The 72,089-nt window shown below is 46.1% G+C and overlaps 4 pseudogenes; 2 read left to right on the top strand and 2 right to left on the bottom strand.

Annotated features, from left to right (window-relative positions):
* Positions 1 to 26,158: 26,158 nt before the first annotated feature.
* Positions 26,159 to 26,277, top strand: LOC120992805 (annotated as a pseudogene).
* Positions 26,278 to 26,509: 232 nt separating this feature from the next.
* On the top strand, positions 26,510 to 26,628 carry LOC120992889 (annotated as a pseudogene).
* A 4,745-nt stretch (positions 26,629 to 31,373) lies between these two features.
* On the bottom strand, positions 31,374 to 31,492 carry LOC120992642 (annotated as a pseudogene).
* Positions 31,493 to 31,549: 57 nt separating this feature from the next.
* Positions 31,550 to 31,668, bottom strand: LOC120992774 (annotated as a pseudogene).
* Between the last annotated feature and the right edge of the window lie 40,421 nt (positions 31,669 to 72,089).

The following is a 72,089-nucleotide window of genomic DNA, read 5'->3' as shown; positions in this document are numbered from 1 at the left end:
GAGAGCTCTTTTGTGCGAGGCATTATTCACATCAGGCAATGCTTCTTGTGAAAAGCAAATCCAGAACTGGTGTGTGTTTTTTATAGGGCAGGGCAGCTGTAACCAACACCTCCAATCTCATCTCATTGATTGGACTCCAGTTGGCTGAAACCTCACTCCAATTAGCTCTTGGAGATGTCATTATTCTAGGGGTTCACATACTTTTTCCACCTGCACTGTGAATGTTTACATGGTGTGTTAAATGAAAACATGGTAACATTTAATTCTTTGTGTGTTATTAGTTTAAGCAGACTTTGATTGTCTATTGTTGTGATTTAGATGAAGATCAGATCACATTTTATGACCAAATTGTGCAGAAATCCATATCATTCCAAAGGGTTCACATACTTTTTCTTGCAACTGTATATATATAGCAAAGTTGCCTTGTTCTTGATCTAATTTATTAAGTTAAGACAAGGTTGTTTGGTTTTATTTTAGTTTGGCGAGGGTCGCCTTTATTTACATTGTCTTATGTTATGACGAGTAGTCTATTTTTCTGTTGAGACGAATAGTTTATTTTTTTCTTGTGTTTTGTTATTATGACGAGTTAGGAGTTAGGGGTTTTTACAGTCGGGTCGACCAGGTAAGTTTCAGTTAGGGGTTTGTTGTAGTTGATTTTATAGGTCTGCTAGTTAAGGTATGAATGTGAGTGTGAGTAAGGCTGGGCCAAAGGGGTTATTGTTGAATTGTAAAGCTATGTTTTGTACTTTTATATAAAATAAAAAGAGTTACATAACATTCTGGGGAATCGGACCTCGGGGTGTCAGTGGCCACGTACTTAGACACAAGCCGCCCCAGGTCCGTCCCCAGCAAAACACTGGCAGGGATATTTGCGGATACCACCACCTCCCTTACTCTTCGGCCGGCACCCCAGTCCAAATAGACCTTGGCGACGGGCAGCGCCGGTTCTACTCCTCCAATCCCGGAGACATTAAGGGATCTCCCGGGCAGTAAATCATGGGGTGCCACCAGTTCAGGCCATACAATTGTCATCTCAGCGCCGGTGTCTCTAAGTCCCATGGCCATTGCCTGGCCCATGGTGACCGGTTGAACATTGTCAAGGGACTTCCCACCACCCCCACCCACACACAACACAGTGGACGGTTTCCGGGTTGATGACTGGGACAGATCCCTCGGGCGCTGGGGACACATGGCTTTGAAGTGTCCTGGCTGCTTACACATGTGACAGTCGGGGTTCCCCCACTGACGTGGAAAGTGTAGCAGGGGCTGGTGCCCACTTGGGCCTATGGGCATGGGTAGCAGGTGCAGCGTGCGTCTTACCCCCTCTCCAGCCGACAGGTTTCTGGGTCTCTGTAGTCCTGTTGTTGGTGTATTCATCGGCCAGGGCTGCTGTTGCGGAGGCCCCCATTGGCTTCCGGTCATGGAGGTACTGCTGGAGATCCTGCGGGCAATTCCACAAGAACTGTTCTGTGGCGACGAGCTCCTTCAGCTGCTGGACAGTGGTCAATTGGTCGACCGCTCTCAGCAAGGCCCGCATGTGATCGGCCCATCTCTGGGTAGAACCTCGCTGCAAATTCCTGTGCTTTTTCTGGTACGACTCAGGGGTTAAGTTATACTGCCTGACCAGAGCCTGTTTGATGTCCTCATAGCTCAGGATGGTCTAGCTGGGCAGATACCTGAAGATTTCAAGAGCTTTTCCCCTGAGTCGTGGCGTGAGGAATCTGACCCACTGGTCCTCTGGCAGCTGGTACGGATTGCAGGCTGTCTCAAATGCCAACAAAAAGGTGTCCAAGTCCCCATCTTTGTCCATCAGGGGAAAGTCCTCCGCCCGCAGTTTGGGAATCCGGACCTCTGGAGACTCACATTGGGCTGGGGAGGGCAGCTGGAATTGGAGCTTTAGCTGGAGCATTTGTAGCTGGTGCTCACGCTCGGCCTATGATTGCTCGCGATGTTCTGCAGCCTGCTCAAGATGCTCTGCAGCCGCCATGAGGAGCTCAGAGGCTGCCTGGTCTTCGGCCTGGAGACGGTCCATGGCAGCTTGTAGGAGAGCAGCTGAGCCAGCTTGGCTGGGGGGATGGGCAGGTGGAGTGAGGCCCACCGCGGATCTCACCTCTGGTAACTGTCTCCTTGGGGAGCTTTGGCTGTGCTTCCCCTCGCCTTCCACCTCCTCTCCGCCCCAATCTGGACTGTATCCTCCCCGCCACAATTCAAAGCATCGGCCATCTCCTTAGCTTTTCTCCTTGTGATACTGGCCGTCATTGCAACAGATAGTCACTGACACAGACTGCAACCTGATGCCCACACACCTTATTGTATTTGCACTCAGACTGTCTAGTGTTGAGCTGATCTTAAGACTCCAGAGGCAAAAGCTACTGCTGGTCGTCTTTAGTGTCTGGGAGTATGGGTCTCACACTCACGCACTAGTTTCTCGATCCCACTTTGCTGCCACAATATGTGACAAATACCACACCTCGTGCCTGCTTGACGTCGCCTACGTCGAGCTCACGATACGCGGTATCGTCATGGGTTACCAAAAATGTGACGTTACGCCCTCCAGAGGAGCAGGTAAGGTCAGGTTGGTACAGTTTACACACACACCTCCTGTCCACACGGGCACAGAGAGGCAACAAGCTGAGAGAGCCTTTTCACTGCCGCAGTGAAAACAGCGCTGTCTCAGCTTGGGAAATCTGCCACCAGCTTCTTGTTATTATAAGCCCGGTTCGCTAACGGGATTATATAGGGTGAGAAACCAACCCGCGGTAGCTTATAACTAGGCCAAAACACGGACGTGGGGATTCGTGATTGAGATACAAGATTAAATTATATATTTAATCGCCGTAAGGGCACACTAGATTTAACACAATATACACAGAGAATATATACAGTGGTCTGAGGTTACAGATACAGATTATATGGGTACAACAGGGTTAAGCAGTGTAAAAGTCAGTTACCGGGTAGATGAAAGTTCCTTTTGGTGGTGAGGTGTTCTTTGCTGCAGTCCACATGGGCCGTGATCTCGGCTAGTTCCTGGGTCCCTCTAAACACATTACACGATGTGACCCTTCTTCAGAGGAAGACATGCCCGCTTGCTGGCACCAGCCTTTTAACCTGTAGCCGGCCCCACCCCTCCATGCCTCAGGGAGGGGTCCACTCCCCCTCTTCTGGGCTAGCAGCAAATGACCCACAAAACCCTTTAGAGTTCATAGCTCCAGACCAGAGGGTCACAGGGAGATGGTTCTGGGACCAACAAACCTGCCTGAGTTCCGGCTACAAGTAGAGTCCAAACCTGGTACCGTTATGTGGTTTCTGTGGGGAGATATGGATATCTCCTTTCCCTGGCAGGCCCCCATCTAAATAAGGCCATGGGCACGTACATCGTGGCCACCGGGACACAAATATGTCTCCGGTTTGCGCCTTCAATTGCTGGGCGATTCATAACTTGCTGGCCCCAATATGTCTGCTTGAACTCGGGAAGGTTTGGGACTCCATACTGAGAGATCCTTCCTGTTACCTTGGCCTGGCTCCTAGCTGCTAGAAGAGGGGTCTATCCACCTGGGGCATCCTTGAAGCCTAGACCCCTGGGGCTTTCTTCCTTGCCAGCAGACACTCAGATGGCTGGGGGGTGGAAACTTATTTTGCATGTACACTAATGAACATGCCAAGAGGTGAATCAAATGACAATCAGGGCTGGAGCTTTGAAGCAGGGCCCTCCTGTGGAGTTCACTACCTCTGCTATCTGTCAGCAAATGGGGGTGTGAGGACATGGCTGACAGTAAATATTAATCCATATTCCTCACAACGTACAACAATCCCTGGACATAAACCCACACCAAACATACATCAAGTGAGGTTGGGTACATAAAGGATACAAGGGAGACAAAGGAATTACATTGCTAAGAGACCTCGATGTCCGTGGTTCACCCCTCCGGGAAACCAACCCCCTTCCGGAGGGACAACACACACAGGGAAACATATTGCACACATGCAGGGACAAACACCAACAACATCCCAGACATGTAACAACAAACAAGACATACAACAAACTCTGAACATAAACCCACACCAAACATACAACAAGTAAGGGAGGGAAGACATCGCTGGAGACCTCGATGTCCCACTAGGAGGCCCTCACTTTGTGAAATGAAACATCAAGACCAGGAGCATAACTCCAGTACACACCATAGCTGGAGTACCACTGACTCCTGGCCTCTAGCCACAGGTAAGTTGAAACACCTAGTGACCACACCCAACAAGGTGGTTAACCCCTCCAGGACCGGACAGAGGAAGAAACAACTTAAAGGGGAAGTGCACACACCAGCATAAAAAGCTGCACGTTGCCGCAGGCAACAACATGCAAGGCAACCATGTCACAGCACACACCACAAAGGCCATTACATTCCCCCCGCATGCTGAAACGGCAACACGTTGCCATATGCAACAGCAAGCGTGGCAAAAGTGTCACAGCACATGCCAAAGGCTGTGACACAGACACATTGCACTGATTCCTGGGCTTGCACGCTGACTCCTACACAGCCCAGCATCTCGATGTGTGGACTGCTGGGGAGTGCCATAGCTCAGCTGACCAGAGAAGCAGCGAGCGGACAGCTTGCTGCTTCACTATCTAAATGAACTGCCCGGGCGCACCACCCGGGACATGTGCCCCACTTATCCCCCTCCTTGCAACACCCTTACTTTTTCCCATAGTGTTCAAGCATTGCCGCTGCTGCTTGATTGCAGGGTGGTCGTAACCATGGAAACAAGCAGTGTACAATGTAGTGGAAAAATAAATCTAGCCATCAAACGAAGCAATATGGACAATCACAATATTTTGGTAAGTGCCTTGTGTTAACCCCTTCCTGACCCTGCCATTTTTCACCTTCCTGACCCTGGCTATTTTTACATACAGTGGATTAAGTCTACACACCCCTGTTAAAATTTCAGGTTTCTGTGATGTAAAAAAAATTAGACAAAGATAAATAGTTTCAGAACTTTTTCCACCTTTAATGTGACCTATAAACTGTACAACTCAATTGAAAAACAAACTGAAATCTTTTAGGTGGAGGGAAGAAAAAATATAAATAAAATAATATGGTTGCATAAGTGTGCACACCCTTAAACTAATACTTTGTTGAAGCACCTTTTGATTTTATTATAGCACTCAGTCTTTTTGTGGTATGAGTCTATCAGCATGGCACATTTTGACTTGGCAAGATTTGCCCACTCTTCTTTGCAAAAACACTCCAAATCTGTCAGATTGTGAGGGCATCTCCTGTGCACAGCCCTTTTCAGATCACCCCACAGATTTTCAATCTGATTCAGGTCTGGGCTCTGGCTGGGCCATTCCAAAACTTTAATCTTCTTCTGGTGAAGCCATTCCTTTGTTGATTTGGATGTATGCTTTGGGTCGTTGTCATGCTGAAAGATGAAGTTCCTCTTCATGTTCATCTTTCTAGCAGAAGCCTGAAGGTTTTGTGCCAATATTGACTGGTATTTGGAACTGTTCATAATTTCTTCTAGCTTAACTAAGGCCCCAGTTCCAGCTGAAGAAAAACAGCCCCAAAGCATAATGCTGCCACCACCATGCTTCACTGTGGGTATGGTGTTGTTTTGGTGATGTGCAGTGTTGTTTTTATGCCAACCATATCTTTTGGAATTGTGGCCAAAAAGTTCAACGTTGGTTTCATCAGACCATAACACCTTTTCCCACATGCTTTTGGGAGACTTCAGATGTGTTTTTGTAGCCTGGCTTGGATGTTTTTCTTCGTAAGAAAAGGCTTTCGTCTTGCCACTCTGCCCATAGCCCAGACATATGAAGAATACGGGAAATTGTTGTCACATGTACCACACAGCCTGTACTTGCCAGATATTCCTGCAGCTCCTTTATTGTTGCTGTAGGCCTCTTGGTAGCCTCCCAGACTGGTTTTCTTCTTGTCGTTTCATCAATTTTGGAGGGACGTCCAGTTCTTGGTAATGTCACTGTTGTGCCATATTTTCTCCACTTGATGATGACTGTCTTCACTGTGTTCCGTGGTATATCTAATGCCTTGGAAATTCTTTTGTACCCTTCTTCTGACTGATACCTTTTAACTATGAGATCCCTCTGATGCTTTGGAAGCTCTCTGTGGACCATGGCTTTATGCTGTGGGATGCGACTAAGAAAATTTCAGGAAAGACCAACTAGAGCAGCTGAACTTTATTTGGGGTTAATCAGAGGCACTTTAAATGATGGCAGGTGTATGCTGACTCCTATTTAACATAATTTTGAATGTGATTGCTTAATTCTGAACACAGCTACATCCCTAGTTATAAGAGGGTGTGCACACTTATGCAACCATATTATTTTAGTTTTTTTTTTTTCCCTCCACCTAAAAGATTTCAGTTTGTTTTTCAATTGACAGTTTATAGGTCACATTAAAGGTGGACAAAGTTCTGAAATTATTTATCTTTGTCTCATTTTTTTTACAGCACAGAAACCTGACATTTTAACAGGGGTATGTAGACTTTTTATATCGACTGTATCTGATGTGTCACTTTCTGTGGTAAAAACTTTGTAATGCTTTTACTTGTCCAAATGATTCAGAGATTTTTTTTGTGACACATTGTACTTCATGTTAGTAGTAAATTTGAGTTAATATATTCTACCTTTATTTTTAAAAAATCAAAAATTTTCCGAAAGGTTGGAGAAATTTGCAGTTTTCAAAATTTACATTTCTCTGCTTTTAAAGGGGTTGTCTCATCTGAGACGATGGGGGCATATCACTAGGATATGTCCCTATTGTCTGATAGGTGCAGGTCCCAGTGGTGGGAACCGCACCTATCTTCTAAACAGAGCACCGTAAAGTGGTGGCTGGAGGACTCTGGTCCGGCCACCACCAAGCGCTGTCCCCATAGAAGTGAATTGGAGTGCACCGCACATGACCAGCCACTGCTCGGCTATTTTCAGCGGCCCCTTATAAATAATTGGAGGGCAGCTGCGCAAGTGCAGTGCGCCCTTCACCACTTTCAGGGCTCTGTTCTCGATATAGGTGCGGGTCCCAGCGGTGGGACCTGCATTTATTAGACAATGGGAGCATATCTTAGCAATATGCCCCCATTGTCTCAGATGAGACAACCACTTTAAGACACTACATACATAATATTAATGTTCTGCTTCGCGTTATTGAACTGTTGTATAACACTAGTCAGACAGCTTAACAATAATTCAGAAGTCAAGAAACGTGAGACATCAGATCTGTATGTATTCTCTTTTCTGAATAACTTTGTAAAACTACAATATAAACATAAACAAAACATATGTGTCAGTACATTACATATAATACAGCAGCCTCACTCCATCAGTGAGAGTACTCACAGACAATTCCATCATTAGTCCAGGAATAGGTCGAGAGCTCCTCTGCATGCAGCCTGCAACATCCAGGAGCAGTGATGAAATGGAGGAAATACAGATCCAGGTTAAAGGTTACTGCCTCTGACAATACACTTCCTGTAAAGTTCTGGCGAAGTAGAAACTAACTTTGACCACTAGATGGCAGCAACGTCAAACATAACATTTCAGTATAATCTTTACAGTACATTACACCCATTTATTATGCACAAAATGAGCAGAACACTCCCTGTCTGGCATAATTATTATGTCACTACCTAAATAACTACTGCTATGCAGGAAAAACATATAAACAGGAAATAGAATCCTAGCTAATCGGAAACTAAAACTATAATGTCAGTTATAGGTCTAAGATAGATTTTGGAAGTCCCATTCTTTGCAATCTTGACCTCCACCTTCCTAACCTTGCCATCCCTGCTTGGTAGAGCATTGACAATAAGTCCTACAGGCCACTCGTTCCTGCTCTCTTGGCTGTCTTTCAACAGAATAACATCACCCACTTTTACATTTGGGCGATCCTCAGTCCATTTCCTACGGTGTTGCAGATTTGACAGATACTCCCTCTTCCATCTTTTCCAAAAGGTGTCTGCCAAGCATTGTACTTGCTTCCATTGTTTTGCATGAACTTGTGTTGTACTTATGGTTCCGGATGGAGCAGACAAAGAGTTCACTTTTTGAGTCAACAACATTGCTGGGGTAAGGACCATAGGTGTATCTGGGTCTGAGGACACAGGAACTATAGGCCTGGCATTCATAATAGCTGTAACCTCTGCCATAAAGGTGCTTAAAGCCTCATGGGTCAAGTAAGAAGTTTTAGTTTGTAGCAACATAGCGTCCAAGATTCGCCTGGCAATACCTATGAGTCTCTCCCAGACACCACCCATGTGTGAAGAGTGTGGAGGATTAAAGACCCATGTACATCCTCTGTCTTGGAGAAAGTCTTGCAATTGTGATTCGCTGGCACAAATGTTAAGTTCCTTGCAGGCTCCTACAAAGTTTGTTCCTCTGTCAGAACGGAGCAGTTTTGCTGGGCCACGAATTGAGAAGAATCTCCTTAAGGCATTAATAAAGCTTGATATTGACATGGTTTCAAGTAGCTCTATGTGAACAGCTCGGGTGGACAAACAAGTGAAAAGGACTGCCCATCGTTTACTGTCTGCGCTGCCTCCTCTAGTGCGGCGAGTTAAAACAGACCACGGACCAAATACATCTAAGCCCACATTGGTGAAAGGTGGTTGAGCAATTACTCTGTCCTCTGGTAGCTCTGCCATCTTTTGACTTTGTAACCTTCCTCGCAGCTTGCGACAGATGACACATTTGTGTATGACAGCTGATACCAAGCGTTTGCCACCAAGAATCCAGAAACCTGCGGATCTAATAGCACCCTCTGTGATGTGTCTCCCTTGGTGAACTACTTGTTCATGATAGTACCTAACAAGCAGTGTCGCAATGTGGTGATCATAAGGTATAATGACAGGCTGTTTCTCTTCCTCTGTAAGTTCTGCAAGAGACAAATGTCCACCTACTCTCAACAACCCATTTTTGTCTAAAAAGGGGCTAAGCTTCCTAAGACGGCTTAGTTTTAGGAATGTCTTTTGTTTTTTGATGCAGTCAATTTCCTTCTGGAAATGTTTGTTTTGAACAGAAGAGATTATAACAGACTTTGCCTGAGTAAGTTCTTCTAGATTGACCTGTTCATGGAAACTTTCCCACCTTCTGACCTGATTGCTGCTGGTTCCCCTCTGGAAGGTTCTAGCGACATGGATGAGTCTGGCTAGGGTCTTAACTAATATCTTCCAGCAAGAAAATCTATCAAAGCAATGTGAGTGAAGTGTGGCTTCAGAAGCTCTGGTGCTGAAGCTTGTAATTTCAAATCTGATTTCAGGGTCAGCTTCAGGCTCTATGAGTGGAAAAACATTAGCAGTGTCTACCTGCTCACAGTGTGGTTGGTACAGAAAGGATGGGCCTGAGAACCATATAGAGTTCTGAAGGCATGCTGCTTGAGTAGGCCTAGTAGCATAATCTGCAGGGTTTTGATCCTCTGTAGAGAGGGCCTGTTTATCATCATCTTTAGTTTTCTGAAATACTGTTATCCCTAGATTGTCTATCTCAATGTTGGAATTGACTTTTTCTTTACCATATAGTGTAGGAGAGTCACAGTGTTGTGTTGACCTGCCAAAGCTTTCCTTGACAATGAAGTTGTTGTGACAGGGACTGAGAAGGGATGTGCGTCCATTTGTTAACACAGACGTCTTCAAAGTGCTAATGTTGTCAGGCTGGTGCACTGTCCCCTGGCAAACTTCTCCTACAATGACCCACCCCAGGTCCAGTCTCTGTGCATAGGGGGCGTTATAAGGTCCATTGATTTTCTGGCGTACCTTGTGTACCTGCAGGATATCTCTTCCAAGAAGTAGAAGGATAGGAACATCTGGCTCAACAACTGGGATAAGGTGAGCAATTGAGCGGAGGTGAGGGTGGTGATGAGCCACTTCTGGAGATGGAATCTCAGTTTTGTCGTCAGGTATCATGCCACACTCTATTAGGGTAGGAAGTGGGAACTGCACTTTCTTGTTGAAGGATTCAATGGTAAAGTCAGTAGCTCTTCTCCCTGTGGTTTCAATTGTCCCTGCACATGTCCTTAGAGTGTATGGAACTGCACTTGCCTTAAGGTTAAAGATATCAAAGAAATCTGACTTTGCAAGGGATCTGTTGCTCTGTTCATCTAGCACTGCATACATTTTCACTGCCCTTTCTCTCTTGCCAGTGGGATACACAGTCACTAAACAGATTTTAGAGCATGATCGTGCACTCTTGCCTTGTCCACATACTTCTGTGCAATTAGACATTACTGAGGAGAGTGGGGTCTCTTGTGGCTCCCTGCCCTGATCTTTCCTGGGTTCTACAGTCTCTAGTGGGGCAGGAGCAGGGCCAGGGTGTAAAGCTGCAATATGTCTCTCACTGCCACATTCTGTACATTCTACTGGTATTTTGCAGTCTTTGGCAATGTGATCAGTAGATCCGCAGCACTTGAAGCAGATGCCGTTTTGTTTAAGGAAGGACATCCGCTCTGCAATGGGTTTGCTTCTAAAGCCTTTGCATTTCTTTAGTGGATGTGGTTTTTTGTGTATTGGACAATGTCTGTCAGGGTTTTCTATGGTGTGTACCTTGTGGGTGCTTTGGTAGTCTGTAACTTCTGAAGGTACAGCTGTTTTGTGTGTGGATACATAGGTCCTACCGTGAGGTCTGTGAGGTCTCTCAGGTCTGTGTGATTGATTGCCGCTGGTGGCGAAGGCAAAACTGGGATCACTTCGGATTTTCGCTTGCTGTCGGACAAACCTAGAAAACACAGAAAAAGGGGGAAAAGCGACTCCATAATCTTCTTTGAATTTACCTCCCACAGACATCCACTTGTCTTGCAGATTTGAGGGTAGTTTCTCTACTATGGGATTAGTGCCTCTAGCTGTATCTAGATACGAAAGTCCTTGCAAGTAGCCATCCTCTTTGGCATATTCTATCTCTAGTAGAAGATCACTTAGTTCTTGTAGTCGCACGTTGTCTCTGTAGCCCACCCTGGGAAAGACTTCAAGTTTTTTCAACAGTGCTCCTTCTATTACCTCTGGGGATCCATACGTTTCTTCTAGTCTTTTCCAGGTCATATTGAGTCCTGCTCCAGGGTTGAACAGGTTTGCTCTTCTCATCCTCTTAGCATGCTCTGCTGACTCAGTACCAAGCCATTTTATCATTAAATTAAGCATTTCTGCTGGTGATAAGTTCAGACCTTCAGTGGCATTCAGAAAGGAAGATTTCCATGCCCAAAAGTTTTCAGGACAGTCATCAAATTGGATAAAGCCTGAGCTAACCATTTCTTTGCGGATGAGATATTTGGTGACATCCACTGCACATTGTTGTTCGCGTATGTAATCTATAGGTTGAGGTGATGGGAACACTTGTTTTTTGTTCTTAGGGGTTTCTGGTGCTTCCTTCTTGGTTTGCTGGCAGCCGCTGACCTCATGTGGTTGATTGGTCCTGCTCAGGGGGTATGTTGATCTCGGCCTGAATTCCTTTGCTTCAGGTATAAGAGACTGTTCCTTTGTATGCGCATCAGTAAGGCTCTGGACGTACTCACTTGTACGATCTGCAGAGAATAGAGTTTTTTCTGGAACCTCTGAGTCTTTATATGATTTTTCACTTCCTGACCGACTTGTTCCCATGTAGGCAGCGGCCTCTGCTTCAGCAACTGCAACTGCAGTCTGTCGCTGCAGGATGAGCAATTTTGATTCTAAAACCGCTTCTTCTTGTGCTATGGCAGCTTCCCTAGCTGCTCTCTCTTGTGCTATGGCAGCTTCCCTAGCTGCTCTCTCTTGTGCTATGGCAGCTTCCCTAGCTGCTTCCATAGCTGCTTCCTTAGCTCTCTCTTGTGCTATGGCAGCTTTCTTTGCTGCTAACTCCTGTATCATCATGGCTTCTTTTTCTGCATACTGTAGCTGGACGCGGGCAGCTTCTGCCTTGGCACGAGCTCTAACTGCTGAGGAACTTGCTGAGGACATCTTGCTAGCCCGTGAAGTTCTAGAGACATGCGACTTTGCATCGTCTTGCTGGGCACTGGGAATGTTCTCCCTGCCTTGCTGTGTCGGCGGTAGCGTGGCATCAGCCTGGTACTTTGTTCCTGATCTTAGACTCATGCTGCAGTAATGGCGTCTCAGTTTATTCCAGACCGCCACGTGGGTTGTCTTTTTACTGGCTATTCCAGACCGCCAAGTGGATTGTCTTTTTACTGTTCTGCTTCGCGTTATTGAACTGTTGTATAACACTAGTCAGACAGCTTAACAATAATTCAGAAGTCAAGAAACGTGAGACATCAGATCTGTATGTATTCTCTTTTCTGAATAACTTTGTAAAACTACAATATAAACATAAACAAAACATATGTGTCAGTACATTACATATAATACAGCAGCCTCACTCCATCAGTGAGAGTACTCACAGACAATTCCATCATTAGTCCAGGAATAGGTCGAGAGCTCCTCTGCATGCAGCCTGCAACATCCAGGAGCAGTGATGAAATGGAGGAAATACAGATCCAGGTTAAAGGTTACTGCCTCTGACAATACACTTCCTGTAAAGTTCTGGCGAAGTAGAAACTAACTTTGACCACTAGATGGCAGCAACGTCAAACATAACATTTCAGTATAATCTTTACAGTACATTACACCCATTTATTATGCACAAAATGAGCAGAACAATTAAGATACTACATAAAATTGTTATTACTTAACATTCCCCATATGTTTACTTTATATTGGCATCATTTTGTAAATGTAATTTTATTTTTAGGGGCGTTAGAAGGCTTTGAATTTTAGAAGAATTTTTTAAAAATTTTCACGAAAATTTCCAAAACCAACTTTTTAAGCCGTTCGTTACGCCATTTGCCATTTTTCCATTGCTTCTCTTATACAAAAAAAGTAATAAAGTGTGATCAAAAAGTCACACACACTCCAAAATGGTATGAATAAAAAGTACAGATTGTCCCACAAAAAATTAGCCCTATACATCTCAGTAGACATAACTATAAAAAAAATTATTGGGGTCGGAATATAGTCAAAGTTTAAATTTATTTTTACATCATTTAGATCTAAAGAAAAACTTTACATATGGGGTATCATTGTAATCGTACTGACCCAGATAATGAAGGGCATGGGTTAGTTTTGCCGCAAAACGAAATGCAGTGGGAACAAATCCCTTAAAACGGTGGGGAAATTGTGTTTTTTTTCCAATTCCACCCCATTTGGAATGTTTTTATCGCTTCCCACTACATTGTATGCCGTAATTAATGGTGGCATTAGAAAGTACAACTTGTCCCGCAAAAAATAAGCCTTCATGCAGCAGAATATACAGTGAACAGAAATATAAAAAAGTTATGGCTCAAGGAAGAAGGGGAAGAAAATTAAAATGCAAAAAATAGATTTAAAAAATCCGGTAGTGAAAGTGTTAATGGACCATTTCAAATATGAAGTTATTTTAGTAACATATAGTAGTACATAAGGCCGAAAAAAGACATTTGTCCATCCAGTTCGTCCTGTTATCCTGCAAGTTGATCCAGAGGAAGGCAAAAAAAAATACTTAAATGGGGCTTAAATAATAGAAACAACTGACAAATGACCCCATTTTCGAAACTAGCCCCTTCAAATTATTCAAAAATTATTTTACAAACTTTGTTAACCCTTTAGATTTTCCACAGGATTGAAGAATTAAACTGGCTGACCTGTTGCGTGTGCGCTTGGCAGCTGAAGGCATCTATATTAGTGTCATATTCATATGTGCCCCCTTTGCTGAGAAAAATTAAGATTTAATATATTCTATATATCCTCTAGGAGCCACAGGGGCATTGTAATTACACTATAATTGATAGGGACAGGTGTAATGATGTTTCCACTACCTAGTCCTGTCAATCAAATTGCAGAGGGTATGACAGTTGCAGACATGCAACAGGTCTACCAGTTTGATAGGTACAAATCTGCTCATGGAAATTTAAAAAATGTCACTTTTTTTTTTTGCATATTTTCCATTTTAATCTATTTTCTAGTAACACTTCAAGGTTTAACAGCCAAATAAACCTCTCCTTTGCCCTGTGCTAAATCACACGGGGCAAAGGCATTTTCTGGACTTCCGGTGACGAAGCGGCCGGGCTCTCCTTAGGGCTGCCAGTGAGCCCGGTGACGTCACCGGCACTGATGGGCCGGCTTTACCGCTGCCCTACTCTCTAAAATGGCTAGGGCAGCACTAAAGCCCGCTCATCAGAGCCGGTGACATCACCGAACACACTGCTGGGTGACAGCCTCCACATGGCAGTGTTATTGTAAATAAAAGAGCCCCTGCCCTGCGCTGGATAGCGCAGGGCAAGGGAGAGCATTGGAGCATGACATGCTCCGATGCTCTTGTCAGAGGGGCTGCCTGGGTGAAATTATGGGTATGTCTGGGTTCAGCTCTTAACCCGGACAACCCCTTTAATGCCTACAAATATCCCTTTATTAACAATTTATATTTCCGTGCACTACCATATCTATTACCGTCATCATTTGCCAAAAAATTCACACATTCATTTGACTGAATATCAAAAGTGCTTTATTATTAGAGCTTTCAAATATGAAGTGTAATTGTAAATATCTAAAATATCCACTAAAGCCTAAGGGGCACATTTATTAAGACGGTGTTTTAGACAGCGGCCTTAATAAACCCCTAAACTGGCGGTGGATCTGTCACAGTTATGAAAAGGCACAGGTCTCTCCGTAACTTCGGCGCATCCAGCGCCAGTTCTAAATGTAAGACAGCTTCCTTGCCGGCCCCTCCCCTTCCCCACCCATGCCAGGCCCACCATTTTAGATCTGGCGTGAGCGGGGCAAAGTCGCAGATGACTGCGCAACTAACTGTTGCACCACTATTTGCACCAAAATATGCCTAATTTAGACGTATTTCAGCATAGTAAAGTTTTTCATATGCCAACATTTTTCCATTTTCGACAACTTGTGATATGTAAACCAACCCACACCTACTCCAAGAAGAAGTGTCCTCTAATTTAATAAACTCCTTAAAGCATTGATTATCCCAAAGAGGGGTTAAAAAAGACCATGTATACCCAGCATAACTTTCAAAGAGGCCCAACATTTACTCAGCAAAATATTAATTGGTCTGTTGTTATGGTTTCCACATCTCAATAGCCCTGATTCCAAAAGTGTAAATATACAGTCAGGTCCATAAATATTGGGACATCAACACAATTCTAACATTTTTGGCTCTATACACCACCACAATGGATTTGAAAAAGAAATGAACAGGATGTGCTTTAACTGCAGACTGTCAGCTTTAATTTGAGGGTATTTAAATCCAAATCAGGTGAACGGTGTAGGAATTACAACAGTTTGCATATGTGCCTCCCACTTGTTAAGGAACTAAAAGTAATGGGACAATTGGCTTCTCAGCTGTTCCATGGCCAGGTGTGTGTTATTCCCTCATTATCCCAATTGCAATGAGAAGATAAAAGGTCCAGAGTTCATTTCAAGTGTGCTTTTTGCATTTGAAATATGTTGCTCTGAACTCTCAAGATGAGATCCAAAGAGCTGTCACTATCAGTGAAGCAAGCCATCATTAGAATGAAAAAACAAAACAAACCCATCAAAGAGATAGCAAAAACATTAGGCGTGGCCAAAACAACTGTTTGGAACATTCTTAAAAAGAAGGAACGCACCGGTGAGCTCAGCAACACCAAAAGACCCAGAAGACCACGGAAAACAACTGTGGTGGATGACCGAAGAATTCTTTCCCTGGTGAAGAAAACACCCTTTACAACAGTTGGCCAGATCAAGAACACTCTCCAGGAGGTAGGTGTATGTGTGTCAAAGTCAACAATCAAGAGAAGACTTCACCAGAGTGAATACAGAGGGTTCACCACAAGATGTAAACCATTGGTGAGCCTCAAAAACAGGAAGACCAGATTAGAGTTTGCCAAACGACATCTAAAAAAGCCTTCACAGTTCTGGAACAACATCCTATGGACAGATGAGACCAAGATCAAATTGTACCAGAGTGATGGGAAGAGAAGAGTATGGAGAAGAAAAGGAACTGCTCATGATCCTAAGCATACCACCTCATCAGTGAAGCATGGTGGTGGTAGTGTCATGGCGTGGGCATGTATGGCTGCCAATGGAACTGGTTCTCTTGTATTTATTGATGATGTTACTGCTGACAAAAGCAGCAGGATGAATTCTGAAGTGTTTCGGGCAATATTATCTACTCATATTCAGCCAAATGCTTCAGAACTCATTGGACGGCGTTTCACAGTGCAGATGGACAATGACAATGACCCAAAAGCAACCAAAGAGATTTTAAGGGAAAGAAGTGGAATATTATGCAATGGCCAAGTCAATCACCTGACCTGCATCCGATTGAGCATGCATTTCACTTGCTTAAGACAAAACTGAAGGGAAAATGCCCCAAGAACAAGCAGGAACTGAAGACAGTTGCAGTAGAGGCCTGGCAGAGCATCACCAGGGATGAAACCCAGCGTCTGGTGGTGTCTATGCATTCCAGACTTCAGGCTGTAATTGACTGCAAAGGATTTGCAACCAAGTATTAAAAAGTGAAAGTTTGATTTATGATTATTATTCGGTCCCATTACTTTTGGTCCCTTAACAAGTGGGAGGCACATATGCAAACTGTTGTAATTTCTGCACCGTTCACCTGATTTCGATGTAAATACCCTCAAATTAAAGCGGACAGTCTGCAGTTAAAGCACATCTTGTTCGTTTCATTTCAAATCCATCGTGGTGGTGTATAGAGCCAAAAAGTTTAGAATTGTGTCGATGTCCCAATATTTATGGACCTGACTGTATTCTCAAAAGACAATGCACACTATAATGAAGTTGCTTCTGTGGCGCTCTGTGTGTGGCAGCGGTATCGCAGCAGGACCGCAATGCCTGCTGCACTAAGAAAAGGCTTATGGTAAATATGTGTTCTTTTGATAATAGGTTAATAATAACGATACCGTACTCTGAAACTATGTTAGAATTAGTACTGTGAGAGGGGGCGGGGTTATGCGATATGCTATCCACCGTAATGCACACAGGTTAGTAACAGTGTAACTATCTCCTATACAGATGGTTTACCTGTATGTACATTGGTTGATTCCTGCTTGACGCAGATGTCACGTCTTGCTGAGGTCAGGGATCGCTGATATCGCTGATGCCAAAGTCCGGGATGTAGGTTTGTGTGTAGTCCGCTTTTGTAGCATGCTGCCTCGTGCCCCGGCCGGCGGCGCGATGCTGCAACAGGGATGCTGCAACAGGTAGGAGTATAGCAGTTTTTGCGCTCACTAGGAGCAGCGAGTGAGTGGTCACCGGTGACTACGGAAGTGACATCACTCGCTTCTCCTAGTGAGCGCAAAAACTGCTATACTCCTACCTGTTGCAGGCAGCACGCTACAAAAGTGGACTACACACAAACCTACATTCTGGACTTTGGCATCAGCGATCCCTGACCTCAGCAAGACGAGACATCTGCGTCAAGCAGGAATCAACCATGTACATACAGGTAAACCATCTGTATAGGAGATAGCTATACTACCTCAGGGGTCAGTATTGGGCCCTATTCTCTTCAATATATTTATTAATGATCTTGTAGAAGGCTTGCATAGTAAAGTATCAATTTTCGCAGATGACACTAAACTGTGTAAAGTAATTAACACTGAAGAGGACAGTAGACTACTACAGAGGGATCTGGATAGATTGAAGGCTTGGGCAGATAAGAGGCAGATGAGGTTTAACACTGACAAATGTAAAGTTATGCACATGGGAAGGAATAATGCAAGTCACCCATACATACTAAATGGTAAAACACTCGGTAGCACTGACATGGAAAAGGATCTAGGAATTTTAATAAACAGCAAACTAAGCTGCAAAAAACTGTGTCAGGCAGCTGCTGCCAAGGCCAATAAGATAATGGGTTGCATCAGAAGGGGCATAGATGCCTGTGATAAGAACATAGTCCTACCACTTTACAAATCACTAGTCAGACCACACATGGAGTACTGTGTACAGTTTGGGGCTCCTATAAACAAGGCAGACATAGCAGAGCTGGAGAGGGTCCAGAGGAGGTCAACTAAAGTTATAACTGGAATGGGGCAACTACAGTACCCTGAAAGATTATCAAAATTAGGGTTATTCACTTTAGAAAAAAGACGACTGAGGGGAGATCTAATTAATATGTATAAATATATCAGGGGTCAGTACAGAGATCTATCCCATCATCTATTTATCCCAGGACTGTGACTGTGATGAGGGGACATCCTCTGCGTCTGGAGGAAAGGAGGTTTGTACACAAACATAGAAAAGGATTCTTTACGGTAAGAGCAGTGAGACTATGGAACTCTCTGCCTGAGGAGGTGGTGATGGTGAGTACAATAAAGGAATTCAAGAGGGGCCTGGATGTATTTCTGGAGCGTAATAATATTACATGCTATAGCTACTAGAGAGGGGTCGTTGATCCAGGGAGTTAGTCTGATTGCCTGATTGGAGTCGGGAAGGAATTTTTTATTCCCCTAAAGTGGGGAAAATTGGCTTCTACCTCACACGGTTTTTATTTTTTTCCTTCTTCTGGATCAACTTGCAGGATAACAGGCTGAACTGGATGGACAAATGTCTTTTTTCGGCCTTATGTACTATGTTACTATGTTACTAACCTATGTGCATTACGGTGGATAGCATATTGCATACCCCGCCCCTCTCACAGTACTAATTCTAACATAGTTTCAGAGCGTAGTATCGTTATTATTAACCTATTATCAAAAGAACACATATTCACCATATGCAACAGTACAGGATTGCTCCTCCACTCCAAAATCATTAGTAGACAGGAGAGCATAAAATAACCTTTAAAGAATGGAAGAGATAATCCCCCCCTTAGATATCGGTTTATATAAGTATATCAACTTAATCCTGACCCTTTTTATGCCCCATATCAGTTCATTTAGAAGCTTCTCGATAAGTGTAAATAAATGATCCTCAACCCACAGCGGACTGGCTCGTAAAACATACAAAAATTGTGGCAAAGCCACTATCTTTAGAAGTGTTGTTCTGTCCGCTTGCGAAAATGGTAACTTTAGCCAAGTAGAGATTTTCCCTCTCATTTTAGAGATTAAAGGCATCAAATTAAGGTGAGTATAATCTTGCCCAGATCTCTGAATGATTCAGATGTACGCAAAAACTTTTATTACCATCTCTGCTGGCAGACGTATTCTATTCAATGGAAGGAGGACGGTCTTAGGCCAATTAATCTCTAGACCTGACATATAACCAAATAAGAATAGGTATTTCTAACCGAGGGCAGGACGCACTGATCTGCAGAATGCAGAACACACACGGCCGGTTTCTATGTTTTGCATATCCACGATTTGCAGACTGCAAAAACAGATACAGTTGTGTGCAGAAGGCCTTCCTGGAAGATGGCTACACTGACTTTGGACTTGATATAACATAGTGGACCAGCACCAACAAATGACATGGCTCCCCATACCATCACTGGGTGTGGAAACTTCCCACTGGACCTTAAGCAACCTGGATTGTGTACCTCTCCACTCTTTATCCACACTCTGGGACCTTGATTTCCGAATGAATTGCAAAATTTACTTTCCTCTGACAACAGGACTCTAGACTACTGAGCAGAAATCCAGTCCTTTTTCTCTGTAGTCCAGGTTTGACGCTTCTGACATTGTCTCTGGATTATGAGGGGCTTGACACAAAGAATGTGACAGTTGTAACCCGTGCCCTGGCTACATCTGTGTGTGTTGGCTCTTGAAGAACTTTCCATTAATATGCTTGGATATAGCACTCTGTGAACAGCCAGCTTCTTTACCCTCATTGTAGAGGGTGTTAATAACTTCTGGACAACTGTCAAGTCAGCAGTCTTCTTCATGATTCTGTAGCCTATTGGACCAGACCTAGGGAAGTCTTAGGAAACATGTACAGGTGTTTTGTGTTGATTAGCTGATTAGAGTGTGACACCATGGGGCAGATTTTTCAAACCTTGTGTAAAGCCTGTATTAGGCCCCTTTTACACGAGCGAGTTTTCCGCGCGGGTGCAATATGTGACGTGAATGCATAGCACCCGCACTGAATCCTGACTCATTAATTTCAATGGGTCTGTGTACATGAGTGTTTTTTTTTTTTCACGCATCAGTTCTGTGTTGCATGAAAAACGCAGCATGTTCTATATTCTGCGTTTTTCATGCAGTCCTGGCCCCATAGAAGTGAATGGGGCTTCAGTAAAAAAACGCATTGCATCCACAAGCAAGTTCGGATGCAATGCGTTTTTTTCACTGATGGTTGCTAAGAGATATTGTTTGTAAAGCGGCAATCAAAATTGCTCATCCTGCAGCGACAGACTGCAGCTGCAGTTGCTGAAGCAGAGGCCGCTGCCTACATGGGAACAAGTCGGTCAGGAAGGGAAAAATCATATAAAGACTCAGAGGTTCCAGAAAAACCTCTATTCTCTGCAGATCGTACAAGTGAGTACATCCAGAACCTTACTGATGCGCATACAAAGGAACAGTCTCTTAAACCTGAAGCAAAGGAATTCAGGCCGAGATCAACATACCCTCTGAGCAGGCCCAATCAACCTCATGAGGTCAGCAGCTGCCAGCAAACCAAGAATGAAGCACCAGAAACCCCTAAGAACAAAAAACAAGTGTTCCCATCACCTCAACCTATAGATTACATGCGCGAACAACAATGTGCAGTGGATGTCACCAAATATCTCATCCGCAAAGAAATGGTTAGCTCAGGCTTTCTCCAATTTGATGACTGTCCTGAAAACTATTGGGCATGGAAATCTTTCTTTCTGAATGCCACTGAAGGTCTGAACTTATCACCAGCAGAAATGCTTAATTTAATGATAAAATGGCTTGGCACCGAGTCAGCAGAGCATGCTAAGAGGATGAGAAGAGCAAACCTGTTCAACCCGGCAGCAGGACTCAACATGACCTGGAGAAGACTAGAAGAAACGTATGGATCCCCAGAGGTAATTGAAGGAGCACTGTTGAAAAAACTGGAAGTCTTTCCCAAGGTGGGCTACAGAGACAACGTGCGGCTACAAGAACTAAGTGATCTTCTACTGGAGATAGAATATGCCAAAGAGGATGGCTACTTGCAAGGACTTTCGTATCTAGATACAGCTAGAGGCACTAATCCCATAGTAGAGAAACTAACCTGAAATCTGCAAGACAAGTGGATGTCTGTGGGAGGTAAATTCAAAGAAGATTATGGAGTCGCTTTTCCCCCTTTCTCTGTGTTTTCTAGGTTTGTCCGACAGCAAGCGAAAATCCGAAGTGATCCCAGTTTCGCCTTTACCACCAGCGGCAATCAATCACACAGACCTGAGAGACCTCACAGACCTCACGGTAGGACCTCTGTATCCACACACAAAACAGCTGTACCTTCAGAAGTAACTGACTACCAAAGCACCCACAAGGTACACACCATAGAAAACCCTAGAAGACATTGCCCAATACACAAAAAAACATATCCACTAAAGAAATGGATGGTAATCTAGAATTTCAGATATCCAAAATTGTTAATTCTCATCGGGTCCGCCGCTCTCTTCAATATCTGGTGCATTGGAGAGGTTACGGTCCCGAGGAAAGAATGTGGGTTCCTGCGTCTGAGGTAAACGCCGACAGGCTAGTTCGGGTTTTAGAAGCAAACCCATTGCAGAGCGGATGTCCTTCCTTAAACAAAATGGCATCTGTTTCAAGTGCTGCGGATCTACTTATCACATTGCCAAAGACTGCAAAATACCAGTAGAATGTACAGAATGTGGCAGTGAGAGACGTATTGCAGCTTTGCACTCTGGCCCTGCTCCTGCCCCACTAGAGACTGTAGAACCCAGGAAAGATCAGGGCAGGGAGCAACAAGAGACCCCACTCTCCTATGTAATGTCTAATTGCACTGAAGTATGTGGACAAGGCAAGAGTGCACGATCATGCTCTAAAATCTGTCTAGTGACTGTGTATCCCACTGGCAAGAGAGAAAGGGCAGTGAAAATGTATGCAGTGCTAGATGAACAGAGCAACAGATCCCTTGCAAAGTCAGATTTCTTTGATATCTTTAACCTTAAGGCAAGTGCAGTTCCATACACTCTAAGGACATGTGCAGGGACAATTGAAACCACAGGGAGAAGAGCTACTGACTTTACTATTGAATCCTTCAATAAGAAAGTGCAGTTTCCACTTCCTACCCTAATAGAGTGTGGCATGATACCTGACGACAAAACTGAGATCCCCTCTCCAGAAGTAGCTCATCACCACCCTCACCTCCGCTCAATTGCTCACCTTATCCCAGCTGTTGAGCCAGATGTTTCTATCCTTCTACTTCTTGGAAGAGATATTGTAATGACCGGCGTCACGCACAGGGAGGAAAAAGGGAAACCCAGAAAGCTACCATAAGGAAACAACTCTATCTTACATAGAGCGTGCAGCCAACCGCTGCGACTTCCTGACCCCGGGTATAACGGAGTCAGGCGTGGTTCTTGACACCCTCGTGACAGTACCCCCCTCTCTACGAGGGGCCTCCGGACACTCAGGACCAGGTCTCTCAGGATGAGAGGCATGAAAAACCCGAACTAGCCTGTCGGCGTTTACCTCAGACGCAGGAACCCACATTCTTTCCTCGGGACCGTAACCTCTCCAATGCACCAGATATTGAAGAGAGCGGCAGACCCGATGAGAATTAACAATTTTGGATATCTGAAATTCTAGATTACCATCCACGACAACAGGAGGGGGTGGCAGCGGTGACGGTTCTAGAGGTGGAACATATTTTTTGAGTAACGACTTATGAAAAACATTATGGATTTTAAAAGTCTGAGGTAACTCCAGGCGAAAAGCCACGGGGTTGATGATGGCTACAATTTTGTAAGGGCCAATAAACCTAGGACCCAGTTTCCAAGAGGGAACCTTCAATTTAATATTCCTAGTAGACAACCACACATAGTCATTCACTCCTAGGTCCGGACCTGGCGACCGTCTCTTATCAGCCATGCATTTGTATTTACCTCCCATATTTTTCAAGTTAGCTTGCACCTTCTGCCATACCGATGAAAGAGATGACTAAAACCGTTCCTCTTCGGGAACCCCAGAAGACCCCCCCTCTTTGAAAGTACAGAATTGGGGATGAAAACCATATGCACCAAGAAATGGTGACTTGCCAGTGGATTCCTGACGACGATTATTTATGGCAAACTCAGCTAACGGTAAATATGATGACCACAACTCTTGGTTTTCAGACACAAAACATCTTAGATATGTCTCAAAGTTTTGGTTGGTACGCTCAGTCTGTCCATTCGACTGAGAATGGAAAGCTGAGGAAAAGGACAAGTGTACCCCCAAACGGGAACAAAAAGCTTTCCAAAATTTAGAAATAAACTGGGTACCCCGATCCGAAAAAACATCGGAGGGGACCCCGTGAAGCTTCACGATTTCACTGACGAATACCTGAGCAAGAGTCTTTTAGTATTAGGTAGTGCGGGTAACGCAATGAAGTGTACCATTTTGCTAAACCTGTCCACTACTACCAAAATAACTGTTTTACCCGCAGACAAAGGTAAGTCAGTGATAAAATCCATTGACAGATGTGTCCACGGTCTATTGGGAATGACGAGTGGTAATAGAGACCCTGCAGGACATGTATGTGAAACTTTTGCGCGCGCACAGGTAGAACAAGAAGACACAAAATCCAATACATCCTGACGCAACCTTGGCCACCAAAAACGACGACACAATAGCTCCAAGGTTGCTTTACTACCCGGGTGCCCAGCAAGTGCCGAATTATGATGTTCCTTTAATAATTCGAAACGTAGGTTCAACGGTACAAACAATTTCTCTGAGGGGCAAGAGACCGGGGCGTCCCCCTGGGCCTCTAACACCTTCCCCTCCAGAACAGAGTGTACCGCAGAAACAACCACTCCTCTTTGAAGAATGGGCACTGGATCACTCACATTACCCCCTCCAGGGAAACAACGAGATAGTGCATCAGCCTTGGTATTCTTTGCCCCAGGACGATAGGTAATCACAAAGTTAAGGCCTCTTTCACACTTGCGTTGTTGGGATCCGGCATGCACTTCCGTTGCCGGAGGTGCCTGCCGGATCCGTAACAACGCAAGTGTACTGAAAGCATTTGAAGACGGAACCGTCTTCCAAATGCTTTCAGTGTTACTATGGCACCCAGGACGCTATTAAAGTCCTGGTTGCCATAGTAGGAGCGGGGAGCGGGGGAGCGGTATACTTACAGTCCGTGCGGCTCCCCGGGCGCTCCAGAATGACGTCAGAGCGCCCCATGCGCATGGATGACGTGATCCATGTGATCACGTGATCCATGCGCTTGGGGCGCCCTGACGTCACTCTGGAGCGCCCGGGGAGCCGCACGGACGGTAAGTATGCTGCTCCCCTGCTCCCCGCTACACTTACCATGGCTGTCAGGACTTTAGCGTCCCGGCAGCCATGGTAACTATTCAGAAAAAGCTAAACGTCGGGTCCGGCAATGCGCCGAAACGACGTTTAGCTTAAGGCCGGATCCGGATCAATGCCTTTCAATGGGCATTGATCCCGGATCCGGCCTTGCGGCAAGTCTTCAGGATTTTTGGCCGGAGCAAAAAGCGCAGCATGCTGCGGTATTTTCTCCGGCCAAAAAACGTTCCGTACCGGAACTGAAGACATCCTGATGCATCCTGAACGGATTACTCTCCATTCAGAATGCATTAGGATAATCCTGATCAGTATTCTTCCGGCATAGAGTCCCGACGACGGAACTCTATGCCGGAAGACAATAACGCAAGTGTGAAAGAGCCCTAAACCTGGTAAAAAATAGCGACCACCTAGCCTGTCTAGGGGTGAGACGCTTAGCTGATTCGAGGTACAGAAGATTTTTGTGGTCCGTAATCACAGTGACGGGGTGGACTGCCCCCTCTAAAAAGTGACGCCACTCCTCAAACGCAAGTTTAATAGCTAATAGTTCCCTATTGCCAATATCGTAGTTCTTTTCTGCTGCAGATAGTTTTTTTAGAAAAGAAAGCACAAGGAGACGGACCCTGAGACAGCACCGCCCCCACTCCCACCTCTGACGCATCGACTTCAACAATAAAAGGCTGAGAGACATCAGGTTGGACTAGTACAGGTGCTGAGGTAAACCTCTCTTTTAGAGAGGAAAAAGCAACTTTAGTGGCGTCAGACCATTTAGAAAAATCAGTCCCCTTCCTAGTCATGTCAGTAAGGGGTTTTACAATAAGTGAATAATTTTTAATGAATTTCCTATAGAAATTCGCCAAGCCCAAGAACCGTTGTAGTGCTTTGAGGTTCTCAGGAAGATCCCAATCTAAAATTGCCTGGACCTTCCTAGGATCCATACGGAAACCTGAAGCAGAAAAAAAATAACCTAGGAATTGTATCTCCTGAACGACGAAGACACATTTTTCAATTTTAGCATATAATCTATTCGTCCGTAGGACCTGCAGTACTTGTCTGACATGAACCTCATGTGTTCTCAGATCAGATGAATAAATTAAAATATCATCTAGGTATATTACCACAAACCTGCCGATTAGATGACTAAAAATGTCATTAACAAAATGTTGAAAGACGGCAGGAGCATTTGTCAGACCGAAAGGCATAACTAGATTTTCATAATGCCCCTCAGGGGTGTTAAAAGCTGTCTTCCACTCATCCCCCTCCTTAATACGAATCAGATTGTAGGCCCCCCTAGGATCAAGTTTGGAGAACCACCTAGCACCCGCAATCTGGTTAAACAGGTCAGGAATGAGAGGAAGAGGGTATGGGTCTCGGATGGTTATCCGATTTAATTCGCGAAAATCTAGGCAAGGACGCAGGCCCCCCATTTTTCTTTTTAACAAAGAAAAACCCTGCAGCCATGGGTGAAGAAGAGGGTCTGATGTGTACCTTAGCCAAGCTCTCGGAGATATAATCTTTCATGACTTGTCTCTCTGGACCCGAAAGATTATATAACCTGGTCTTGGGTAATTTTGCGCCGGAAATAAGGTTAACCGGGCAATCATAAGGACGATGAGGTGGTAACTTCTGACAACCCTTTTCAGAAAAAACATCCTCAAAATCTGAAATAAATGTAGGTAGGGTAGTTATGGAGGCGACTAAGCAATTGCTATTTGAGCAATTTTCTCTGCACGTTGACAAGCACCCTACTGCAATCCAGTAGGGTGTTTGTCAACGGTTATTCTAAGCTGAATATACCTGCACTCGTCAGATCGCAGAAGATAAGCAGCTTAAGGCTTGGCAAGTACTACCTTGGGAGACTGGTTGGGAATCCCTTGTTCCGTTGACTTTTTTTATTACTTTTATTTATCATAAAAAAAGCACAATGGATTGCAGTAGGGTGCTTGTCAACGGATATTCTAAGCTGAATGTACCTGCACTTGTCAGATCGCAGAAGATAAGCAGCTTAAGGCTTGGCAAGTACCAGTTCGGGAGACTGGTTGGGAATCCCTTGTTCCGTCTACTTTTTTTATTACTTTTATTTATCATAAAAAAGCACAATGGATTGCAGTAGGGTGTTTGTCAACGGTTATTCTAAGCTGAATGTACCTGCACTCGTCAGATCGCAGAAGATAAGCAGCTTAAGGCTTGGCAAGTACCAGCTTGGGAGACTGGTTGGGAATCCCTTGTTCCGTTGACTTTTTTTATTACTTTTATTTATCATAAAAAAAGCACATGTGTGAGGAGTGTGGAGGATTAAAGACCAATGTACATCCTCGCCCATGTGTGAGGAGTGTGGAGGATTAAAGACCAATGTACATCCTCTGTCTTGGAGAAAGTCTTGCACTTGTGATTCGCTGGCACAAATGTTAAGTTCCTTGCAGGCTCCTACAAAGTTTGTTCCTCTGTCAGAACGGAGCAGTTTTGCTGGGCCACGAATTGAGAAGAATCTCCTTAAGGCATTAATAAAGCTTGATGTTGACATGGCTTCAAGTAGCTCTATGTGTACAGCTCAGGTGGACAAACAAGTGAAAAGGACTGCCCATTGTTTACTGTCTGCGCTGCCTCCTCTAGTGCGACGGGTTAAAACAGACCACGGACCAAATACATCTAAGCCTACATTGGTGAAAGGTGGTTGAGCAATTACTCTGTCCTCTGGTAGCTCTGCCATCTTTTGACTTTGTAATCTTCCTCGCAGCTTGCGACAGATGACGCATTTGTGTATAACAGCTGATACCAAGCGTTTGCCACCAAGAATCCAGAAACCTGCTGATCTAATTGCACCCGCTGTGATCTGTCGCCCTTGGTGAACTACTTGTTCATGATAGTACCTAACAAGCAGTGTCGCAATGTGGTGATCATAAGGTATTATGACAGGCTGTTTCTCTTCCTCTGAAAGTTCTGCAAGAGACAAACGTCCACCTACTCTCAACAACCCATTTTTGTCTAAAAAGGGCCTAAGCCTCCTAAGACGGCTTAGTTTTGGGAATGTCTTTTGTTTTTTAATGCAGTCAATTTCCTTCTGGAAATGTTTGTTTTGAACAGAAGAGATTATAACAGACTTTGCCTGAGCAAGTTCTTCTAGATTGACTTGTTCATGTAAACTTCCCCACCTTCTGACCTGATTGCTGCTGGTTTCCCTCTGGAAGGTTTTAGCGACATGGATGAGTCTGGCTAGGGTCTCTTCCAGCAAGAAAATCTATCAAAGCAATGTGAGTGAAGTGTGGCTTCAGAAGCTCTGGTGCTGAAGCTTGTAATTTCAAATCAGATTTCAGGGTCAGCTTCAGGCTCTATGAGTGGATAAACAATAGCAGTGTCTATCTGCTCACAGTGTGGTTGGTACAGAAAGGATGGGCCTGAGAACCATATAGAGTTCTGAAGGCATGCTGTTTGAGTAGGCCTAGTGGCATAATCTGCAGGGTTTTGATCCTCTATAGAGAGGGCCTGTTTATCATCATCTTTAGTTTTCTGGAACACTGTAATCCCTAGATTGTCTGTCTTAATGTTGGAATTGACTTCTTCTTTACCATATAGTGTAGAAGAGTCACAGTGTTGTGTTGACCTGCCAAAGATTTCCTTGACGATGAAGTTGTTGTGACAGGGACTGAGAAGGGATATGCGTCCATTTGTTAACACAGACGTCTTCAAAGTGCTAATGTTGTCAGGCTGGTGCACTGTCCCCAGGCAAACTTCTCCTACAATGACCCACCCCAGGTACAGTCTCTGTGCATAGGGGTCATTATAAGGTCCATTGATCTGCTGGCGTACCTTGTGTACCTGAAGGATATCTGTCACGAGGGTGTCAAGAACCACGCCTGACTCCGTTATACCCAGGGTCAGGAAGTCTCAGCGGTTGGCTGCACGCTCTATGTAAGATAGGGCTGTTTCCTTATGGTAGCTTTCTGGGCTTGCTTTGCAAACCCTTTTGGCTCACTCAGGGATCCGTAGCTCCTTCTCCTCAGCTGTTCTTTGTCCAGCACTACTAAACCTCCTTATATTCCCCTCTCACATTTCTCTGGTTGCCAGATATAGAGCTTCCTGCCTGGACATCTATTCTGACCCTCTGGAGCTGTGTTGCTGCGTTCTCTGGTAGTTGGTCCAGAACGCTACGCTCCGGATCCCTGTTGGACCTTTGTGGTCTATTGTGGTCGCCCACCTGGGTGTATGTGTTTGTCTGTTTTGTCTGTCCTCTCCCTGGTGTTTCCCTCTTAGTGACAGTGGTGCGGACTAGCGATCCCACCGGCCCGTTCACTATCTAGGGCTCATTTTAGGGAAAGCCAGGGTTTAGGCACGTGATTGCCGCATGGGTGAGGAACCCGTCTAGGGACGTCAGGGCAGTCAGGTGCCAGCCGCAAGGTGAGTTAGGGGTCACCATCTTTCCCTCTCCCTTGGGCAGGGCTTTCCCTTTTTCCTCCCTGTGCGTGACGCCGGTCATTACATTATATCTGGCCCTTATTTTGTGTAGGAAAAAAAAAAAAAAAATCCAGTATAGATCAAATTGCTGCTCTGTCCAAACAATTTCATGGCCTGTCTTTGGAGGTGGCAGGATTGAAGGCGTCGGTCCTCCAGCAACAGCAGCAATTACAACTGACCGCAAGCCCAGCGGTTGCTACTGGTAACCAGGTTGTTGCGGAACCCAAGGTCCCTCTCCCTGACAGATTTTCTGGGGGAAGGGACAAGTTTTTGACATTCCGTGAGGCCTATAAATTATATTTTAAACTGCGCCCTTACTTCTCTGGTAATGAAGAACAGCGGGTGGGGGTTGTTATTTCCCTGCTGCAGGGGGACCCGCAGTCCTGGGCGTTCTCTTTACCTACTGATTCCCAGGCTCTTCGGTCAGTGGATGAGTTTTTCGGGGCCTTGGGTCTCATATATGACGACCCTGACCGAGTCGCACTGGCTGAATCAAGATTACGGAGACTCTTACAAGGAGAGCGGCCGGTAGAGGAGTATTGCTCTGAATTCCGTAGGTGGGCTACGGATACCCAATGGAACGACCCGGCTCTCAGGAGTCAGTTCTGCTCTGGGTTATCCGAAAAAGTTAAGGATGCGCTTGCATTATATGAGACCCCCTTTTCCCTTGATGCGGTTATGTCCCTTTCTATCCGAATAGATAGACGCCTTAGGGACAGGTTGAAAAAACCGGAGCAATTGGTAACCCCTCCCAAGCAGCAGTTAGTCTGTATGGACTTAGACGAGCCTATGCAGCTAGGAGGAACTACTCGTCAGGTCCGTCCTCCTGAGGCTCGCCGTAGGCGTGGGGTTTTTTTTTTTTTTGTGGGGAGAGGGGTCATTTCATTAATGTCTGTCCTTCTTCTTTCCTCAGAAACAAAAGATTGTCGGAAAACTACTAACCCCAGGCTGTGTGGAGGATGTCAGCCAGGGGGTATACGTTTCCTCCATACGTACATCGCAATTTGTGTTGCCAGCGGTTATTGTTTTTGGTGATAAGACGGAGACTATTTCTTTCTTTCTAGACAGTGGAGCAGGGGTAAATTTGATAGATGCCCATTTTGCCCGCACTATGGGTTTGTCTCTCTGTACGCTACAGAGACCTATTCCCATATTCGCTATTGACTCTGCTCCTCTGTCTCAGAGAAACCTCACCCACATTGCTCATAATTTACACCTTCGGGTAGGGGACCACCATAACGAGATGCTTTCATGTTATGTTCTGGAGGGGCTTCCCACTCCGGTAGTGCTGGGTCTTCCCTGGTTGGTAGCGCACAATCCAGTGGTGGATTGGCAGGCCAGGGAGATATTGGAGTGGAGTGAGCAGTGCAGAGAAAATTGCTCAAATAGCAATTGCTTAGTCGCCTCCATAACTACCCTACCTACATTTATTTCGGATTTTGAGGATGTTTTTTCTGAAAAGGGTTGTCAGAAGTTACCACCTCATCGTCCTTATGATTGCCCGGTTAACCTTATTCCCGGCGCAAAATTACCCAAGACCAGGTTATATAATCTTTCGGGTCCAGAGAGACAAGCCATGAAAGATTATATCTCCGAGAGCTTGGCTAAGGGACACATCAGACCCTCTTCTTCACCCGTGGCTGCAGGGTTTTTCTTTGTTAAAAAGAAAGATGGGGGCCTGCGTCCTTGCCTAGATTTTCGCGAATTAAATCGGATAACCATCCGAGACCCATACCCTCTTCCTCTCATTCCTGACCTGTTTAACCAGATTGCGGGTGCTAGGTGGTTCTCCAAACTTGATCTTAGGGGGGCCTACAATCTGATTCGTATTAAGGAGGGGGATGAGTGGAAGACAGCTTTTAACACCCCTGAGGGGCATTATGAAAATCTAGTTATGCCTTTCGGTCTGACAAATGCTCCTGCCGTCTTTCAACATTTCGTTAATGACATTTTTAGTCATCTAATCGGCAGGTTTGTGGTAATATACCTAGATGATATTTTAATTTATTCATCTGATCTGAGAACACATGAGGTGCATGTCAGACAAGTACTGCAGGTCCTACGGACGAATAGATTATATGCTAAAATTGAAAAATGTGTCTTCGTCGTTCATTAGATACAATTCCTAGGTTATTTTTTATCTGCTTCAGGTTTCCGTATGGATCCTAGGAAGGTCCAGGCAATTTTAGATTGGGATCTTCCTGAGAACTTCAAAGCACTACAACGGTTCTTGGGCTTCGCGAATTTCTATAGGAAATTCATTAAAAATTATTCACTTATTGTAAAACCCCTTACTGACATGACTAGGAAGGGGACTGATTTTTCTAAATGGTCTGACACCCATGTGTGAGGAGTGTGGAGGATTAAAGACCAATGTACATCCTCTGTCTTGGAGAAAGTCTTGCACTTGTGATTCGCTGGCACAAATGTTAAGTTCCTTGCAGGCTCCTACAAAGTTTGTTCCTCTGTCAGAACGGAGCAGTTTTGCTGGGCCATTGTGCTTTTTTTATGATAAATAAAAGTAAGAAAAAAAGTCAACGGAACAAGGGATTCCCAACCAGTCTCCCAAGCTGGTACTTGCCAAGCCTTAAGCTGCTTATCTTCTGCGATCTGACGAGTGCAGGTACATTCAGCTTAGAATAACCATTGACAAGCACCCTACTGCAATCCATTGTGCTTTTTTTATGATAAATAAAAGTAATAAAAAAAGTCAACGGAACAAGGGATTCCCAACCAGTCTCCCAAGCTGGTACTTGCCAAGCCTTAAGCTGCTTATCTTCTGCGATCTGACGAGTGCAGGTACATTCAGCTTAGAATAACCGTTCACAAGCACCCTACTGCAATCCATTGTGCTTTTTTTTAGGTATTTAGGTATTGCCAGGCGAATCTTGGACGCTATGTTGCTACAAACCAAAACTGCTCACTTGACCCATGAGAGTTTAAGCACCTTTATGGCAGAGGTTACAGCTATTATGAATGCCAGACCTATAGTTCCGGTGTCCTCTGACCCAGATACACCTATGGTCCTTACCCCAGCAATGTTGTTGACTCAAAAGGTGAACTCTTTGTCTGCTCCATCCGGAACCATAAGTACAACACAAGTTCATGCGAAACAATGGAAGCAAGTACAATGCTTGGTAGACACCTTTTGGAAAAGATGGAAGAGGGAGTATCTGTCAAATCTGCAACGCCGTAGGAAATGGACTGAGGATCGCCCAAATGTAAAAGTGGGTGATGTTGTTCTGTTGAAGGACAGCCAAGAGAGCAGGAACGAGTGGCCTGTAGGACTTATTGTCAATGCTCTACCAAGCAGGGATGGCAATGTTAGGAAGGTGGAGGTCAAGATTGCAAAGAATGGGACTTCCAAAACTTATCTTAGACCTATAACTGACATTATAGTTTTAGTTTCAGATTAGCTAGAATTCCATTTCCTGTTTATATGTTTTTTTTCTGCATAGCAGTAGTTATTTAGGTAGTGACATAATAATTATGCCAGACAGCGAGTGTTCTGCCCATTTTGTGCATAATAAATGTACTGTAAAGATTATACTGAAATGTTATGTTTGACGTTGCTGCCATCTAGTGGTCAAAGTTCGTTTCTACTTCGCCAGAACTTTACCGGAAGTGTATTGTTCTCAGAGTCAGAGGCAGTAACCTTTAACCTGGAACTGTATTTCCTCCATTTCATGACTGCTCCTGGATCTAGCAGGCTGCATGTAGAGGAGCTCTTGATCTATTCCTGGACTAATGATGGAATTGTCTGTGAGTACTCTCACTGATGGAGTGAGGTTGCTGTATTATGTGTAATGTACTGACACATATGTTTTGTTTATGTTTATATTGTAGTTTTACAAAGTTATTCAGAAAAGAGAATACATACAGATCTGATGTCTCACGTTTCTTGACTTCTGAATTATTGTTAAGCTGTCTGACTAGTGTTATACAACAGTTCAATAACGCGAAGCAGAACAGTTCACCTGATTTGGATGTAAATAACCTCAAATTAAAGTTGACAGTCTGCAGTTAAAGCACATCTTATTTGTTTCTTTTCAAATCCATTGTGGTGGTGTATAGAGCCAAAAATGTTAGTCGATGTCCCAATATTTATGGACCTGACTGTATGTACCCCAAAAGAGCACCAATGAAACCGTCACCTCCTCTCATGAAAATTGAGCCCCTACATAAGAAAATCGGCCAAAAAATGAATTAAAAAATGCCTTTCAGAAACTAAAACATGATGTTTCTTCAAAAATGCTTTTATTGTGTAAAACTGAAAGAAATTTGAAAAAAAAGGAGTGTGACACAGTGAAAGGTTTTGTCTGGAAAAAAAGATATTTTCCTCCCAGCATGTGCTGCTTGGCATATTTACAGCCAGGTGAGGTCAAATACCGCACCGGATTTTAAGTGCCGGTCCGGGTTTTGGCAGCACCTGTCATGCCCCCACTCTGACGATGTGCGGAGGTCGGCCAGGATAGCAGCACGAGTTTAGTGTTGTTTTGGAGCCGTGCTGGATCCGCCTCTCATCAAGTGCACTGGGTGGGGTCATTAGTTTAAATAGTACACCAGTCTAGTGCTCTGGGCGGATTATACTAATCATTGTGGTCTTGGAAGCTAGGAAGGAAGGTTGGCTGTCTGCTCCAGCTCAGGAAGATAAGTTTTATTTCAAGTTTGGTTGTTTTGTGTCATCTATCCCATCCAGGTTCTGTGCGAGCAGGCTGCTCCTATTTCCCTACTTCACCATCTCAGGGAATTCAGGGTTTTGTCAGCCCAGGCACGGGGACACCTCATACCTACCTTAAAGGTCTGTAGGTGGGCTGAGCAGTGCAGGGAAAGAGGTCAGAGATTAGTTAGGAGGTGACCCTTCCCCTGTCTCTCGCCCAAAGCCTGGTTGGTGCATTATCTGTTAGACTGAGTGCACGCCCGCTGTGACATTATAATCCGCCATACTGTGACTACCATCACTCAGCGCTTTTGTGATGGCGTCAATTGATGCACTGGTTGACCGCATGCAGGGTTTATCCCTAGAGGTTGCGGATCTGCGTAGTTCGGTCACACAGTGTCAGAGGGTTCTGGCATCAGGTACAGGTCAAATTGGTGGGGAGCCTAAAGTCGCTCTTCCCGAGAAATTTACAGGGGGTACGGATGATTTTTTCCGCTTTAAAGAGTCATGCAATTTGTACTTTCGACTGCGTCCATTTTCGTCAGGTAATGAAGATCAGAGGGTTGGTATCATCATGTCTTTGCTTAAAGGGGACGCGCAATCCTGGGCTTTTTCTCTGCCGCCCGGTTCTCTGGCTCTCCGGTCGGTGGAGGAATTTTCAAAGCCCTGGGATTGATTTATGATGACCCAGATCGGGTCTCGATGGCAGAATCAAGATTGCGTAACTTACTACAGGGTAAACTTACTGCACAGAGTTTAGGAGGTGGGCTACTGAGTCGGGGTGGAACGACCCCGCGTTACGTAGTCAGTTTTGTCAGGGGTTATCTGAAAGGTTGAAGGATGCCCTGACTTTTCATGAGTACCCGGATACTTTAGAGAATGCAATGTCTTTGGCTATACGGTTGGATAGACGTATCAGAGAGAGGTCTAAGGGTGTCTCCGTGCAGGGGATCCCTCCTGCGTGTGGTTTTGTTTCTCCTACTGTCCAGGGTGATATTACTCATAACTCTGGGGTAGGGGAGGAACCCATGCAGTTAGGTCAGGTATCTTGCCATTCTGATAGTAGAGACTTTGTGCACTTTTCTAATCTATGTTACTATTGTGGAAAGAGGGGTAATTTTGTTTTTTCTTGTCCTTATGTTAAATCACAGGTGGAAGAGAAAAAGAAAAAAGAAAAAAAAACTTCCCGGCCGTAATGTCCGTCACTGGGACTCACATCCTCTCCTCAGGACCATAACCCTCCCAATGAACGAGGTACTGGAGAGAACCGCGGACAACACGAGAATCCACAATCCTAGAGACCTGAAATTCAAGATTACCATCAACCACAATCGGAGGAGGAGGCAAAGACGAGGGTACAATGGGTTGGACATAAGGCTTTAATAAGGACTTATGAAAAACATTATGGATCTTCCAAGTCTGAGGAAGATCAAGACGGTAGGCAACAGGATTGATGACGGACAAGATTTTGTAAGGCCCAATAAACTTAGGACCCAACTTCCAGGAGGGAACCTTCAATTTGATATTCTTAGTAGACAACCACACCAGATCACCAACTTTCAGGTCCGGACCAGGCACACGTCTCTTATCCGCCACACGCTTATATCTCTCACTCATGCTCTTTAGATTATCCTGAATCTTTTGCCAAATAGATGACAAAGACGAGGAGAATCTGTCCTCATCAGGTAAACCAGAAGACCCCTCTCCAGAGAATGTCCCAAACTGCAGATGAAACCCATATGCACCAAAAAATGGTGACTTATCAGAGGACTCCTGACGACGGTTATTTAAAACAAACTCAGCAATGGACAAAAAAGAACACCAATCCTCCTGATTCTCCGCCACAAAACAGCGCAGATATGTCTCCAGATTCTGATTGACGCGCTCTGTCTGGCCATTCGACTGCGGGTGGAAAGCAGAAGAGAATGACAACCGAACCCCCAAGCGAGAACAGAAAGCCTTCCAGAATCTGGAAACAAACTGCGTGCCCCTATCAGAGACTATGTCTGAAGGAATACCATGCAATTTGACAATGTGATCAATAAATGCCCGCGCCAGCGTCTTAGCATTGGGCAAGCCAGGAAAAGGAATGAAATGCACCATTTTGCTAAAACGGTCCACCACCACCAGAATTACAGTCTTCCCCGAGGAACGAGGCAGGTCCGTAATGAAGTCCATGGAGAGATGTGTCCAAGGACGGGAAGGAATGGGTAACGGAAGAAGAGGACCTGATGGCCGTGAATGAGGGACTTTGGCACGAGCGCATGTCTCGCAGGCTGCCACAAAACCCTCAACCGACTTACGAAGCGCCGGCCACCAGAATCTCCGAGCGATGAGATCCACTGTGGCTCTTGCCCCCGGGTGCCCAGCAAGGACAGTATCGTGGTGCTCCTTAAAAATCTTGTGTCTTAAAGCGAGAGGCACAAACAACCTCCCAGGAGGACAAAGATCAGGAGCCTCTGACTGGGCTACCTGAACCTCTGCCTCCAATTCAGGATAAAGAGCAGAGACCACCACACCTTCAGCCAAAATGGGACCCGGGTCTTCAAAATTCCCACCTCCCGGAAAACAACGTGACAGGGCATCCGCCTTCACATTCTTAACCCCAGGGCGGAAGGTGACAACAAAATTAAACCTTGAAAAGAACAAAGACCATCTGGCCTGCCTCAGGTTCAGACGCTTGGCTGACTCCAAGTAGGCCAGATTCTTATGGTCAGTAAACACGGTAATAGGGTGTCTGGCTCCCTCTAGCCAATGGCGCCATTCCTCAAAAGCTAACTTGATGGCCAACAACTCCCTATCTCCCACATTGTAATTTCTCTCTGCGGAGGAGAGTTTCTTCGAGAAAAAGGCACACGGTCGCCATTTGGCAGGAGAGGGACCCTGAGACAAGACCGCACCAACACCCACCTCAGAAGCATCAACCTCAACTATGAAGGGTAGAGAAATATCAGGTTGTACCAAGATGGGAGCGGAAGCAAAACTCTCCTTGATATTAGAAAAGGCCTTATGCGCCTCTACCGACCAGGAGGAAAAATCTACCCCCTTTTTAGTCATATCAGTGAGTGGTTTAACAACAGAGTAATAATTCAAAATAAACTTCCTGTATTAATTGGCAAAACCCAGAAAACGCATCAGCGCCTTCTGATTCTCAGGAAGCTCCCACTCAAGCACAGCGCGGACCTTCTCGGGGTCCATGCGAAAACCAGAAGCGGAGAGAAGAAACCCCAGAAATTGAATTTCTGGAACCGCAAACACACATTTTTCCAGTTTAGCGTACAATTTATTCTCCCGCAGGATGAGCAAGACCTGACGTAAATGTTCCTTATGAGTTTTGAAATCAGGAGAAAAAATCAAAATGTCATCCAGATACACTAATACAAATTTCCCCATTAAATGATAAAAAATGCTGTTCACAAAATGCTGAAAGACGGCTGGAGCATTCATCAAACCAAAAGGCATAACCAAATTCACAAAATGGCCCTCAGGGGTATTGAAGGCCGTCTTCCATTCGTCTCCTTCTCTGACCCTGACCAGGTTGTATGCCCCTCTTAGATCCAATTTGGAAAAAACTTTAGCCCCCACAATCTGGTTAAACAGGTCCGGGATCAGAGGAAGCGGATAAGGGTCACGAATTGTGATACTGTTCAGCTCCCTGAAATCCAGACATGGTCTTAAAGAACCATCTTTTTTCTTAACAAAGAAAAAACCAGCGGCAACAGGTGACTTCGAGGGTCGTATGTGTCCCTTTCTCAGACTCTCAGAGATATAAGCACGCATAGCGACCCTTTCAGGTTGGGAGAGATTGTATAAACGAGATTTAGGCAGCTTGGCGCCTGGGGTGAGATTAATAGGGCAATCGTACTCCCTGTGAGAGGGCAATTCCTGAACACCACTCTCAGAAAACACATCCGAAAATTCTGAGAAAAAAGATGGTACAGTCTTAGTACAAACCTCTGAAACAGATGTCGTGAGGCAATTCTCTCTGCAAAAGTCACTCCAACCATTTATTTGCCTCGCTTGCCAATCAATGGTGGGGTTATGTTTAGTGAGCCAGGGTAGCCCCAACACTAGAGGAGTAGGCAACCCGTTTAGGACGAAACATGACACATCCTCAACATGAGTATCACTCACAATCAAACGGATATTGTGAACTATGCCCTTTAACGATTTCTGAGAAAGTGGAACGGAATCAATAGCAAAAACAGGTATATCCTTTCCCAAAGTGCATACCTGGAAACCATGAGTTATAGCAAATTGATTATCAATAAGATTGACAGCTGCTCCACTATCTACAAAAATCTAACAAAAAATATTCTTGCTCTCTAGCGCCACCCTAGGGAACTACAAGCAAACGGAAAACCTTCAATTTCCGCATCAACCTTGCCAATAGTAACAGATGGAACGTTTTTAGAGGATTTTTTTCTTTTTGTTTCTTTATTACTCTCAAAAAACTGCCTGAATCTCCTAGAGGGACAAACATTTGCCAAATGATTTATACCTCCACAACAGAAACAAACCTTCCCATGAGAGCTGAATCCTCTATTGTCAGAGGCAAGCAATCCCAGCTGCATGGGCCCCTGCTCAGAAGGGATTGAGAGCGACTGAGACCCCTGTGCACTGAATGAGACCACCGTACTGTCCTTGGACTGAGTATGACAGGAAGGAGTGATCTCTCCTCTCTCTCTAAGACGCCTGTCAATACGAATGGCCCGAGACATGGCAGAGTCCAAGGAGGTAGGTCTCTCATGAAAGGCAAATGCATCTTTCAATCCCTCTGAAAGACCATGGCAAAATTGACTTCGGAGTGCAGCATCATTCCAACCAGTATCAGCTGCCCATCTCCAAAATTCTGAACAGTATATCTCTGCGGACTGTTTACCCTGGCATAAAAGACGTAATCTAGACTCAGCCAGAGCAATACGATCCGGATCATCATATATCTGACCCAGGGCTAAAAAAAATTCATCCACTGAACAGAGGGGCCGTGCCCCCACCGGCAGCGAAAAGGCCCAGGACTGAGCGTTATCCCTGAGCAGCGAGATGATGATCCCCACCCTCTGCTCCTCATCACCAGAGGAATGGGGAAGTAAGCGAAAATGGAGTTTGCAAGCTTCTCTAAAACAAACAAAATTCTCACTACCCCCGGAGAACGAATCCGGGAGCAAGATCTTAGGCTCAGAACAAACTCCATGAACGCAAGCTGAACCGGTCACCTGAAACTGCGAAACAGTTTTACGGAGATCTGCTACCTCCAATGAAAGACCCTGCATGTGTTCAGTCAAAAGTGAAACCGGATCCATGCTTGAGACGGTTTTGGCGGTTTATAATGTCACAGAAGGTGTACAGCAAACTGGAAGACACAAAAGGAAGATCCGACTGACTGGATCCAAAACTAAGGAACAAAAGGGGGAGCCCTGCAACAGACCTGGCTCTCTCCCTAACTGCTCAGCCTATGCAAAATTCTCAATGGTAGAAGATCGCATATCCTCGTACCTCGACTGTATAACACCTGAACACCCTATAATAGTGAGGGGACACGACCACCGGCTCCCTACACTTGATACGGAGGGAGTCAGGGTCACCTGAGATCCAGCAAACAGGAAAATACAAATGAATGAACAAAACTTATCTGTAGAAGACTCAGTAGTAGCATCCAGCATGCATACACTCCAGGAAGTTGTATAAACCGCAAAGTGATGCAGTATGGGAAGGGATTTAAAGGGATGCAATCAGTGCAACTACATGACAGCTGAGAGAGGCTAACGAGATGATGAAACTAAAGCAAAACAAAAGAAACCTCAAGCAAAACAAAAGAAACCTCAAGTAGGAGGTTCTGAAGGACGTCTGTCAGAGCTTCTCAGATGTCTGGTGGTGACAATACCACTAACGAGTCTGCATAACGCTAAGACTCTTGTGCAGATTTTTGTGGATAATATTGTGAAATTGCATGGTATTCCTTCGGATGTGGTCTCTGATAGGGGCACGCAGTTTGTCTCCAGGTTTTGGAGGGCGTTCTGCTCTCGGCTTGGCATTAAACTTTCATTCTCTTCGGCTTTTCATCCGCAGTCGAATGGTCTGACGGAGCATACTAATCAAAACCTGGAGACCTACTTGAGGTGCTTTGTAGCTGAGAATCAGGAGGACTGGTCCTCATTCTTGTCCTTAGCAGAATTTGCGTTGAATAACCGTAGGCAGGAGTCCACGGGTAAGTCGCCATTTTTTGGCGCATACGGTTTCCATCCTCAGTTTGGTACCTTTTCTGGGTCTGGTTCCTCTGGGATGCCAGAGGAGGAGAGATTCTCTTCTGCCTTATCCTCTATCTGGCGGAGGATTCAAGGGAATTTGGAGAGGATGGGTGAGAGGTATAAACGAATGGCTGACAAGAGACGTATGACTGGTCCAGACCTGTGTGTGGGTGATCTGGTGTGGTTGTCCACTAAGAATATCAAATTGAGAGTGCCACCTTGGAAACTGGGTCCAAGATTTATTGGTCCGTATAAAATTTCTGCGGTGATCAATCCTGTGGCGCTTCAGCTGGATCTTCCGCAGACTTGGAGGATCCATGATGTGTTCCACAGGTCTTTACTAAAAAAATACGTGAGACCGGTGGAACCATCGCCATTGCCATTGAGTTTGAGATCTCCAGGATTCTCGACTCGAGAGTTCTTTGGGGTTCCCTTCAGTACCTGGTGCACTGGAGGGGATACGGTCCTGAGGAGAGGATGTGGGTTCCGGCGTCGGATGTCAACGCCAGCCGACTGGTGAGGGCCTTTCATAGGTCCCATCCAGATAAGGTTGGTCCGGGGTGTCCGGAGGTCACCCGTAGAAGGGGGGGTACTGTCATGCCCCACTCTGACTATGTGCGGAGGTCGGCCAGGATAGCAGCACGAGTTTAGTGTTGTTTTGGAGCCGTGCTGGATCCGCCTCTCATCAAGTGCACTGGGTGGGGTCATTAGTTTAAATAGAACACCAGTCCAGTGCTCTGGGTGGATTATACTAATCATTGTGGTCTTGGAAGCTAGGAAGGAAGGTTGGCTGTCTGCTCCAGCTCAGGAAGATAAGTGTTATTTCAAGTTTGGTTGTTTTGTTTCATCTATCCCATCCAGGTTCTGTGCGAGCAGGCTGCTCCTATTTCCCTACTTCACCATCTCAGGGAATTCAGGGTTTTGTCAGCCCAGGCACGGGGACACCTCATACCTACCTTAAAGGTCTGTAGGTGGGCTGAGCAGTGCAGGGAAAGAGGTGAGGGATTAGTTAGGAGGTGACCCTTCCCCTGTCTCTCGTCCAAAGCCTGGTTGTTGCGTTATCTGTTAGACTAAGTGCACGCCCGCCGTGACAGCACCTGACTGTCCTTAAATAGGCAGCTGGGCTCACAAGCTGTGCTGTATCTCCTGTGTTGGGATCTGTGAGCCTTGTGTCCGGATGAAGGCTTGCTACCTGTTTGGCGTGAAAACAGGTTGGTGCTGCTATGTTCAAGGACTCTTTGAGGCAGAATTGCTGCATGGTTTGAATTACCACCAACACCGCAAGGTGACTTTTTGTCTTCATTATGACTGCTTGTTTTGTCACTTGCCTTAGGCTACATGCACACGACTGCTGTGTGTTTTGCAATCCGCAAATTGCGGATCTGCAAAACACGGATGGTGTCTGTGTGCATTCCGCAATTTGCAGAATGGCGCGGGCAGCCATTAATATAACTGCCTATTGTCCGCAAAACGGACCAGAATAGGACAGTTTTTTTTTTTGCGGACCACGAAACGGAGCAACGGATGCATCTTTTGCGGCCCCATTGAAGTGAATGACCAAACAACAGTTGTGTGCATGAGGCCTAAAGTGTGAATAAAACACTGAACTGTTTGATCCAAAAAACTTGTTGTTGCCTCTATACTGTGAAACCCCACAGGAGACCTATCACATGATCTAATCCCTAAGGTGAACGCTGTTAAAAAAAATAAAAAAAATAGAATTAAAACTGTTCCAAAATAGCCACTTTTTGTTCACCTTGCCCCCAAAAAAGTGTAATATTGAATGATCAAAAAATCACATGTACCAATAAAAACTCTTCCTGCAAAAACCAAACTTCTACAGACGATAAGCAGAAAATTCAAAGCAATGTAGCTGTCATAAAATTAAGACATAAAAACATGATTTTTGTTTTTAAAAATGCTTTATTATGGAAAAGTGAAACAAAAAATAAAAATGCACATATTTGGTATTGTCACATTTGTATCTGGTCTATAAAAACAACACATGATCTATCCTGTCAGGAGAACTCCATAAAAAAAAACATAAAATAAAAATGGTGCCATAACAGCCATTATGTGGTTTTCTTGCATCACAAAAAGTGTAATATCGAGCGATCAGAAATCATATGTACCCCAAAATAGTACCAATAAAAATGGCACCTTATCCTGTAGTTTCCAAAATGGGGTCACTTTTTGGGAGTTTCTACTGTAGGGGTGCATCAGGGGGTCTTCAAATGCGACATGGCAAAATTATCCCAGTGAAATCGGCTATCCAAAATCCATATAGTGCCCCTTTCCTTCTGCACCCTGTTGCATGCGCATACAGAAGTTTATGACCACATATGGGGTGTTTCTGTAAACTGCAGGATCAGGGTAATAAATATTTAGTTTTGTTTGGCTGTTAACCGTTTCTGTGTTACAGGAGTAATGGATAAAATGAAAAATCTGCAAAAAGATTTTATAAATAAAGGTAAAACTGAAATTTACCACTAACATGAAGTACAATATGTCATAAGAAAACTGTCTCAGAATCATTTGGATAAGTAAAAGCATTCTAGAGTTAGCACATAAAGTGAAACATTTCAGATTTGCAGAATGTGACTTGGTCCTTATGGAGAAAACTGGCCTGGTCTTGAAGGGGTTAAAAATGATAAGCTTAGGACAAGACCTCAAGGGTAGTATTTTATTAAATACTACCTGTACCATGAGTCACACCAGAAAGGCAGTGGGCAGGCTTGGACTGGCCTACAGGGGAATCCACCAGTGGGCTCCTGATCATGGTGGGGCCCAGTCACCCATCCCTTGCATAAGTGGCACATGGCACAACAGACTGACTGCACTACATATAGAGAGGCAGCCTACAGCATCTCAACCAGCCTAGCCATGCATATAAAAAACTGGGTAGATTATTTAAGAAACAAATGTCTTTAAGGGTTTGTTCACACGACTGTTGCCCCTCCGTTGCCGTATTGCGGCCCGCATACGGCGGTTCCGCAATACACGAGGCACCGGCCGTGTGCATTCCGCATCACGGATGCGGACCCATTCACTTGATCCGGAGATGCGGAGATGCGAGAATCCGGAGATGCGGTGCGGAACGGAACTTAACACCACGGAAGCACTACGGAGTGCTTCCTGGGGTTCCGTTCCGTGCCTCCGCACGGCAAAAAGATAGAACTTGCTCTATCTTTCTGCAGAACGGACGGATTGTGGACGGATTGCGATCCACATGCGGCTGGCCCATGGTCGGTGCCCATGCATTGCGGGCCACAATTTGTGGTCCACAGCACGGGCACGGAGGGGCAACGGTCGTGTGAACAAGCCCTTATTCACACAGTCAGTGTTCGGTCAGTGATTTCCATCAGTAATTTTGTGCCAAAAACAGTATTGAAGCCTCCACAGACATAAGGTATAAGGAAAAGATCTGCACCTGTTGTGTATTTCACAGAGAAATTCTTTCTTTGCCTTTTCTTTGTGTGTAGTGGGCGCAATGATGGGAAACTGCGATCGCCCGCCCCCTCATCATTGAACCGCTCAGACTCTGCATTCATCACTGATTGTGGCATCTGAGGCTACTATTTAGGCCTTTCAGGGTGTTGCTGTAATTTAGGACAAGTCCCAAACATGGAGACTACACCTTGCCTGTCTGTGGGATTCAAAGTAGTTATTAAGTTCTCCCCATGTGCCATGGGATGTGGTTGACCTAAGAATCAAAGACCAAGACACTTTGCTGTTTAAAGGATTCTCTGGTGGGCAATGCCCGTATAGGTAATTTTATTAGTTATACACTGGGGGTTTATCTCCTTTAGCTATACATTTTTAATATGTCCAATCGCACGCATTTATTAAAGCAACCAATCAGAAGTATAATGGAAGAATACATGTACACACAGACATGACTCAGAATACTGAAAAAGTCCCTGTCTATATTTCATAATATCTCAGTGTCTGAGTAGTTCCCCATTTGTCTGACTTCCTTATAAATGTTACAAAACAGCACCAAAGAAAACAGACTATATTTATTAATTCAACTTAAAGTTCATGCTCTTCATAGATGACATTTAAGCATAAAACCGCACGCTGCGTTTTTTGTCCGGCCGCCTCTCGGCATGTTTTCCGTGCTGCGGCCGGACCTCTGGCCTGCCCCCATTATAGTAAATGGGGCCGGAGTGGACTTCTGCCAGCACGGTGGACTTGTGGTAGCAAGGATCTGGCAGGCTGTTCCCCCACCGGAACAGTCTGCCAGAAAAGGCTACTGCCAGTGTGAAAGTAGCCTAACACAATTCATGTTTATTAACCACTTAGGAGCACATTTATTAAAAATCGCGGTCGTAATAAAGCCCAATAGCTGGTGGAGGATCCACCGGAGTTATGAAGAGGCGCAGGCCTCTCCATAACTTCAGCGCATCCAGCACTAGTTCTAAATGTAAGACAGCTTCCTAGCGTTTAACTGCTAACGTTGAGCTGCCATCTGAGCCTGAAAGACGCCTAATATAGGCGTATTTCATATTAATAAATGACCCCCTTAATTTCTTTCACGTTTTCCCCTTCTTGCCCTAGAGCAGGATTTACTCATTGACTACATTCAGGTTAAATCAGGGCCTATGTGCTATTCATCAACTGAGGTGTACCCTTCAGGATCCCCTTATATCCCCAATCCAGATCTTGTATATGTTCTTCCCTAGTTAGCAAGTGTTTTTCTCCTCTTGAACAAAGCCTGCTTAGGTATCCAGAGGACCCCCTCCCTATGACTACATTCTGACAAGATCCCCTCAGATCAGGGATAGTAAGCCATTTATCATCTAGGGTAAACTCCCCTGGACACTGGTTTCCTCTCCCTGCACTTTCTTCAAGTCCTTCCCTGGGAGAGGCATAGGGGTATAGCCAGGAAGTGAGGCAATTGTCCCATAGTCATCAGAATTCAAAGTTATCATGTCTAGGCTTCCATAGTTCTTGGCTGGATCATCTGAATCATCAGGCTCAGTGTTCGCAGTATGCATGGGTATATATTCTTCTCTTGTAGCTTCTCCATATTTCACATTCAGTTGGTTTGAGATGATAACATCTTCTTCCTGACCTTACTGCCAATTTAATCAGTAATCATACATTTAGAATTGCCACAATTATCTCAATCATATTATAAAGATAACACCAACCACCACTCCACTATTTTATTTCACTAAACCAGTTAACTGGGTTTAACCAACACAGCAAAACAGCCTAGTCAGGAGGCCATTCTTCTTTATAATTAGGAGCTCTATAATTTTCTTTTAGCCTCTTAACATGTTCCATGTCAGTCAATCGCCCAAAAAAAAAAAACATAATTTCTTTTTTCCATGGCATGATGCCTGGCCTTCTTTGAACAAAATGTGTTTCGGTACTAGCCATAATGGAACATCCTTTTGTTCTCAGAACCAAGTCCCAGGGATGATTAGCTAAGATGCAGACTCCTGAGTGGTGAGGTGGCAGCCATCTCTATGCATCTCTACACACATTATGGTGAGAGACATTTCCTGACTGTTTAACACTCCAGTTAAGTAGGCTGCCTCCAGTACTTCTTTCAGTATACTGTAGGCTAGCCAGCCAGGATTGGATCTGTTTAAGACACTATTAGTGAAATTGAGGACATAATTTACAGCTTAATGAACATAATGGGGGTGAAGAGGAGATACCAGTGTTCTAATCCTGATCAAACATCCAAGAGGGATTGGACCACCCTTCCTGACCCACTCATAGTATCCATCTTATAGGCACCATAAGAGGAAGAAGTAAGTAAGAGCAGCACAGCCTTTTTGATTCCAGAGGGGAAGCAAACCAGGCTGGTGCAGTGAGCTGCATTTATATTTATATAAGGAGATATATAACGCGAGTTTGACCGCGAAGCATGGTTGATTAAGTGTGGTTGTGTAAGTGTGTGACTTAAGATTAAGTGACTTTAGATTCAGGGACTTCAGTGGGGGACTGCAATTAGCCTGTATCTTATTACTACATTGTATTGTATTTTTTGCTTTTGTGGTGTAATCCCCATTTAGTATGTGTTGCACAATTGACAACGCAGTCCAGTGCACATCTTGCATGATGTATGTATGCAGTCCTGGAACAGCCGTTCGAGGGTGTATATCTTTGTTCAAGATGTGAGCAAATTACCCGTTTGGAATCGCTAATCGAGTCTCTAAATGGGCAAGTTGCAACACTGAGAGGCATTGACAATTTGCAAAAAAGTTTGCTTCTCACCGAGCAAGCACTCTTTGGGGTAGATGAGGGGGAGGGTGACAGAGAGGAGGCTGAGGAAAGTGAGGTAGCTAGCTGGGTAACAGTTAGAAAGCGGGGTAGAGGGAAGAGTGCCAGGGAGGCTAGCCCTGATCTGACACACCCCAACAAGTTTGCACGTTTGGCAGATGAGGGGGATATCAGTCCAGGGACGGCACTGCCGCAGCCGGACACTTCCTCTGCCAGTCAGGGGAATGTCAGCTCAGGTAAGCAGGGGACCAGGAGAGCAGGGCAGGCCAGACAGGTGCTGGTAGTGGGAGACTCAATTATTAGGGGAACAGATAGGGAAATCTGTCACAAAGACCGTGATCGCCGAACAGTGTGCTGTCTTCCTGGCGCTAGAGTTCGACATATCGCGGATCGGGTTGACAGATTACTGGGAGGGGCTGGAGAAGATCCAGTGGTCATGGTCCATATCGGAACCAATGACAAAGTTAGGGGTAGGTGGAGAGTCCTTAAAAATGATTTCAGGGATTTAGGTCAAAAGCTTAGGGCAAGGACCTCAAAGGTAGTATTTTCCGAAATACTACCTGTACCACGGGCCACACAAGAAAGGCAGCGGGAGATTAGGGAAATTAACAAGTGGCTCAAGAACTGGTGTAGGATGGAGGGGTTTGGGTTCCTGGAGAACTGGGCAGACTTCTCTGTCGGCTACAGGCTCTATCGTAGGGACGGGCTGCACCTCAATGGGGAAGGGGCAGCTGTGTTGGGGAAGAAGATGGCTAGAAGGTTGGAGGAGTGTTTAAACTAGGGACTGGGGGGGAGGGTAATTACACTATAGAAGGGGAAGATAGTGCAGATAGAGACCGGGGACAAGGTAGTGGGACTGGGGGAGGAATGGAAGGAGGGACTAGAACAGTTCAGAAGGAAAGGTGTAGGGTAAAAAATATACATAAACCTCTCAAATGTATGTATACTAATGCCAGAAGCCTGACTAATAAAACTGGTGAACTGGAATTAGTGATGTGTGAGGAGGACTATGACATAGTGGGAATAACTGAGACATGGCTGGATGATAGCTATGACTGGGCAGTTAATGTACAAGGTTACAGTCTGTTTAGAAAGGAGCGTCAAAACCGGAGAGGTGGAGGGGTCTGCCTTTATGTAAAGTCTTGTCTAAAGCCCACACTCCGTGAAGATATAAGTGAGGAACATGAACATGTGGAGTCACTGTGGGTAGAGATACATGGAGCTAAAAACAACAATAAATTACTAATAGGAGTCTACTATAAACCACCTAATATACCAGAGTCCACAGAAAATCTACTACTAAACAAGATAGACAAGGCGGCAAATCATAATGAGGTGGTTATTATGGGGGACTTCAACTACCCAGATATAGACTGGGAAACTGAAACTTGTATATCTCATAAAGGAAACAGATTCTTGGCAATAACCAAACACAATTATCTCTCCCAACTGGTTCAGGACCCGACTAGAGGGACGGCCATACTGGACTTAATATTAACCAATAGACCTGACAGAACAACAGACGTGCAGGTTGGGGGAGACCTGGGAATTAGTGACCATAAAGTAATAACCTTCCAATTATCATTCAAAAGAGCGTTTCTACAGGGAGGAACAAAAATACCAAACTTCAAAAAAACTAAATTTAGCCAACTAAGAGAGGCCATAGGCCTAACTAACTGGGACAAAGTCCTCAAAAATAAAAATACAGCCAAAAAATGGGATATCTTTAAAAACATCCTAAAATCTCATTGTGAGAGGTACATACCGTATGGGAATAAAAGGTTAAGGAACAAAAAGAAACCAATGTGGATAAACAGAACTGTAAAGAAAGCAATAAATGACAAAAAGAAAGGATATAAAACACTAAAACAGGAGGGTAGCACTGAAGCACTGAAAAACTATAAGGAAAAAAACAGAACATGTAAAAAACAAATAAAAGCGGCCAAACTAGAGACCGAGAGATTAATTGCCAAAGAGAGTAAAACTAACCCTAAAATGTTCTTCAATTATATAAATGTTAAAAAGTATAAATCTGAAGGTGTCGGCCCTTTAAAGAGTAATGAGGGGGGAGTCGCAGAGAGCGACGAGGAGAAAGCAAAGCTGTTAAATATTTTTTTCTCCAATGTATTCACTGAGGAAAATAAACTGTCAGATGAAATGCTGAATGTTGAAATAAATTCGCCATTAAAAGTGTCCTGTCTGACCCAGGAAGAAGTACAACAGCGACTTAAAAAGATCAAAATAGACAAATCGCCAGGACCGGATGGCATACACCCCCGTATCCTAAGGGAATTAAGTAATGTCATAGCCAGACCCTTATTTCTGATATTTGCGGACTCTGTACTGACAGGGAATGTCCCACAGGATTGGCGCATGGCAAATGTGGTGCCAATATTCAAAAAGGGTCCAAAAACAGAGCCTGGAAACTATAGGCCGGTAAGTTTAACATCTGTTGTGGGTAAACTGTTTGAAGGTTTTCTGAGAGATGCTATGTTAGAGCATCTTAACGGAAATAAGCAAATAACGCCATATCAGCATGGCTTCGTGAGGGATCGGTCATGTCAAACTAATTTAATCAGTTTCTATGAGGAGGTAAGTTCTAGACTTGACAGCGGCGAATCAATGGATGTCGTGTATCTGGACTTCTCCAAAGCATTTGACACTGTACCGCATAAAAGGTTAGTATATAAAATGAGAATGCTCGGACTCGGAGAAAACGTCTGTAAGTGGGTAAGTAACTGGCTCAATGATAAAAAACAGAGGGTGGTTATTAACGGTACATACTCAGATTGGGTCACTGTCACTAGTGGAGTACCCCAGGGGTCAGTATTGGGCCCTATTCTCTTCAATATATTTATTATTGATCTTGTAGAAGGCTTGCATAGTAAAATATCAATTTTCGCAGATGACACTAAACTGTGTAAAGTAATTAACACTGAAGAGGACAGTATACTACTACAGAGCGATCTGGATAGATTGGAGACTTGGGCAGATAAGTGGCAGATGAGGTTTAACACTGACAAATGTAAAGTTATGCACATGGGAAGGAATAATGCAAGTCACCCATACATACTAAATGGTAAAACACTCGGTAACACTGACATGGAAAAGGATCTAGGAATTTTAATAAACAGCAAACTAAGCTGCAAAAAACAGTGTCAGGCAGCTGCTGCCAAGGCAAATAAGATAATGGGTTGCATCAAAAGGGGCATAGATGCCCGTGATGAGAACATATTCCTACTACTTTACAAATCACTGGTCAGACCACACATGGAGTACTGTGTACAGTTCTGGGCTCCTGTGAACAAGGCAGACATAGCAGAGCTGGAGAGGGTCCAGAGGAGGGCAACTAAAGTAATAACTGGAATGGGGCAACTACAGTACCCTGAAAGATTATCAAAATTAGGGTTATTCACGTTAGAAAAAAGACGACTGAGGGGAGATCTAATTACTGTGTATAAATATATCAGGGGGCAGTACAGAGATCTATCCCATCATCTATTTATCCCCAGGACTGTGACTGTGACGAGGGGACATCCTCTGCGTTTGGAGGAAAGAAGGTTTGTACACAAACATAGAAAAGGGTTCTTTACGGTAAGAGCAGTGAGACTATGGAACTCTCTGCCTGAGGAGGTGGTGATGGTGAGTACAATAAAGGAATTTAAGAGGGGCCTGGATGTACACTGCGTGCAGAATTATTAGGCAAATGAGTATTTTGACCACATCATCCTCTTTATGCATGTTGTCTTACTCCAAGCTGTATAGGCTCGAAAGCCTACTACCAATTAAGCATATTAGGTGATGTGCATTTCTGTAATGAGAAGGGGTGTGGTCTAATGACATCAACACCCTATATTAGGTGTGCATAATTATTAGTCAACTTCCTTTCCTTTGGCAAAATGGGTCAAAAGAAGGACTTGACAGGCTCAGAAAAGTCAAAAATAGTGAGATATCTTGCAGAGGGATGCAGCACTCTTAAAATTGCAAAGCTTCTGAAGCGTGATCATCGAACTATCAAGCATTTCATTCAAAATAGTCAACAGGGTCGCAAGAAGCGTGTGGAAAAACCAAGGCGCAGAATAACTGCCCATGAACTGAGAAAAGTCAAGCGTGCAGCTGCCAAGATGCCACTTGCCACCAGTTTTGCCATATTTCAGAGCTGCAACATCACTGGAGTGCCCAAAAGCGCAAGGTGTGCAATACTCAGAGACATGGCCAAGGTAAGAAAGGCTGAAAGACGACCACCACTGAACAAGACACACAAGCTGAAACGTCAAGACTGGGCCAAGAAATATCTCAAGACTGATTTTTCTAAGGTTTTATGGACTGATGAAATGAGAGTGAGTCTTGATGGGCCAGATGGATGGGCCCGTGGCTGGATTGGTAAAGGGCAGAGAGCTCCAGTCCGACTCAGACGCCAGCAAGGTGGAGGTGGAGTACTGGTTTGGGCTGGTATCATCAAAGATGAGCTTGTGGGGCCTTTTCGGGTTGAGGATGGAGTCAAGCTCAACTCCCAGTCCTACTGCCAGTTTCTGGAAGACACCTTCTTCAAGCAGTGGTACAGGAAGAAGTCTGCATCCTTCAAGAAAAACATGATTTTCATGCAGGACAATGCTCCATAACACGCGTCCAAGTACTCCACAGCGTGGCTGGCAAGAAAGGGTATAAAAGAAGAAAATCTAATGACATGGCCTCCTTGTTCACCTGATCTGAACCCCATTGAGAACCTGTTGTCCATCATCAAATGTGAGATTTACAAGGAGGGAAAACAGTACACCTCTCTGAACAGTGTCTGGGAGGCTGTGGTTGCTGTTGCACGCAATGTTGATGGTGAACAGATCAAAACACTGACAGAATCCATGGATGGCAGGCTTTTGAGTGTCCTTGCAAAGAAAGGTGGCTATATTGGTCACTGATTTGTTTTTGTTTTGTTTTTGAATGTCAGAAATGTATATTTGTGAATGTTGAGATCTTATATTGGTTTCACTGGTAAAAATAAATAATTGAAATGGGTATATATTTGTTTTTTGTTAAGTTGCCTAATAATTATGCACAGTAATCGTCACCTGCACACACAGATATCCCCCTAAAATAGCTAAAACTAAAAACAAACTAAAAACTACTTCCAAAAATATTCAGCTTTGATATTAATGAGTTTTTTGGGTTCATTGAGAACATGGTTGTTGTTCAATAATAAAATTAATCCTCAAAAATACAACTTGCCTAATAATTCTGCACTCCCTGTATTTCTGGAGTGTAATAATATTACAGGCTATAGCTACTAGAGAGGGGTCGTTGATCCAGGGAGTTATTCTGATTGCCTGATTGGAGTCGGGAAGGAATTTTTTATTCCCCTAAAGTGAGGAAAATTGGCTTCTACCTCACAGGGTTTTTTTGCCTTCCTCTGGATCAACTTGCAGGATGACATGCCGAACTGGATGGACAAATGTCTTTTTTCGGCCTTATGTACTTATGTACTATGTTACTAATAATAAATATGGATTATTTGCAAATTCTGTAATCTCCCTCATTACTCTGCAAATAACATATGTTAAAAAATTTAATATATTATCAATGTAAATATGTTTGGCTTTACCAAGTTGGAGTGGTTAACATAGCACTCAATAGGGACCATCAAATCTTGTAACCAAACTTAAAATACACTCAATCACCATATTTAAGGAACTAGGTACTAGCCTTTGAGTCCGGATCTGGAAGCGAATCACACACATGTTTATGTACAATAGTCAACTAAATTGTAAGGGCTCACACATAGGCAGTAAGATCAAAATACAATAATTAGGGTTGTTGGGGAAAGTAAAGACCTGTCCTAGGAGTCCAATGGGTATCTTAGAAAGTTTTCTTCTAAAGCGTAGTCCTTACAAATAAATTCTACCTTTCCACCACTTTGGTAATGAAGGTAAGTGTAAAAAGTTTGCTCTACACCCAGTAATTACTAGAGCCACTTCTCCAGTGGAAAACGTTCCCCTATTGCCTTCAACAATTTCTAGGACCAGACTCCACATTTCTTGCTTTTATTACAGCATATCATGTCTTGTGTGATCTGGGCTTGTGATATTTGGAACCATCTATACCATCTATAAAAAGAAAACACAATATTTCATGCAATTATCAATTGGATCTGAATGTACTTGCTCCACAGTTTGCATAACATCTAATTAATCATGAACTCAGAGTGCTCTATCCCCTCTAGAACTTGTGGCTATCGTAGATCAAGTCTCTCAATGACTTTCAAATGCTAGTTCTTTCAAAAGTACTTCTTAAAGGGAATGTGTCACCAAAAATGTTACCTGCCAGTTTATATCAGATAGTAGCACATCTCCTTTTTAAAATCAGTTTTTATTTTCTGATTGTAGATTTTTTATTTTTTTCTGAACATGATTATTGTGGATATGTTCTTAACAGCATTTACAAAGCATTAAAAAAAATTGCTTTATGGCAGCCCTATTGGCCATAGACACAATGGACAGGAGGGCACCCTATTGACTTACATGGTAATGTTTTTTAGGTAATGCAGAGGTCATTGTACAAGGAAAGAATAGATAGATTTGACAATCACCTATTGTGAATGGAGGATCCTGTCTTATCTGTACACAGAGGTGATATAATTACATGCAGGATTAGAATGAGTTAACTGCAGTAAAGTGATCTGTATAAACCAAGAAGTGGCGCCTATTATAAGACATACAGTATTTTGGTTTGGTTTTAACTTAAATATATTTAAAAATATGTTAACCCTTTCAGGACCAAGCCATTTTTCACCTTATTTATAAACAAGTACATTTACCCAAAATTTTGAAAAATTAGCAAATTTTCAAATTTCAATTTCTCTACTTTTATAATAGATAGTAATAACTCCAAAAATAGTTATTACTTTACATTCCCCATATGTCTTCATATTCCCCATATACTTCATGTTTGGATCATTTTGTAAATGCCATTTTATTTTTTGGGGACTGTAGAAGGCTAAGGGTACTTTCACACTTGCGTCAGAGGATTCTGGCAGGTAGTTTCCGGAATACAAGCACTGCATACAGACTTATGGTTCACCCCTTCGGGATACCAGCCCCCAGGGAAAACGTCTTGCACACATGCAGGAACAAACACCAACAAAACCACAAACATGTAACAACAAACAAGACGTACAACAAACCCTGAACATAAACCCACACCAAACATACAACAAGTGAGGTTGGGTACATAGAGGATACAAGGGAGACAAAGAAATGACATTGCAGATGACATCGATGTCCTACAAGGTGGCCCTCAAGGACAGGGCAGATAGCACACCCTGGACTGGAGCCGAGTTCCAGCACCAACGACAGCTGAAGTACAACTGACTCCAGCCAGGAAGCCACAGGAGATAAAACCCAAGTGACCACACCCAGTCAGGGAGTTAACCCTTACAGCACCAGACAGGGGAAGGCTACAACTTAAAGAGGGAAGTGCACACACCAGTCAACACACAACACGTTGCCACCGGCAACAGCATGCGTGGCAACCATGTCACGGCGCACACAGCCAAAGCAGAGACACTGCCACCACATACCTTAACAGCAACACGTTGCCACCGGCAACCGCAAGCATGTCACAAGTGTCACGGCGCACACAGCAAAGGCCGTGACAGGGAGTTGCAGGGAGGAGTTGCAGAGAGCGATGAGGAGAAAGCAAAGCTATTATTTTTTTTTTCTCCACTGTATTCACTGAGGAAAATAAACTGTCAGATGAAATGCAGAATGTAAAAGTAAATTCCTCATTAAAAGTGCCCTGTCTGACCCAGGAGGAAGTACAGCAGCGTCTTAAAAAGATTAAAATGGACAAATTGCCAGGACCACATGGCATACAGCCCCGTATCCTAAGAGAATAAAGTAATGTCATAGCCAGACCCTTATTTCTGATATTTAAGGACTCTATACTGACCGGGAGTGTTCCACAAGATTGGTGCATAGCAAATGAGGTGCCAATATTCAACAAGGGTCCAAAAACAGAGCCCGCAAACTATAGGCCAGTAAGTATTTGAAGGTTCTCTAAGAGATGCTATCTTGGAGAATCTCAATGAAAATAAGCAAATAACGCCATATCAGCATGGCTTCATGAGGGATCAGTCTTGTCAAACAAATTTATTCAGTTTCTTTGAGGAGGTAAGTTCTAGACTCGACAGTGGCGAATCAATGTATGTCGTATATCTGGACTTCTCCAAAGCATTTGACACTGTACTGCATAAAAGGTAAGTATATCAAATGAGAATGCTTGGACTGGGACAAAATGTCTGTATGTGGGTAAGTAACTGGATCAGTGATAGAAAACAGAGGGTGGTTATTAATGGTACACATTCAGATTGGGTCACTGTCACTTGTGGAGTACCTCAGGGGTCAGTATTGGTCCCTATTCTCTTCAATATTTATTAATGATCTTGTAGAAGGCTTGCTCAGTAAAATATAAAATTTTGCAGATGACACTAAACTGTGTAAAGTAATTAACACGGAAGAGGACAGTACAGATAGATCTGGATAGATTGGAGGCTTGGGAAGGGAAGTGGCAGATGAGGTTTAACACTGACAAATGTAAGGTTATGCACATGGGAAGGAATAATGCAAGTCACCCCTACATACTAAATGGTAAAACACCCGGTAAACACTGACATGGAAAAGGACCTAGGAATTTTAGTGAACAGCAAACTTGTCACGATCAGTGTGGGGGAAAAAGTCCACACTGAACACAGGAGGGAAGGGGAACAGTAACTGGGCCTGGACACTAGGGAAGAAACAGGTCACCTGCTAGACAACCCTAATCTGGGCCCTAACTATCTACCAATATGAATAGACCCTAAAGGTAGGATATGCAGTATACCTAGGCCTTTATATCCCTATTAGGCCCTGGAAAAGGTTAGGACCAGATACAATCAATTCCTCCCCAGATGGATGAATGGAAGTCTCTGTCTCAGGCCCAGATACAAACAACAGGGAATATAACAAACACAAACAAACGCGACACTTAACTTCTGTAGAGACGGACAAGCAGGAACACCAGAGACAAACTTACACCAGCTCAGCCAAACCCAAATAAAGCTATCTACCGCATAGTCAGAAGGGTAGGGTCAGACTATAAAGGGTAAAAGTGATGACAACTGAGCAACAGCTGAGAAAAGTGAAGTGGTCATTAACCCTATCAACACTGAATCAAGAGAAATCAAGGAGACTGTTAGATTCCTCCACGCTCAGCCAATCTCCTTGATTTCCTGACATCAGTCACCTGAGGGACCGTGACAAAACTAAGCTGTAGAAACCAGTGTTAGGCAGCTGCTGCCAAGGCCAATAAGATAATGTGTTGCATCAAAAGGGGAATAGATGCACGTGATGAGAACTTAGTCTCACCACTTTACAAATCACTAGTCAGACCACACATGGAGTACTGTGTACAGCTCTGGGCTCCTGAGAACAAGACAGACATAGCAGAGCTGGAGAGGGTTCAGAGGAGGGTAACTAAAGTAATAACTGGAATGGGTGGACTACAGTACCCTAAAAGATTATCAAAATTAGGGTTATTCACTTTTGAAAAAAGACGACTGAGGGGAGATCTAATAACTATGTATAAATATATCAGGGGTCAGTACAGAGATCATCTATTTATCCCCAGGACTGTGACAAGGGAACATCCTCTGCATCTGGAGGAAATAAGGTTTGTACACAAATATAGAAGAGCAGTGAGACTATTGAACTCTCTGCCTGAGGAGGTGGTGATGGTGAGTTCACTAAAAGAGTTCAAGAGGGGCCTGGATGTATTTCTGGAGTGTAATAATATTACAGGCTATAGCTTCTAGAGATGGGTCGTTGATCCAGGGAGTTATTCTGATTGCCTGATTGAAGTCGGGAAGGAATTTTTTTCCCATTAAGTGGGGAAAATTGTCTTCTACCTCAGTCTTTTTTTTTGCCTTCCTCTGGATCAACTTGCAGGATAACAGGCCGAACTGGATGGACATATGTCTTTTTTCGGCCTTTTAAACTATGTTACTATCTCCTTAGAACGTGTCGTACAAGACTGCCACTGGAAAGCTCCAAGTGTCTAGGTGTGTCTCATGAGGACTACCTAGGTATTCCCTAAGACCTCTAGGAAAGTTCTGTTAACTGTATGTATTTCTTACAATTAGAGTTGAGCGAACACCTGGATGTTCGGGTTCGAGAAGTTCGGCGGAACTTCCCGGAAATGTTCGGGTTCGGGATCCGAACCCGACCCGAACTTCGTCCCGAACCCGAACCCCATTGAAGTCAATGGGGACCCGAACTTTTGGGCACTAAAAAGGCTGTAAAACAGCCCAGGAAAGAGCTAGAGGGCTGCAAAAGGCAGCAACAAATGTGGATAGGGAAATGAATTAAAATTAAAATTAAAAAAATAAAAATGAACCAATATCAATTGGACAGAGGTCCCATAGCAGAGAATCTGGCTTCACGTCAGCAGAGAATCAGTCTCTTCATGCCATAGCAAAGAATCTGGCTTCATGTCAGCGCAGAATCAGTCTTCATGTCATAGCAGAGAATCAGGCTTCACGTCACCCACCCCTGGAACAGTCCACTGTCACACATTTAGGCCCCGGCACCCAGACAGAGGAGAGCGGTCCCGTAACATAGAATCTGGCCTTATGTCAGCGCAGAATCTGTCTTCATGTCATAGCAGAGAATCAAGCTTCACGTCACCCACCACTGGAACAGGCCACTGTCACACATTTAGGCCCCGGCACCCAGACAGAGGAGAGCGGTCCCGTAACAGAGAATCTGGCCTTATGTCAGCACAGAATCTGTCTTCATGTCATAGCAGAGAATCACCCATCACGTCACCCACCACTGGAACAGGCCACTGTCACACATTTAGGCCCAGGCACCCAGGCAGAGGAGAGAGGTCCCGTAACAGAGAATCTGGCCTTATGTCAGCGCAGAATCAGTCTTCATGTCATAGCAGAGAATCAAGCTTCACGTCACCCACCACTGGAACAGGCCACTGTCACACATTTAGGCCCCGGCACCCAGACAGAGGAGAGAGGTCCCGTAACAGAAAATCTGGCCTTATGTCAGCACAGAATCTGTCTTAATGTCATAGCAGAGAATCAGGCTTCACGTCACCCACCACTGGAACAGGCCACTGTCACACATTTAGGCCCAGGCACCCAGGCAGAGGAGAGAGGTCCCGTAACAGAGAATCTGGCCTTATGTCAGCGCAGAATCTGTATTCATGTCATAGCAGAGAATCAGGCTTCACGTCACCCACCACTGGAACAGGCCACTGTCACACATTTAGGCCCAGGCACCCAGGCAGAGGAGAGAGGTCCCGTAACAGAGAATCTGGCCTTATGTCAGCGCAGAATCTGTCTTCATGTCATAGCAGAGAATCAGGCATCACGTCACCCACCACTGGAACAGGCCACTGTCACACATTTAGGCCCAGGCACCCAGGCAGAGGAGAGAGGTCCCGTAACAGAGAATCTGGCCTTATGTCAGCGCAGAATCAGTCTTCATGTCATAGCAGAGAATCAAGCTTCACGTCACCCACCACTGGAACAGGCCACTGTCACACATTTAGGCCCCGGCACCCAGACAGAGGAGAGAGGTCCTGTAACAGAGAATCTGGCCTTATGTCAGCACAGAATCTGTCTTCATGTCATAGCAGAGAATCAGGCATCACGTCACCCACCACTGGAACAGGCCACTGTCACACATTTAGGCCCAGGCACCCAGGCAGAGGAGAGAGGTCCCGTAAAAGAGAATCTGGCCTTATGTCAGCGCAGAATCAGTCTTCATGTCATAGCAGAGAATCAAGCTTCACGTCACCCACCACTGGAACAGGCCACTGTCACACATTTAGGCCCCGGCACCCAGACAGAGGAGAGAGGTCCCGTAACAGAAAATCTGGCCTTATGTCAGCACAGAATCTCTCTTAATGTCATAGCAGAGAATCAGGCTTCACGTCACCCACCACTGGAACAGGCCACTGTCACACATTTAGGCCCAGGCACCCAGGCAGAGGAGAGAGGTCCCGTAACAGAGAATCTGGCCTTATGTCAGCGCAGAATCTGTATTCATGTCATAGCAGAGAATCAGGCTTCACGTCACCCACCACTGGAACAGGCCACTGTCACACATTTAGGCCCAGGCACCCAGACAGAGGAGAGAGGTCCCGTAACAGAGAATCTGGCCTTATGTCAGCACAGAATCTGTCTTAATGTCATAGCAGAGAATCAGGCTTCACGACACCCACCACTGGAACAGGCCACTGTCACACATTTAGGCCCAGGCACCCAGGCAGAGGAGAGAGGTCCCGTAACAGAGAATCTGGCCTTATGTCAGCGCAGAATCTGTATTCATGTCATAGCAGAGAATCAGGCTTCACGTCACCCACCACTGGAACAGGCCACTGTCACACATTTAGGCCCAGGCACCCAGGCAGAGAAGAGAGGTCCCGTAACAGAGAATCTGGCCTTATGTCAGCGCAGAATCTGTCTTCATGTCATAGCAGAGAATCAGGCATCACGTCACCCACCACTGGAACAGGCCACTGTCACACATTTAGGCCCCGGCACCCAGACAGAGGAGAGAGGTCCCGTAACAGAAAATCTGGCCTTATGTCAGCACAGAATCTGTCTTAATGTCATAGCAGAGAATCAGGCTTCACGTCACCCACCACTGGAACAGGCCACTGTCACACATTTAGGCCCAGGCACCCAGGCAGAGGAGAGAGGTCCCGTAACAGATAATCTGGCCTTATGTCAGCGCAGAATCTGTCTTCATGTCATAGCAGAGAATCAGGCTTCACGTCACCCACCACTGGAACAGGCCACTGTCACACATTTAGGCCCAGGCACCCAGGCAGAGGAGAGAGGTCCCGTAAAAGAGAATCTGGCCTTATGTCAGCGCAGAATCAGTCTTCATGTCATAGCAGAGAATCAAGCTTCACGTCACCCACCACTGGAACAGGCCACTGTCACACATTTAGGCCCCGGCACCCAGACAGAGGAGAGAGGTCCCGTAACAGAAAATCTGGCCTTATGTCAGCACAGAATCTCTCTTAATGTCATAGCAGAGAATCAGGCTTCACGTCACCCACCACTGGAACAGGCCACTGTCACACATTTAGGCCCAGGCACCCAGGCAGAGGAGAGAGGTCCCGTAACAGAGAATCTGGCCTTATGTCAGCGCAGAATCTGTATTCATGTCATAGCAGAGAATCAGGCTTCACGTCACCCACCACTGGAACAGGCCACTGTCACACATTTAGGCCCAGGCACCCAGACAGAGGAGAGAGGTCCCGTAACAGAGAATCTGGCCTTATGTCAGCGCAGAATCTGTCTTCATGTCATAGCAGAGAATCAGGCATCACGTCACCCACCACTGGAACAGGCCACTGTCACACATTTAGGCCCAGGCACCCAGGCAGAGGAGAGAGGTCCCGTAACAGAGAATCTGGCCTTATGTCAGCGCAGAATCAGTCTTCATGTCATAGCAGAGAATCAAGCTTCACGTCACCCACCACTGGAACAGGCCACTGTCACACATTTAGGCCCCGGCACCCAGACAGAGGAGAGAGGTCCCGTAACAGAAAATCTGGCCTTATGTCAGCACAGAATCTGTCTTAATGTCATAGCAGAGAATCAGGCTTCATGTCACCCACCACTGGAACAGGCCACTGTCACACATTTAGGCCCAGGCACCCAGGCAGAGGAGAGAGGTCCCGTAACAGAGAATCTGGCCTTATGTCAGCGCAGAATCTGTATTCATGTCATAGCAGAGAATCAGGCTTCACGTCACCCACCACTGGAACAGGCCACTGTCACACATTTAGGCCCAGGCACCCAGGCAGAGGAGAGAGGTCCCGTAACAGATAATCTGGCCTTATGTCAGCGCAGAATCAGTCTTCATGTCATAGCAGAGAATCAAGCTTCACGTCACCCACCACTGGAACAGGCCACTGTCACACATTTAGGCCCCGGCACCCAGACAGAGGAGAGAGGTCCTGTAAGAGAGAATCTGGCCTTATGTCAGCACAGAATCTGTCTTCATGTCATAGCAGAGAATCAGGCCTCACGTCACCCACCACTGGAACAGGCCACTGTCACACATTTAGGCCCAGGCACCCAGGCAGAGGAGAGAGGTCCCGTAACAGAGAATCTGGCCTTATGTCAGCACAGAATCTGTCTTAATGTCATAGCAGAGAATCAGGCTTCACGTCACCCACCACTGGAATAGGCCACTGTCACACATTTAGGCCCAGGCACCCAGGCAGAGGAGAGAGGTCCCGTAACAGAGAATCTGGCCTTATGTCAGCGCAGAATCTGTATTCATGTCATAGCAGAGAATCAGGCTTCACGTCACCCACCACTGGAACAGGCCACTGTCACACATTTAGGCCCAGGCACCCAGGCAGAGGAGAGAGGTCCCGTAACAGAGAATCTGGCCTTATGTCAGCGCAGAATCTGTATTCATGTCATAGCAGAGAATCAGGCTTCATGTCACCCACCACTGGAACAGGCCACTGTCACACATTTAGGCCCAGGCACCCAGGCAGAGGAGAGAGGTCCCGTAACAGAGAATCTGGCCTTATGTCAGCGCAGAATCTGTATTCATGTCATAGCAGAGAATCAGGCTTCACGTCACCCACCACTGGAACAGGCCACTGTCACACATTTAGGCCCAGGCACCCAGGCAGAGGAGAGAGGTCCCGTAACAGAGAATCTGGCCTTATGTCAGCGCAGAATCTGTATTCATGTCATAGCAGAGAATCAGGCTTCACGTCACCCTACACTGGAACAGGCCACTGTCACACATTTAGGCCCCGGCACCCAGACAGAGGAGAGCGGTCCCGTAACAGAGAATCTGGCCTTATGTCAGCGCAGAATCTGTATTCATGTCATAGCAGAGAATCAGGCTTCACGTCACCCACCACTGGAACAGGCCACTGTCACACATTTAGGCCCCGGCACCCAGACAGAGGAGAGCGGTCCCGTAACAGAGAATCTGGCCTTATGTCAGCGCAGAATCTGACTTCATGTCATAGCAGAGAATCAGGCTTCACGTCAGCCACCACTGGAACAGGCCACTGTCACACATTTAGGCCCAGGCACCCAGGCAGAGGAGAGAGGTCCCGTAACAGAGAATCTGGCCTTATGTCAGCGCAGAATCTGTATTCATGTCATAGCAGAGAATCAGGCTTCACGTCACCCACCACTGGAACAGGCCACTGTCACACATTTAGGCCCCGGCACCCAGACAGAGGAGAGCGGTCCCGTAACAGAGAATCTGGCCTTATGTCAGCGCAGAATCTGTCTTCATGTCATAGCAGAGAATCAAGCTTCACGTCACCCTACACTGGAACAGGCCACTGTCACACATTTAGGCCCCGGCACCCAGACAGAGGAGAGAGGTCCTGTAACAGAGAATCTGGCCTTATGTCAGCACAGAATCTGTCTTTATGTCATAGAAGAGAATCAGGCATCACGTCACCCACCACTGGAACAGGCCACTGTCACACATTTAGGCCCAGGCACCCAGGCAGAGGAGAGAGGTCCCGTAACAGAGAATCTGGCCTTATGTCAGCGCAGAATCAGACTTCATGTCATAGCAGAGAATCAAGCTTCACGTCACCCACCACTGGAACAGGCCACTGTCACACATTTAGGCCCCGACACCCAGACAGAGGAGAGAGGTCCCGTAACAGAAAATCTGGCCTTATGTCAGCACAGAATCTGTCTTAATGTCATAGCAGAGAATCAGGCTTCACGTCACCCACCACTGGAACAGGCCACTGTCACACATTTAGGCCCAGGCACCCAGGCAGAGGAGAGAGGTCCCGTAACAGAGAATCTGGCCTTATGTCAGCGCAGAATCTGTATTCATGTCATAGCAGAGAATCAGGCTTCACGTCACCCACCACTGGAAAAGGCCACTGTCACACATTTAGGCCCAGGCACCCAGGCAGAGGAGAGAGGTCCCGTAACAGAGAATCTGGCCTTATGTCAGCGCAGAATCTGTCTTCATGTCATAGCAGAGAATCAGGCATCACGTTACCCACCACTGGAACAGGCCACTGTCACACATTTAGGCCCAGGCACCCAGGCAGAGGAGAGAGGTCCCGTAACAGAGAATCTGTCCTTATGTCAGCGCAGAATCAGTCTTCATGTCATAGCAGAGAATCAAGCTTCACGTCACCCACCACTGGAACAGGCCACTGTCACACATTTAGGCCCCGGCACCCAGACAGAGGAGAGAGGTCCTGTAAGAGAGAATCTGGCCTTATGTCAGCACAGAATCTGTCTTCATGTCATAGCAGAGAATCAGGCATCACGTCACCCACCACTGGAACAGGCCACTGTCACACATTTAGGCCCAGGCACCCAGGCAGAGGAGAGAGGTCCCGTAACAGAGAATCTGGCCTTATGTCAGCACAGAATCTGTCTTAATGTCATAGCAGAGAATCAGGCTTCACGTCACCCACCACTGGAACAGGCCACTGTCACACATTTAGGCCCAGGCACCGAGGCAGAGGAGAGAGGTCCCGTAACAGAGAATCTGGCCTTATGTCAGCGCAGAATCTGTATTCATGTCAGAGCAGAGAATCAGGCTTCACGTCACCCACCACTGGAACAGGCCACTGTCACACATTTAGGCCCAGGCACCCAGGCAGAGGAGAGAGGTCCCGTAACAGAGAATCTGGCCTTATGTCAGCGCAGAATCTGTATTCATGTCATAGCAGAGAATCAGGCTTCATGTCACCCACCACTGGAACAGGCCACTGTCACACATTTAGGCCCAGGCACCCAGGCAGAGGAGAGAGGTCCCGTAACAGATAATCTGGCCTTATGTCAGCGCAGAATCTGTCTTCATGTCATAGCAGAGAATCAGGCTTCACGTCACCCACCACTGGAACAGGCCACTGTCACACATTTAGGCCCAGGCACCCAGGCAGAGGAGAGAGGTCCCGTAACAGAGAATCTGGCCTTATGTCAGCGCAGAATCAGTCTTCATGTCATAGCAGAGAATCAAGCTTCACGTCACCCACCACTGGAACAGGCCACAGTCACACATTTAGGCCCCGGCACCCAGACAGAGGAGAGAGGTCCTGTAACAGAGAATCTGGCCTTATGTCAGCACAGAATCTGTCTTCATGTCATAGCAGAGAATCAGGCATCACGTCACCCACCACTGGAACAGGCCACTGTCACACATTTAGGCCCAGGCACCCAGGCAGAGGAGAGAGGTCCCGTAACAGAGAATCTGGCCTTATGTCAGCACAGAATCTGTCTTAATGTCATAGCAGAGAATCAGGCTTCACGTCACCCACCACTGGAACAGGCCACTGTCACACATTTAGGCCCAGGCACCCAGGCAGAGGAGAGAGGTCCCGTAACAGAGAATCTGGCCTTATGTCAGCGCAGAATCTGTATTCATGTCATAGCAGAGAATCAGGCTTCACGTCACCCACCACTGGAACAGGCCACTGTCACACATTTAGGCCCAGGCAGAGGAGAGAGGTCCCGTAACAGAGAATCTGGCCTTATGTCAGCGCAGAATCTGTATTCATGTCATAGCAGAGAATCAGGCTTCACGTCACCCACCACTGGAACAGGCCACTGTCACACATTTAGGCCCAGGCACCCAGGCAGAGGAGAGAGGTCCCGTAACAGAGAATCTGGCCTTATGTCAGCGCAGAATCTGTCTTCATGTCATAGCAGAGAATCAGGCTTCACGTCAGCCACCACTGGAACAGGCCACTGTCACACATTTAGGCCCAGGCACCCAGGCAGAGGAGAGAGGTCCCGTAACAGAGAATCTGGCCTTATGTCAGCGCAGAATCTGTATTCATGTCATAGCAGAGAATCAGGCTTCACGTCACCCACCACTGGAACAGGCCACTGTCACACATTTAGGCCCCGGCACCCAGACAGAGGAGAGCGGTCCCGTAACAGAGAATCTGGCCTTATGTCAGCGCAGAATCTGTCTTCATGTCATAGCAGAGAATCAAGCTTCACGTCACCCTACACTGGAACAGGCCACTGTCACACATTTAGGCCCCGGCACCCAGACAGAGGAGAGAGGTCCTGTAACAGAGAATCTGGCCTTATGTCAGCACAGAATCTGTCTTTATGTCATAGAAGAGAATCAGGCATCACGTCACCCACCACTGGAACAGGCCACTGTCACACATTTAGGCCCAGGCACCCAGGCAGAGGAGAGAGGTCCCGTAACAGAGAATCTGGCCTTATGTCAGCGCAGAATCAGACTTCATGTCATAGCAGAGAATCAAGCTTCACGTCACCCACCACTGGAACAGGCCACTGTCACACATTTAGGCCCCGACACCCAGACAGAGGAGAGAGGTCCCGTAACAGAAAATCTGGCCTTATGTCAGCACAGAATCTGTCTTAATGTCATAGCAGAGAATCAGGCTTCACGTCACCCACCACTGGAACAGGCCACTGTCACACATTTAGGCCCAGGCACCCAGGCAGAGGAGAGAGGTCCCGTAACAGAGAATCTGGCCTTATGTCAGCGCAGAATCTGTATTCATGTCATAGCAGAGAATCAGGCTTCACGTCACCCACCACTGGAAAAGGCCACTGTCACACATTTAGGCCCAGGCACCCAGGCAGAGGAGAGAGGTCCCGTAACAGAGAATCTGGCCTTATGTCAGCGCAGAATCTGTCTTCATGTCATAGCAGAGAATCAGGCATCACGTTACCCACCACTGGAACAGGCCACTGTCACACATTTAGGCCCAGGCACCCAGGCAGAGGAGAGAGGTCCCGTAACAGAGAATCTGTCCTTATGTCAGCGCAGAATCAGTCTTCATGTCATAGCAGAGAATCAAGCTTCACGTCACCCACCACTGGAACAGGCCACTGTCACACATTTAGGCCCCGGCACCCAGACAGAGGAGAGAGGTCCTGTAAGAGAGAATCTGGCCTTATGTCAGCACAGAATCTGTCTTCATGTCATAGCAGAGAATCAGGCATCACGTCACCCACCACTGGAACAGGCCACTGTCACACATTTAGGCCCAGGCACCCAGGCAGAGGAGAGAGGTCCCGTAACAGATAATCTGGCCTTATGTCAGCACAGAATCTGTCTTAATGTCATAGCAGAGAATCAGGCTTCACGTCACCCACCACTGGAACAGGCCACTGTCACACATTTAGGCCCAGGCACCCAGGCAGAGGAGAGAGGTCCCGTAACAGAGAATCTGGCCTTATGTCAGCGCAGAATCTGTATTCATGTCAGAGCAGAGAATCAGGCTTCACGTCACCCACCACTGGAACAGGCCACTGTCACACATTTAGGCCCAGGCACCCAGGCAGAGGAGAGAGGTCCCGTAACAGAGAATCTGGCCTTATGTCAGCGCAGAATCTGTATTCATGTCATAGCAGAGAATCAGGCTTCATGTCACCCACCACTGGAACAGGCCACTGTCACACATTTAGGCCCAGGCACCCAGGCAGAGGAGAGAGGTCCCGTAACAGATAATCTGGCCTTATGTCAGCGCAGAATCTGTCTTCATGTCATAGCAGAGAATCAGGCTTCACGTCACCCACCACTGGAACAGGCCACTGTCACACATTTAGGCCCAGGCACCCAGGCAGAGGAGAGAGGTCCCGTAACAGAGAATCTGGCCTTATGTCAGCGCAGAATCAGTCTTCATGTCATAGCAGAGAATCAAGCTTCACGTCACCCACCACTGGAACAGGCCACAGTCACACATTTAGGCCCCGGCACCCAGACAGAGGAGAGAGGTCCTGTAACAGAGAATCTGGCCTTATGTCAGCACAGAATCTGTCTTCATGTCATAGCAGAGAATCAGGCATCACGTCACCCACCACTGGAACAGGCCACTGTCACACATTTAGGCCCAGGCACCCAGGCAGAGGAGAGAGGTCCCGTAACAGAGAATCTGGCCTTATGTCAGCACAGAATCTGTCTTAATGTCATAGCAGAGAATCAGGCTTCACGTCACCCACCACTGGAACAGGCCACTGTCACACATTTAGGCCCAGGCACCCAGGCAGAGGAGAGAGGTCCCGTAACAGAGAATCTGGCCTTATGTCAGCGCAGAATCTGTATTCATGTCATAGCAGAGAATCAGGCTTCACGTCACCCACCACTGGAACAGGCCACTGTCACACATTTAGGCCCAGGCAGAGGAGAGAGGTCCCGTAACAGAGAATCTGGCCTTATGTCAGCGCAGAATCTGTATTCATGTCATAGCAGAGAATCAGGCTTCACGTCACCCACCACTGGAACAGGCCACTGTCACACATTTAGGCCCAGGCACCCAGGCAGAGGAGAGAGGTCCCGTAACAGAGAATCTGGCCTTATGTCAGCGCAGAATCTGTCTTCATGTCATAGCAGAGAATCAGGCTTCACGTCACCCACCACTGGAACAGGCCACTGTCACACATTTAGGCCCAGGCACCCAGGCAGAGGAGAGAGGTTCCGTAACAGAGAATCTGGCCTTATGTCAGCGCAGAATCAGTCTTCATGTCATAGCAGAGAATCTAGCTTCACGTCACCCACCACTGGAACAGGCCACTGTCACACATTTAGGCCCCGGCACCCAGACAGAGGAGAGAGGTCCTGTAAGAGAGAATCTGGCCTTATGTCAGCACAGAATCTGTCTTCATGTCATAGCAGAGAATCAGGCATCACGTTACCCACCACTGGAATAAGCCACTGTCACACATTTAGGCCCAGGCACCCAGGCAGAGGAGAGAGGTCCCGTAACAGAGAATCTGGCCTTACGTCAGCACAGAATCTGTCTTAATGTCATAGCAGAGAATCAGGCTTCACGTCACCCACCACTGGAACAGGCCACTGTCACACATTTAGGCCCAGGCACCCAGGCAGAGGAGAGAGGTCCCGTAACAGAGAATCTGGCCTTATGTCAGCGCAGAATCTGTATTCATGTCATAGCAGAGAATCAGGCTTCATGTCACCCACCACTGGAACAGGCCACTGTCACACATTTAGGCCCAGGCACCCAGGCAGAGGAGAGAGGTCCCGTAACAGAGAATCTGGCCTTATGTCAGCGCAGAATCTGTATTCATGTCATAGCAGAGAATCAGGCTTCACGTCACCCACCACTGGAACAGGCCACTGTCACACATTTAGGCCCAGGCAGAGGAGAGAGGTCCCGTAACAGAGAATCTGGCCTTATGTCAGCGCAGAATCTGTATTCATGTCATAGCAGAGAATCAGGCTTCACGTCACCCACCACTGGAACAGGCCACTGTCACACATTTAGGCCCCGGCACCCAGACAGAAGAGAGCGGTCCCGTAACAGAGAATCTGGCCTTATGTCAGCGCAGAATCTGTATTCATGTCATAGCAGAGAATCAGGCTTCACGTCACCCACCACTGGAACAGGCCACTGTCACACATTTAGGCCCCGGCACCCAGACAGAGGAGAGCGGTCCCGTAACAGAGAATCTGGCCTTATGTCAGCGCAGAATCTGTCTTCATGTCATAGCAGAGAATCAGGCTTCACGTCAGCCACCACTGGAACAGGCCACTGTCACACATTTAGGCCCAGGCACCCAGGCAGAGGAGAGAGGTCCCGTAACAGAGAATCTTGCCTTATGTCAGCGCAGAATCTGTATTCATGTCATAGCAGAGAATCAGGCTTCACGTCACCCACCACTGGAACAGGCCACTGTCACACATTTAGGCTCCGGCACCCAGACAGAGGTGAGCGGTCCCGTAACAGAGAATCTGGCCTTATGTCAGCGCAGAATCTGTCTTCATGTCATAGCAGAGAATCAGGCTTCACGTCAGCCACCACTGGAACAGGCCACTGTCACACATTTAGGCCCCGGCACCCAGATAGAGGAGAGCGGTCCCGTAACAGAGAATCTGGCCTTATGTCAGCGCAGAATCTGTCTTCATGTCATAGCAGAGAATCAGGCATCACGTTACCCACCACTGGAACAGGCCACTGTCACACATTTAGGCCCAGGCACCCAGGCAGAGGAGAGAGGTCCCGTAACAGAGAATCTGGCCTTATGTCAGCGCAGAATCAGTCTTCATGTCATAGCAGAGAATCAAGCTTCACGTCACCCACCACTGGAACAGGCCACTGTCACACATTTAGGCCCCGGCACCCAGACAGAGGAGAGAGGTCCTGTAAGAGAGAATCTGGCCTTATGTCAGCACAGAATCTGTCTTCATGTCATAGCAGAGAATCAGGCATCACGTCACCCACCACTGGAACAGGCCACTGTCACACATTTAGGCCCAGGCACCCAGGCAGAGGAGAGAGGTCCCGTAACAGAGAATCTGGCCTTATGTCAGCACAGAATCTGTCTTAATGTCATAGCAGAGAATCAGGCTTCACGTCACCCACCACTGGAACAGGCCACTGTCACACATTTAGGCCCAGGCACCCAGGCAGAGGAGAGAGGTCCCGTAACAGAGAATCTGGCCTTATGTCAGCGCAGAATCTGTATTCATGTCAGAGCAGAGAATCAGGCTTCACGTCACCCACCACTGGAACAGGCCACTGTCACACATTTAGGCCCAGGCACCCAGGCAGAGGAGAGAGGTCCCGTAACAGAGAATCTGGCCTTATGTCAGCGCAGAATCTGTATTCATGTCATAGCAGAGAATCAGGCTTCATGTCACCCACCACTGGAACAGGCCACTGTCACACATTTAGGCCCAGGCACCCAGGCAGAGGAGAGAGGTCCCGTAACAGATAATCTGGCCTTATGTCAGCGCAGAATCTGTCTTCATGTCATAGCAGAGAATCAGGCTTCACGTCACCCACCACTGGAACAGGCCACTGTCACACATTTAGGCCCAGGCACCCAGGCAGAGGAGAGAGGTCCCGTAACAGAGAATCTGGCCTTATGTCAGCGCAGAATCAGTCTTCATGTCATAGCAGAGAATCAAGCTTCACGTCACCCACCACTGGAACAGGCCACAGTCACACATTTAGGCCCCGGCACCCAGACAGAGGAGAGAGGTCCTGTAACAGAGAATCTGGCCTTATGTCAGCACAGAATCTGTCTTCATGTCATAGCAGAGAATCAGGCATCACGTCACCCACCACTGGAACAGGCCACTGTCACACATTTAGGCCCAGGCACCCAGGCAGAGGAGAGAGGTCCCGTAACAGAGAATCTGGCCTTATGTCAGCACAGAATCTGTCTTAATGTCATAGCAGAGAATCAGGCTTCACGTCACCCACCACTGGAACAGGCCACTGTCACACATTTAGGCCCAGGCACCCAGGCAGAGGAGAGAGGTCCCGTAACAGAGAATCTGGCCTTATGTCAGCGCAGAATCTGTATTCATGTCATAGCAGAGAATCAGGCTTCACGTCACCCACCACTGGAACAGGCCACTGTCACACATTTAGGCCCAGGCACCCAGGCAGAGGAGAGAGGTCCCATAACAGAGAATCTGGCCTTATGTCAGCGCAGAATCTGTCTTCATGTCATAGCAGAGAATCAGGCATCACGTCACCCACCACTGGAACAGGCCACTGTCACACATTTAGGCCCAGGCACCCAGGCAGAGGAGAGAGGTCCCGTAACAGAGAATCTGGCCTTATGTCAGCGCAGAATCAGTCTTCATGTCATAGCAGAGAATCAAGCTTCACGTCACCCACCACTGGAACAGGCCACTGTCACACATTTAGGCCCCGGCACCCAGACAGAGGAGAGAGGTCCCGTAACAGAAAATCTGGCCTTATGTCAGCACAGAATCTGTCTTAATGTCATAGCAGAGAATCAGGCTTCACGTCACCCACCACTGGAACAGGCCACTGTCACACATTTAGGCCCAGGCAGAGGAGAGAGGTCCCGTAACAGAGAATCTGGCCTTATGTCAGCGCAGAATCTGTATTCATGTCATAGCAGAGAATCAGGCTTCACGTCACCCACCACTGGAACAGGCCACTGTCACACATTTAGGCCCAGGCACCCAGGCAGAGGAGAGAGGTCCCGTAACAGAGAATCTGGCCTTATGTCAGCGCAGAATCTGTCTTCATGTCATAGCAGAGAATCAGGCTTCACGTCACCCACCACTGGAACAGGCCACTGTCACACATTTAGGCCCAGGCACCCAGGCAGAGGAGAGAGGTCCCGTAACAGAGAATCTGGCCTTATGTCAGCGCAGAATCAGTCTTCATGTCATAGCAGAGAATCAAGCTTCACGTCACCCACCACTGGAACAGGCCACTGTCACACATTTAGGCCCCGGCACCCAGACAGAGGAGAGAGGTCCTGTAAGAGAGAATCTGGCCTTATGTCAGCACAGAATCTGTCTTCATGTCATAGCAGAGAATCAGGCATCACGTTACCCACCACTGGAATAAGCCACTGTCACACATTTAGGCCCAGGCACCCAGGCAGAGGAGAGAGGTCCCGTAACAGAGAATCTGGCCTTACGTCAGCACAGAATCTGTCTTAATGTCATAGCAGAGAATCAGGCTTCACGTCACCCACCACTGGAACAGGCCACTGTCACACATTTAGGCCCAGGCACCCAGGCAGAGGAGAGAGGTCCCGTAACAGAGAATCTGGCCTTATGTCAGCGCAGAATCTGTATTCATGTCATAGCAGAGAATCAGGCTTCATGTCACCCACCACTGGAACAGGCCACTGTCACACATTTAGGCCCAGGCACCCAGGCAGAGGAGAGAGGTCCCGTAACAGAGAATCTGGCCTTATGTCAGCGCAGAATCTGTATTCATGTCATAGCAGAGAATCAGGCTTCACGTCACCCACCACTGGAACAGGCCACTGTCACACATTTAGGCCCAGGCAGAGGAGAGAGGTCCCGTAACAGAGAATCTGGCCTTATGTCAGCGCAGAATCTGTATTCATGTCATAGCAGAGAATCAGGCTTCACGTCACCCACCACTGGAACAGGCCACTGTCACACATTTAGGCCCCGGCACCCAGACAGAGGAGAGCGGTCCCGTAACAGAGAATCTGGCCTTATGTCAGCGCAGAATCTGTATTCATGTCATAGCAGAGAATCAGGCTTCACGTCACCCACCACTGGAACAGGCCACTGTCACACATTTAGGCCCAGGCACCCAGGCAGAGGAGAGAGGTCCCGTAACAGAGAATCTGGCCTTATGTCAGCGCAGAATCTGTATTCATGTCATAGCAGAGAATCAGGCTTCACGTCACCCACCACTGGAACAGGCCACTGTCACACATTTAGGCCCAGGCAGAGGAGAGAGGTCCCGTAACAGAGAATCTGGCCTTATGTCAGCGCAGAATCTGTATTCATGTCATAGCAGAGAATCAGGCTTCACGTCACCCACCACTGGAACAGGCCACTGTCACACATTTAGGCCCCGGCACCCAGACAGAAGAGAGCGGTCCCGTAACAGAGAATCTGGCCTTATGTCAGCGCAGAATCTGTCTTCATGTCATAGCAGAGAATCAGGCATCACGTCACCCACCACTGGAACAGGCCACTGTCACACATTTAGGCCCAGGCACCCAGGCAGAGGAGAGAGGTCCCGTAACAGAGAATCTGTCCTTATGTCAGCGCAGAATCAGTCTTCATGTCATAGCAGAGAATCAAGCTTCACGTCACCCACCACTGGAACAGGCCACTGTCACACATTTAGGCCCCGGCACCCAGACAGAGGAGAGAGGTCCTGTAAGAGAGAATCTGGCCTTATGTCAGCACAGAATCTGTCTTCATGTCATAGCAGAGAATCAGGCATCACGTCACCCACCACTGGAACAGGCCACTGTCACACATTTAGGCCCAGGCACCCAGGCAGAGGAGAGAGGTCCCGTAACAGATAATCTGGCCTTATGTCAGCACAGAATCTGTCTTAATGTCATAGCAGAGAATCAGGCTTCACGTCACCCACCACTGGAACAGGCCACTGTCACACATTTAGGCCCAGGCACCCAGGCAGAGGAGAGAGGTCCCGTAACAGAGAATCTGGCCTTATGTCAGCGCAGAATCTGTATTCATGTCAGAGCAGAGAATCAGGCTTCACGTCACCCACCACTGGAACAGGCCACTGTCACACATTTAGGCCCAGGCACCCAGGCAGAGGAGAGAGGTCCCG

Source organism: Bufo bufo, chromosome 2 (assembly GCF_905171765.1).
Source record: "Bufo bufo chromosome 2, aBufBuf1.1, whole genome shotgun sequence".
Classification (NCBI taxonomy): domain Eukaryota; kingdom Metazoa; phylum Chordata; class Amphibia; order Anura; family Bufonidae; genus Bufo; species Bufo bufo.
Note: the sequence above shows the minus strand (reverse complement) of the source record. Positions and strands in the feature narration are given on the sequence as shown.